The sequence below is a fragment of the Muntiacus reevesi genome, chromosome 8 (genome assembly GCF_963930625.1).
Source record: "Muntiacus reevesi chromosome 8, mMunRee1.1, whole genome shotgun sequence".
Taxonomy (NCBI): domain Eukaryota; kingdom Metazoa; phylum Chordata; class Mammalia; order Artiodactyla; family Cervidae; genus Muntiacus; species Muntiacus reevesi.
Window position 1 is genome coordinate 22,810,388 of NC_089256.1, and position 70,892 is coordinate 22,881,279.

General features: G+C 48.6%; 2 protein-coding genes across 5 annotated transcripts; one reads left to right on the forward strand and one right to left on the reverse strand.

Annotated features, from left to right (window-relative positions):
• Positions 1-6,289: 6,289 nt before the first annotated feature.
• WDR4 (WD repeat domain 4) lies at positions 6,290-25,316 on the reverse strand. 3 transcript variants are annotated; one of them, XM_065942532.1, is made up of 11 exons: positions 25,184-25,316; positions 23,605-23,670; positions 22,053-22,196; positions 18,247-18,403; positions 17,605-17,717; positions 15,471-15,531; positions 10,609-10,707; positions 9,851-9,915; positions 8,895-9,078; positions 8,087-8,156; positions 6,290-7,509 (listed from the first exon to the last, which is right to left on the reverse strand). In XM_065942532.1, the coding sequence occupies exons 1-11, from the start codon at positions 25,270-25,272 to the stop codon at positions 7,313-7,315; spliced, it is 1,245 nt and encodes a 414-aa protein (XP_065798604.1). In that variant the 5' UTR covers positions 25,273-25,316; the 3' UTR covers positions 6,290-7,312. The 3 variants fall into 3 exon arrangements, with proteins under 3 accessions (XP_065798604.1, XP_065798606.1, XP_065798605.1); XM_065942533.1 differs by having other exon boundaries at positions 7,483-7,607; XM_065942534.1 differs by lacking the exon at positions 25,184-25,316 and having other exon boundaries at positions 22,105-22,196; positions 23,605-23,636.
• Positions 25,317-41,313: 15,997 nt separating this feature from the next.
• Positions 41,314-52,366, forward strand: NDUFV3 (NADH:ubiquinone oxidoreductase subunit V3). Of its 2 annotated transcripts, XM_065942689.1 has the most exons (4): positions 41,314-41,479; positions 43,311-43,431; positions 48,445-49,539; positions 51,784-52,366. In XM_065942689.1, the coding sequence occupies exons 1-4, from the start codon at positions 41,432-41,434 to the stop codon at positions 51,942-51,944; spliced, it is 1,425 nt and encodes a 474-aa protein (XP_065798761.1). In that variant the 5' UTR covers positions 41,314-41,431; the 3' UTR covers positions 51,945-52,366. The 2 variants fall into 2 exon arrangements, with proteins under 2 accessions (XP_065798761.1, XP_065798762.1); XM_065942690.1 differs by lacking the exon at positions 48,445-49,539 and having other exon boundaries at positions 41,320-41,479.
• The last annotated feature ends 18,526 nt before the right edge of the window (positions 52,367-70,892 follow it).

Consider the following 70,892-nt stretch of genomic DNA (forward strand, 5'->3'; position numbering starts at 1 on the left):
TTATATTGTCTTTATCTGGTTTAAGTCCCTGATATCATAGTATTGACAGCATTGTAAGAGGAATTAGGAAGCTTCCTTTTCTACTTTCTGAACACTTTATGGTGTCCTGGAACTATCTGGTCTTTGAAGTTTGGTAGAATTCCCCTAATGAATGTCTGGGCTTAAGACTCTTCTGGGGTAGTTTGTTAGTAACTTTCTTATGAACATTGTTATTATTCAGTTGCTAAGTAGTGTTTGACTCTGTGACCCCATGGACTGCAGCACACCAGGCCTCCCCGTCCCTCAGTATGTCACAGAGTTTGCTCAAACTCATGTCCATTGAGTCAATGATGCCATCCATCTGATCCTGTCACCCCCTTCTCCTCCTGCCTTAAGTCTTTCCCAGCATCAGGGTCTTTTCCCATGAGTCAGCAGTTTATACCAGGAGGCCAAAGTATTAGAGCTTCAGGTTCTGCATCAGTCCTTCCAATGAATATTCAAGGTTGATCTCCTTTAGATTGACTGGTGTGATCTCCTTGCTGTCCAAGGGACTCTCAAGAGTCTTACGAACATCCTGTTCTCATTTAACCACATATGAAGTAAGTCCAACGAGCACCTACTAGACAAGCCTGCTCCCACCTATGCTGCTAGCTTCGGGGTCTTTTGAATAATTAACTTTGTAAGGCTCAGAGCAAGCTTCCCACCAAGGCTCAGCTGCAGAGAGACCCTGACCACCAGGCACAGCACAGTCAGACTCAACCTGGCTGGATTCATGGGTGCAGGGCCTGCTAAGTCTGCTCTTGGGGTTAAATGGAGAAAACTGGAGAGTTGAGGTAAATTGTCACGTAAAACTAGGTCAAGGGCACTGTCTGCCATGTCTGCTGTGCGAACAAGCCCCTCGTGGCAAAAAACCATGAGGAAGCATGTTTGCAATGGTCCCAGAACCACTTCACTGGAAAACTCACCGTCACTGGAAGATTTTATAAGTGAGGCAGACATTGCAAGCCAGGATGCTATAACATGTCTTGTGGCCTTTTGACTTCTCTGGCTGACGGTCTGAGCTCATAACGTCAAAGAGTACCGACCTAACAGATGCTGAGTCAGGAACCACGGCTTCCAGGAGCCCTGACCTCCCCTGTCGCTGCCCCTGCCCACCCTGGCCACTCACAGGCTCTTCTCCCTCCAGACACCTCCCGCCTCGTCAGGCCAGCAAAAATCAGAAAACAAAACACCCGAGGAGCCATGAACACAGCTTTATTATTTCAGTTCTTTCATTTCTTTGTCATGGAATTGGAACCAGCAAAACAGAACAGCAAATGTCAGGCTGGTGATTTTCTGCTTCAAAAACTGGCACATCCCACTGTGAATCTTAGCACCACTTTGCTTCCATTTCACAGGTAAAAAAGCCAGGCTTGGGGAGAAAAAAAACTAAAAGGCTTTTCATGGGGAGTCACAGTCTTCCCGCACCTCCCTCCCCACATCAGGTGAACTGGGTGTGTCCTTGGTCCCACGCTTCTGCCTCCTCTTTCTAAACCAGCTGTGTCAAAGGTACGTAGGGTGGAGAAGGGCTTCCCTGGGGGCTCAGTGGTAAAGAATCTGCCCGCAACGCAGGAGACGTAGGTTCAGTCCCTGGGTTAGAAAGAACCCCAGGAGAAGGAAATGGCAACCCACTCCAGTATTCTTGCCTGGAGAGTCCCATGGAGAGAGGAGCCTGGTGGGCTACAGTTCACAGGGTCACCAAAGAGTCAGACAGGATTCAGTAACTAAATAACAAACTAAATACAGTATGATACCCCAAAATCATAAAAAGATGGATAAATCTGACTATCCAAAAAAAAGGCCATATTAAAAAGAAAACATCTAGAAGGCAAACTGGAAAACACGTGCAATTCACGTAACAGAGAAAAGGCTAGAAAGATGTCTTTCAGGTCATCTCCCTCCCCCAGGAAACACTGCCTCTCAACTGGGAACAGGACCTTCATGAGCAGGTCAGAGATAAGAGGTCTCGCTCATCACAAGACAAATGTGACTGCAGACCCCAAGGAGCAGGAGGGTCCAGATACCCTCCCCCAGGACTGACTGGGAGCCTGGCCCTGACAGCAGAGGCCTTAAGAGTCTGTGCCCAAAGTAATTCTCCAGCCACAGCAGCAGAGGGAGGGCAGATCCAGGTGGAGGGGAATTCGGAGGTGGGGCAGCTGAGCTGGGGGCAGAGTGCTGGAGAAGAGGAGGTGCCCAGGGAGGGAAAGTTGCCGGGGGCGGGAGGGGTGACCCTCTGGTGTCTGTGCTCCAACACCAACCTGCTCACATGTGGGTGATGTCCGCGAGGCTCACAAAAGCACTTCTGAAGACAGAACAATTCGCAGACCCAGAGTCATTTGAGGCCCCTCCGGCCAGCCCGGCATGGAGAAACGTCATGAACACAGCGTTAAACAGGGATGCCCTGGAGGGTAGACCTCAGAAGAGGGGAGACACCCTCCCTCTAAAGGCTGCCCCAGACCCGCCCCGATGGGCTCAGAAACAGACCTCAAAAGGGTCAGCTTCCTCCGCAGGAGCTTAACTGACAGCCAGGAGAGAAATATCCTTTAAAGGAAGACGATAAAGCTCAGCATCCAACCATGAAAACATGACAGTGTCAGGCGCCCAATGAAAAACTTCCTACACATGCTCAGCAGCAGGGAAACAGATGCCATAAACAGGAAGTAAATCAGCAGAAACACCGGAAATGACAGACAAGATGGAATCAAAAAACAATCATTTTAAGTATGCACCGTAAGCGCGAAGGTTTTTTAGAGAGTATGGTAAGAGAAATGGAAGATATTTTTTAAAAGAATTAAATCAAGATTACAGAGATGAAGGATACAAAATTGGGTACGGAAAACACTCAGCCTCAGGTGGACAGCAGTTTAGACGCCACAGGAGAGATCAGGGAACTGAAGATGAGAAATAGAAACCGTCCACAATGAAGCACACACAGAAAAAGGCTGAAGGGAGATCACACAGACTCGCTGACCTGGTGCCCACGTCAAAAGGTCTGAAATGCCACTGGAGTTGCAGGAGGCAAGGAGGGCAGAGAAAGGGAAAAAAGATATTTGAATAAACAATACTCGGAAACTTCCTAATTTGGTTTTAAAAAATGATAAATCCACAGATCTAAGAAACTCAACAAACCCTCAACAGGGTAAACATACACCTCCCCTGCCAAGCACATCATGTTCAAGTTACAGAAAACCAGTGATGGAGAGAACTTCAGAAGCCAGGAAAGGAAGGCGCATTGCATCCAGTGGGGTAAAGAAGGTATATTAGTCAAGAGATAGAAACCACACAATAACCGGAGGAAAATTCCAATGTAAGGAATTACACACAGTTACAAAAGACTAAGACTGCCCACTAAAATGTTAAGGACTTTAGTATGTGTGCTGCCTAAGCAAGCACTGAAATGTAATGAACTTTAAAAACCAGGGGAATGCGAGGTCTGGGAGTAGCCAGCCCCTCCAGGACTGAGGTCGAAGGTCCAAAAAGGAACGAGCTGGGAGAAGCGTGGCCTCATGGACTGTGGGGGATGGCAGCATCCCGCAGGGAGGCAGCGGGGCAGAGGAGTTCAGACCTTGTTTGCAGGGGCTCAGCTGCAATGCGCCTGCTGATGGAGCGGTCAAGGTTCTGCAGGCCCAGCCGGGCTGGTGAGCAGACAGCCCCTGCCAGGGTTTCAGCACCTCACTCGGGCAGGGGGAGAGACTCCCTGGGAGCTGGGCATGGTGCCGGGCACATGCCAGGATGCCTCTGGCTAGGGTGCTGTGGACGCTCACTGGCAACCCCAGTGGGGTGTCAGAGCAACCCGTGCTTCTGGCAGGCACATCAGAGCCCAGGAAGGAAGGACTCTGGGCTCCTGAAGTGCCCCCAGCACCCTCCACTGACCACAACTGCTGCCAGGGCACAAAGCCAAGCACAGACTGTGTACATGGACGCCGAGGCCACCAGCACAGAGGAAAACAGGTACCACGGAGATGAGGCAGGGCCATCTCCAAAGAAACAAAACTTAAAGGACTAAAATGTCCACCCAGAACTACATCCCATGAAAACGCCCTTCCACAATGAAGGCCACACAGCAGTTCACCGGAGGAGTTCACGGCTTTTCCAATAAGGGGAGCTGGGGCAGGCAGATGTTCAGAGACCACAACCTCACACCTTACATACAAACTCACTCACAATGGACCATGGGCTGAAGTGTAAAACACCAAACTATGAAACTCCTATAAACACGATAGGAGAAAATCCTTAGGGGCTGGGGCCAGGGCAAAGGGTTCTGGATGCCAAAAGTCCATCAGAGGAAAAACCAGATAAACTGGATCCCATCGATAGAAGCTGTGTCTGCTGTGTGACAGACCCCACGTTCGAAGGATGAAAAGAGGAATCACATGCTGGGAGAATATGTCTGCAGACCGTATCCACAAGGAACAACAAAGAACTCTCAAGACTCACTTAAGATAAAACTGTGACAACCCCAAATGCTGACGAGGATGCAGAAACCAGGTCAACCGTGCACCCACGGGATGTAAAATGACACAGCCACTCTGGAACACGGTTCAGAGCTTCCTTACATGACTGCACGCGTGCTTCATACAACCCCAATTGCTCAGATCAACTCCCAGACCCCCACCGGGGCCGATGCTGTGGCTGGACCAGCCCTTCTGATTCTGTGGTCCTTGGACGCGCTTCAGCAGAAGTCATCAGAGAGGGAGTTCCCCCGTGGGCCAGCGGTTAGGAGTCAAGTTTTCACTCTCAAGGGCCCAGATTCAGCACCTGGTCTGGGAACTAAGATCCCACAAGCCACACAGCACGGCCAAAGAAAATAAAAAAGAACAGGGAATTCTGAGGAACGAGGTTTATTATTCACAGTCCTGGAACACACATGTGGGCCACCCAGCGAGGCCAAAAGGAGAGCAGCGTGCAAACACATGGGCCTGGGGTGCTGCCTTTACTGGGGCTGAAGGTGCCTAGGGTTTCAAGGGTTCACTCTTGCCTGTCTAACTTGAGGCTTAAGAGAGGGAACTGGGGTGTGGGAAGGGCAGAGCAAGGTCATTCACACAGTTCATCTGGGCTACCTGAGGCTTTCTGAAACAGAGGCCCTATGTAATGTACACATTATATTTCTAACAATTAGGATTAAAAGTAGAAAGTATAATTGCTCATAAATAGGATTTATAAAGAGTATACGTGGAAATACTATTTCTGCTGAATTTGATTCAATGGACTCTATTCTCAAAATTAATTTTATCTGCTTTTAAACAGATAAACTTCTAAATCACAAATGTGGCTCAGTTGGACTTGCACTGAAATTCAGTATTTGGAGGATAAAAAGACATTATCTACCAAAAAAATTCACTTTAAATACAAAGTATGTGTGTATGGCTCTGATAAGAACAGAAGTAACCTCACCGCAGTCCCAGGAAACTCAGGTTTCCACAGCCCCTCCCGCCCCTTCCCTGCTTTCCCCACAGGCTGCTGGCACACCTGCGGATGTCCACCTGAGCCTCCCTGCAAGAGGCCGGGATCATACATGTCCGGGGCTGGGGCACCGGGGTTTCAGAGAGGCCCACGCCACCTATCGGGCCTCAGAGACCACAAGGAACATGGTGAAATCAACCAGCTCATTGACAACACAAATTTAACAGGGATCTTAAGGGGACAGACAACCTCTTTGTGAAGGGCCGGAACGTACGTATTTCAGATTGTGCAGGCAAACGCCCCAACTGGGCTGCTGCAGCCCTGGAGCCGGTGCTGAGTACCCCCGATCGAGCAGGCATGGCTGTGGCCCGATGAGATTTTACTGATGGACACCCATAGATTGAAACATTTTTCTTTTGATTTTTTTTCAACCATTTAAAAACCTAACAACTATGCTCACCTCGCAGACCACAGAAATCAGGGCATCGGGCAGGTTGTGGCCTGCAGGCCAGTCTGCTGACCCCCATCTTAGACCAAGACACCAAGAGGGACTTCCAGCAGCCCAGCGGTTAGGACTCTGAGCTTCACTGCTGCAGTGTCCGGTTCAATCCCTGGTCGGGGAACGAAGATCCCAAAAGCGGCATGGTCAAAAATAAAGACACCACCACCAACAAACAAATTTCTCCTAAAACCAAGAATTCAGAGCATATTAGGAATGAACACTCCGTATCAGGGCAAAGTCATGGCACCCCACCACCCTTGAAGGTACCACCCTCTCCCCGCCAACCGACTACCCTGCTCAAGTCGGATGGGGGACCGGGGCAGGGGTGGGGGGGCGCCATGGGTGAGTGCGGGGGGGTGGCGGGGCACAGGTGAGTGTGGTGCATGCGCCGCAGGGCAGGGGGCTGGGGGGGGGGGGGCAGTCCCTGATGTCCCCTGTGGGAAGCAACCCTGAGAGGTTTATAAACAGTATTGTTTCCAGATCAGCGTTCAAATTAAAACAAGGCACTAAGGAACAATCTGACACCTTCCAGGTTTTGATACACCAAACGACCTATGTCCAACGCCCATGAAACACCCCTCACGGCACAAAAACATCTTTCTTCAAACCAAAAGGTAAACATTTCAATCACAAAGAGCACACTCATCATACACAGTTCTACTTAATATATTTTGAAATCCGTTCCATGTGATGCTGCTCAATTTTCTAGAAGCTGCAGAAAAACTCATCTTTATTGATCAGGAATTAGCACACAGTGGGCTTTCCTGCTCTGCTGCACGTGCAGAAAGTCCAGATCAAAATCAATCATACACGTCACCAGTCACCTCCCTGCGGAGTGAGTGAGTGTCCAGCTAGGGCACCCCAGTTCTCACGCATCCGTGAACGAGCCTGTCTCCACCAATGCTGGCGACAAGCTCTCCTCGCCCCATGGGGCCTGAGCACCAGGAGCCAGTACTTACTCCTCTCAGCCCATGGGGCACATGGCCGCCTGCTGCCAGCACGGCAGACCATCCAGAAGGGCAAGCGGAGAACAGCGCAGGGATCCACGGTGCTGCTGGCAAGACGTCGGCCTCCAGGCTGCCGACGAAGCCCGCTGCAGGACGAGCAGGAAGGACGAGCGCCAGGCCCGCGGGCGACCACCCTCCAAGGAGAAGGGAGGTGCTGGGTGTACTTACTACTCTCGAACAGCGTCTCCAGGGACGCTGACCCGCGGCACAGCTTTGGGGACAGAATGTTCTAGAGCCCATGGTCCCGTCCAGCTACCCGGCACGGCCCCAGGGGTCCGCTGAGCCGGGATGGACCTCGCCGCCGCCCAGCCCGAGGAAGTCAGGGAGCTGCGGGTGGGAGGGGAGAGGGCAGCACTGCGCCCCCCGAGGGGCACCCCGAGCGCTAGGACGAGCAGCCCCGCGCCAGCTCCCCGGGCTTCATCCTCTTGGTCGGCCCGCTGGGCCCGGGCGGCGGGGCCCGGCGCCGCTTCTTCTCCAGCTGCTGCTGCAGCCGCTCCTCCTTCTTCTTCAGGTAAGTGGTCATGTTGTCGCAGGCGGCCTTGTAGAGGCTGCTGAAGCCACTGTCCACGCCGGCACAGCCTGCGCGGGAGGGACGAAACCGGATGCCGGGCGACACCAGGCGTGAGGATGGACGGGGACTCAGGGCTCTGCCTCTAAGGGGCACCTGGCGGACCCTCCTGTGGCAGGGAATGAACTCGTGGACCTTGGGGCCTCCTCGGGCACTGCCCAGAACGCCTGCCTCCTGACAGCCACGTCTGGCTGCCCCGAGGACTCGCTTCTCACAGGACACGGGGTCCCGGGAGACCAGGTGCAGGGGCTGTGGTTGCATCCTGTTGGCACCCAACCCGGGGTGTCCTCTGGCACCCCAGAAAGGAAAGGGGAGACACGCAGCCCCCTGTCCAGCAACCTGCAGGGACCCGAACCCTGCCAACCAAGTGACCCGGAGGTAGGCCCCACTGAGGTTAACTTGAGACCAGGGCAGCGCTTCTCTAAGGGGACCGACCAGCCCTGCCTCACAGCGTTCGCCTGCCCAGAAAGGGACACACACCCCACAGGCCCCACGTCCTCACCCCAAGAAGCGGACCCCTGCTGGGTACTGCGCTCTTACACCTGCTGAACATGACCCAGGAAAAGCAGACCAAGGACGAGTCCTCACCTTCCAACATGGCCCAGTTCATGCGAACGTGAGCAGAGACCCTCTTCAACTCGGCACTTTCAGGAACAGACTGAGGAGATGAACAGAAAACCTTTATCAGAGAGGACAGAAACCCCCAGGCTGCCACACAGGCATGGGACAGCCTGCCCTCCACACCCCCAGGAGGCAGCAAGGCCATCCACCCGGCCCGTCCAGCACAGCAGTGACCGCGGCTCATCACCCAGAGCCGGATGCACGCTGCCGGCTCATCACGGGTGACGCTAAGGTGCCTGGAACCCGGCAGGCACAGGCCAGGGGCACTGGCTCACCCCTACCGTTCAGATAAAAATACCTGAACTAGCTGCTGGGCAGCCCTGAGCACTCATCAAGGACACACAAGTGTGCAGAGAGCTCTGCGAGCATCCCCTGCCCCTCACCATGGTGCCTGGTGAGCCACAGGCCAGGCGGGAGGTGACACGCAGGCCCACCCAGGCCGCCTGCGAGGACGGGGCCCCTCGGTGTCCAGCGGACCCGAGGTGCAAGACTGTGCTAAGGCTACAAGTCTGAAAGGTGCCCACCCAGGGCCCCCCAGCTGTGGGCTCTTCTCCTAAAGAGACGTGTGGCCAGGAGTCACAGGGAAAGGGTACCAACGACAGCAACAGCCCCCAAAACGCCAGTGTAGACCCGGGACACTGGAGAAGCCGGCAGGCACCCCAGCTCCCTGCCCCCCCGGGACACAGCCTCTGGCATGGACGTGATCAGGCTGAAACGGGTCACAGCCATCTCCCCTCTTCCCAGCTCGGGGCATAGCAGCATCCAGCCCCCTTACCTGCCACTGGCCGCCCACGGGCCTGTAGAGCACAAGGGGGTCCTCCCGGCAGTCTTGCAGGACCCACAGTCCATGGCCCTCCTCGAAGGCAGCGTCCCACACCCGGTGCTGGAAAGTCAGCAGCTGCCTTGGAACCAGCTGTCGCTGGGCAGCATCCAGCTGGAAGATGTAGACCACGGGCAGCCTGCCAGGAGAGAGGGGACAGTGAGGACAGTGCCCGTGGCTCGAGGGGCGCTCGGCCCACCAGTGTCTCAGCTGCCACCTCATGACTCCCTGAGCCCCAAGCACCCAGTCACTCCTGCGTCCCTGCCCCCAGGAGCTGTGACCTCACCAAGGTTCCCTTCCCTAAGTCCTGGAGCAGCTAATTACACAGCCAGGATGAAACGGTGCAGAGGAGACAGCCGCTCCACCCACTGAGCAGCGCATGGACCCCCACCCCCAGCCCAGGCAGCATTTGACCCTCGAATCCTGCGTCTTCCTTTCTAACGAGCTCAGATGCCGACCCCAGGGTGTTCATCAGGACAGGTGAGAATGTGGGAGGCCCCCCAACCCCCTTCCCAGCACGTGGACGATGCTCAGGAGGGCAGAGCTGGGCGGCCGTGCTCCCCACGCCCACCTTGTCTGCACTGAAGCCCCCGGGGTCCCCCGTGCTGAGCTGGGCCTGACTGGGGTGGACGCTGCCACAGCTGACCCTTAGCCAGGATTCCACCTGCACAAGAGGCCAGCCGGAGGCCACACACACACAGGCCAGTGAGGCTGGGGCTGCCTTCATGTTGGCGGGCGAGTGAGATGCTGGCATACAGGAAGGAACCTGCCCCTGCCGCAGCAGTGGGGCTTGGAGTCGAGGTCACTGCAGGGCGAGGTTGAGCCAGAGACCCCTTTCTCGTCCCCCAGCCTCCTCCCACCCTCATGGGCCTGCAGGAACCAGGAGCGACGCTGTGTCCACGCGGGCTCACCCATCACACGAGAGCGCCACGCAGTCCTCCTGGCTCCAGTAAGTGATCCTGGACACGGCGAACCTCTGGAAGGAAAAGCAGTGACATTAGCTGGCTAGGACTGGATGCCGGCTGCCCTGCTCTAACTTCGGGCATCACTGCAGGACAGACAGTCCCTGTGTGTGGTCCACCACAGCAAGAGAAGACCCTGCAGGACTCTCCAGACCCCAGGGAGGGCACGGTTCACAGGCTGCTCTGACACACGGACCTCATGGAGCCTGCGCAGCATCTCCAAGGTCAACGGAATTGGTCAAAAGGCGGGCAGAGAGCACACGGGGAAGAAAAGAGGGGGCTATAACCACGGACAGTGTGTACGTGAGCATCCACAGGTCCTGGCAGAGGACGCACCCAGGGTCAGAGCCAGGAGGAGCAGAGGGGACGTGGCGGGGCCACACACAGCTCTCAGAGCAGGCTGGGGGGCGGCCCGGACTCGTGCAGGTGCAGCCAGGCCCAGCATCGGGAACCGCTTGCTCTGTCCCCTCTGTGCCCTGCCTCTACTCACCATCCAGGGGCGTCAGGGGGTTGAGGAGGGCACGGATGTGAAGGAGGCAGCAAAGCACACAGGCCTCTGTTTGCCACAGCTCCAACGGGGGCACCGTGGTGGCAGAAACCCGAGGGGGAGTCTGCACTGACCGCAGGAAACTTCTCCAGCATAAAGGGGAGTTTTTCCACAGGATCCCAGCAGCTGGAGAGGCCCCGAGACAAACGTGTGGGCTTACCTTGTCACTCCAGGGCTCCGCGGGCTCCTGCAGGCTGGTCAGGGGACAACAGTGTAACTCGCGGCCACTTCGGTAGTCCCAGAGCCTCAGGGTGCGGTCCTGCAGACACCAGGGACGGTTAGCGCCCAGTGGGGCATCCAGGCTTCACCAGGTCATGGGAACGATAACACGGCCAGCACACCTCCCCCAGCTAAATGCTCTTTGCTTAGGGACAACTGTACAAAGCATCTCACAGACCAGTAAGAACACACAGGGGACGCCACTCAGCTCAATGGACAAGGACACAAGACACCCTGTCATGCTGGGGGTCGAAGACGAGGCCTGCTGCGCGCGTGCTGGGACTGTAGTGCACACACATGCATGCACACATGTGTGCACACACACGGATGAGCATGCATCCGCACAGGGTAAAATACGTGAGGCTCATGAGCACTGAGAACTGTCCACGTCACTGCTCGGGAATGGGTGCAAAGAGAACGTCCATTTGTTACCCGTGACACTGTCAACTGGTATAGCCTGATATGTACTCCAAAAATAACATAAATGCAAAAAGGGTTTGCCAGGAACAAGACAATCATGCCCATTTCTAGTCACCATAGTACTGGAAGCCCTAGCCAGAGCAATCAGACAAGGAAAAAAAAAAAGGAATCCAACCAGAAAGGAAGAAGTAAAACTGCTACTGCTTGCAGATGATGTAGTTTTATTTACAGAAAACCCTAAAGACTCCAGCAAAAAACTACCAGAAATAATAAATGAATAAAGTTTCAGGGTACAAGATCAATGCTCAAAACTCTGTTGAGTTTCTGTAGAGAAACAACAAAGTAAAAGAAAAAAAATTAAGACAACAACCCCACACACAATTGCATCAAGAATAAAATACCCAGAAATAAACTTAACCAGGGAGGTATAAGGCCTATACTCAGAAAAGTATAAGACATTGCTGAAAGAAACCAAAGACAAGAACAAATGGAAAGATATTTGTGCTCATGGACTGGAAGAGTTAACATTGTTAAAATGCCCATCATTAACTAAAACAACTGAAGATTTAATCCAACCCCTATCAAAATGCCAATGACATTTTCTACAGACATTAAACAACAACAACAAAAAAAATCCTAAAAGTATATGAAAATCACAAAAGACCAGAAGAGCCAAAGTAATCTTGAGGAAGAATAATAAAGGGGAAGGGTGTCACACTCCCTTCACACACTGATTTTGAGCTACACTGTAATACTACAATAATCCAAACAGCATGCTAATGGCAGAAAAGCAGGCACACATATCAATGGGACAGAACTGAAAGCCCAGAAACAAACCCAGGCACATATGAACAATTTACAACAATGGAGCAAAGAACATACAACAGAGAAAGGACAGTCTCTTCAATAAACAGTGTGGACAGAAAAAAAAAAAAGTCATGTGCAAAGGATAAAACTGAACCACAGTCTCACACCATGCAGAAAAATGAACTTAAAGTGGATTAAAGACAAATGTAAGACCTGAAGCTGTAAGATGAAAACACAGGTGCTATGCTCTCTGACACTGGTCTTAGCAAGATCCTTCCAAATAAATTCTTGGTAAAGGAAATAAAAGCAAAAATAAATGAAACTACATTAAAAAAGCTTCTGCACAGCAAAAGAAACAACCAACAAAACCACCACCAAACAAATGGGAGAAGATATTTGCAAATCATACATCTGATAAGTGGTTAATGTCCAAAGGAGACAAGGAACTCACACAACTCACCAACAACAACCTTTCAACCTTTAAAGATGTGAAGGGGATACAAACAGACATTTTTCTAAATAAAGACATATGGATGGCCAATATGCACAGGAAAAGACGCTCAAAATCCCCAATCATAAGGGAAATGCAGATCAAAACCACAGCACCCCAGGTCTGCCAGAAGAGCTGCTGTCGAAAAGACAACAAATATCAAATGTTGGTGAGATGTAGAGAAAAGAGACCCCCGTACACCGATGGCGGGAATGTAAATTGGTGCAGCCGCTGTGGGAAACACTATGGAGGTCTCTCAAGAAACTGGAGCTACCAAATGATCCGATGATTTCACTCCTGAGGAGAAAGCAAAAACCCTACTTTGAAAAGATGTATGCACCCTTATGTTCACTGTTGCATTATTTACAATAGCCAAGATACAGAAGCTAAGAACCCATCAACAGATGAAAGTGGTACACACGCACGCGCGTGCCCAACCATAAAAAAGGAATGAAATCTCACCATTTGCAACAGAACCATTGACAGACCTAGAGGGTATCATGTCAAGTAAAATCAGTCTGGTGGAGAAAGACAAATGCCATATGATTTCACTCATTAAGTGGTATATAAAAAATAAACCAAACACACACACACGGATACAAAGAACAGAGTTGTGGTGACCAGAGGGGAAGGCAAGATGAGTGAAGGGGGTCCGCTGGACTGGACTGCGATGCATGGAAACTAAACTGCTGGTGTGAGCACGCTGCAGACTGCGCAGAAGTCAAAACACGTCGTGCACGTGAAACTTAGGTGTTATAAACTATTACCTCAGTAAAGTGAAAAAGAGAGGATAATGTTAAGAAATATCTGCTACAACACTCATCACAAGATGGCAGGACACAGAATGAAACATCTACAGAGAAGGGTCAGACGGGGAGTGAGATGGAGCCGGGTGCATGCTGGCATCCGATGAGGCCTGGTGCCCAACTCTGACACCCAGGCACCAGACATCGAGGAAACTCGAAAGATGAGCAACACACTGGAGGGGGGTTGGGGGACACACACAGGAAAACCCTTAAAAACCCCACACGTCACACCACCTCAGGGAGTGCAAAGGTCTGCACGCAGGATGCAAGAACGGGGCTGTGAAGAAAGAATGTTCCAAGGACAAGGGCAGAAACTAACATTCCCGCAGGAAGACAGAGTAGAACAGGGAGCAGGAACACAAGAAAAGAAACGTAAAAGGAAAGAGAATGAGACGACAGGGCCAGGGCCCGCCTGATACAGGTTCCAGGAAAAGTGGGGAGAGGGCAGCTCCAGAGGCAGCAACCCAAAACCCCCAGGTGTAGACCTGAGGTTCAGAAAGAGCCACTGACTGTGAGCGCTTTTCAGGGGCCCCTGTGAGCCCCCCTCACCCCACCCCTTCATTCTTCACACTGTGGGGTGAGAAGGCCCCCAAACACGTCCAGAGAGAAGGGTGATCGGACCCCACACAGGGGACCCAGACTCAACGGCCTCGGACTAGAAAACCAAGCGAACTGAACACCAGAGAGAGAACCCTGGAGCTCGACCACCTGACCTGCAGGCGAACACTGGACGGAGCCCCACCCACCTGCCCGACCACCGAGAGCTGGGGCGGGCAGAGGGCAGCTCCCGCGAGCCGGCCCCCGAGTCCCCGCGCCTTCAGAAGCCTGCCCCACGACGTGCGCCCTCAAACGGGGGCTGCCTGCGCTTGTCACCTGTGCGGCCTGGAAGCACCGGCCGAAAGGACACAGCCGAGGTCCCCGGGGGCTGGCCTCGGCGGGGGAAGGGCAGGCAGTGTTGGTTTCCATTCTAAGCCTGAGAGCAGTGGATGGCTTTTCACATACACACACAAACTGCAGTTCACAGCGCGCAGGGCACACACCACACACACCATGCCCGGGCCAGGGTGGCCGGTGAGGAGGTGGGGCGGCCCCCAGGACATGGGGCAGGAGGGGCGGGCAGGCCCCAGGACATGACGGGGGGCGGGCAGGCCCCAGGACGTGATGGGTGGGCGGGCAGGCCCCCAGGATGTGACGGGGGGCGGGCAGGTCCCCAGGATGTGATGGGGGGGCAGGCAGGCCCCAGGACGTGACGGGGGGCGGGCAGGCCCCCAGGATGTGATGGGGGGGGCGGGCAGGCCCCCAGGATGGCCAGTGCCAGACTCCTGCGTTTCTTTGAAAAGGAGTAGAAGCACGATGCTGGACTTGGTAAAGCTGAGCAACCAGACCAATGGCGGTCAGTACACTTCTCTGTGCCCGTGAGTACTTTCCTTTATTGTAAGAGGCTTACAACAAAACCCACAGAAGCTGGCTACCACTGGGAACTCCAGCACATTTATTTTCCTCTTTTCTCTCACAGGACCATGCATAGCTTTCCAGAACTAGACAAGAGAAGAGAAAAGTAAAGACCCAAGAGAAACCACATGTGGAGAAGGAAACAGGATGCGGTCGCCACCCGGAAGGCCTGCCTGTCAGGGGTTCACGAGGCCCCCCCGAGTCCTCCCCAGGCCCCCGAGTTGCAGAAAAAGTTAAAGGGGTGGAGACGCAAAGGTGAAAGGCTATGGGCAAAGCTTCTGAAGAGAAAGGAAGACTCAGACCCTGTTAGTAACGCAGACCTGCATGTCAGCCAAGTGCTGCTTAGTCATCCCGAGAGGAAGGTGCCCCTAGTCACCCAGCTGTTAAGGCTTCGGGCCTGGCTCCTGGGACCGGGCAGCTGTCCTCACTGACCATCCTTCCCCCACGGCCAAGTGCATGGCCTTCTCCACGCGCTCACATGCAACAGAAGGGTTACGGGGAAGGGCCGAGTGCATTGGCACCAGGACAGAACCAGGTCCTCCTAGGATTCAGAAAGGACCATCTACCAAACTCTTTAACTGAAATCACGATGCTGTAAGGACCACTCTGCCCAGAATCCACGCGCACACACAGCCTGAAGCAGGGCGCGAGCCAGTCAGCTCGACAGGGAGCCACAAGCACCACCGAGTGGATGGCCACTCAACAAAGGCACACGCCAACCTCACACCACAGCTGGGCGCCAAAGACAGGCTGCTCACAGCGGGCCCACCCCACGCGGGGTACCCACGCCCCCCCACTGGGGGTGCACAGGGGGAGCAGAGCACTCACCCCGGAGGACGACAAGAGCAGCTCGGGGTGGTTGGGCACCACGAAGATGCGGCTCACGAACCTGCAGGGGAGAAGCAGAGGGTGAGCTGGGCTGCTGTGACTCCGTCCGGCCCATATCCTCGGACTTGGACCCCAGGAGAAACCACGAGGAGCGACAGGATTGTGTGCGGAGCACGCGATGTCACTCCAGTAGCGCTTCCCAGGAAGGCCCCAGAGGGCCCGCCCTGCTCGGAAGCTGCCCCAGGGCACACACTTCAGTGGGTCAGAGACGCCAGGGTGACGTGCCAGCAGGGCGGAGGGGGAGCGGCACCACTGACCACCAGCCAGTCGCACCCACTGTGCCACACCCGAGCAGCCCACCCCCCCAGACTGGCCCCCACCAGAGCTGCCTGCTGCATTTCCATCTCTAACGTGATCTAGCACTCGGGTGCCCAGGGACCCCCGGACAAGGAGGGACCTCCACGGCTCCCTACATCCACCAGTCCCTCACCCTGGCCTGGGCCAGTTCTGCTCCCCAGGACCGCCATCCCGAAAGGCCCTCCAAAAGGAACAAAAGTACACGCTGAACTTGGCCTGTGTTTATCGTAGCAGCATGACTGTGACAGCGGGTATGGGCCGCCTCAACATCTCAACAGGAAACGGATGGAAACTGCAGTTTCCAGGGCCTTAACCAAGAGTGACAACTGGTCATTTACTCACTGAAACATCCACTGAGCACCTACTGCGTGCCAGGCACCATGCCAAGGGCTGCAGACAGCAAGGAGCAAACCTGACGGAGATCCCACCCCCAGGAGGGGGGAGAGACAGGCCCAGGCCATAAGGAGCCCCTGGGTGTCAGCACAGGCTCGGAAGGGCCCATCCAGCCCCAACGTGAGCCACCAATGGCAGCTTACCTTTGCTGGTAACCACACCAATAAACAGACTCAGGTAAGATTAATTCTAACACAAGGTTTTTGCCTTAACTCAGCATTCTCAAAGTGTTACCATCTCAACCTGCATCAATGTAACAAATTAATGACAAGCTGTTTTTACACTGTTTTTTCATACTGCCTTTGGAATCCGTGTTCACACCAACAGCACACCTCACTTCACACTTGGGTGGCTCATGGCTCTGAACCTGACAGCAAAGCCTGAGAAGAAAGAACAGCGGGGTGGAGGCGGGTATTCTCCCGGGGGGTCCTGAGAGAGCAGAGGAAAGAAGGAGGGGCTGAGCCACAGGAAGAACATGCCCAGAGGTGAGAAGCACAAGGATAAAGGCCCTAAGGCAGAGTGTGCCCGCTGGGGCAGGCGGGGCGCAGCAGAGACTGGGAGCAGAGGAGAGGGGTGGGGGTGGCTGGTCATAGGAGTGACTCCGCTCTGAGGATGACTACAGAATACACTAACAAACCCAGCAAGCAGCGACCTTCTTCAAGGTCAACATTTAGTTCCATTCAAAACCAAGGAAACAGGAGCAAGCTCAGAACTGAACCACCCCACCAGTCCCTCCTCCACCTTGTTACAACACTTGGGCCAATTCTACTGCTGTTCCTACCTGCAGACCCTCATCAGCCATTTGCCTGAGACGATCGACAGTCTGCAGAAACGCCTCCCTCAGGTTAACATCAAAGTCCACTCACTGAACGAGTGCTTGGGGGTCGGAAGACAGCTGCTTGGACGATGGAAATGACCAACGCGTGTTCCTCATCCCCTGACACCCACCCCCACCGACCGTGGACCACCGCCTGGTGCTGCCAGGCCATCGACCCTGAGGAAGGATGTGCCTTCCAGAAACAAGCCCTGAGCCGTGTGGAAACCATGGGTGATCCTAACTGACCAGAGCGGCTGTCAGGGGAAGGGCCTCCTGCAGGCAGCAAGGTCAACCACCCTGCAGTGATGGCGAGCTGGGGATCGAGACCTGGACACTACAGAGAAAACCTGGATGCTACCCAGAACACCTCCGACAAACAGGTTCTGAATGGCGAAGGAGGTTCTGAAAGTTCCAGAGGCCCTGGTACTGGGGGTGAACTGGACTAGGGTCTTGTCAGGTGGCAGGCCAGGCGCTAAGGCCAGTCGCCTCCTCCCGGGGTGGGAGCCTCCGCAGCCGAGAGCCAGAGCCTCCCTCTGTGGGGGGCAGGGAGCGGGGTGGGGGACTCACTCGGTGTGCCCCAGGCAGAAGGACTCGATGCTGTGTGGAGCTGCGGCCCAGCTCACCCGGATCTTCTCGTCCCGGTCAGCGGTGAGGACAAAGCGGTCGTCGGGACTCACGGCCTGTGCACGAGGTGAGAAGGGGCAGGCCCGGTGGTCAGCACGCTGGCTCCCGCCCCACTTTCCCAGGCCTCAGCTCAGGTGTCCCCCAAGCACCTCGGCTGTATCTGGATGCCCGGCCTTGCCCACTCCCGTCTTCCCACCTGGTCACTCTTCTCTCCTTCGTGTGTCCCCATATCCAGCCAGTCACCAGGTCCGACCCCCCCCTTCCCTACAGGGCCCCACACCAGCCCAGCCACCACCCCGCTGCAGTCCAGGCTTCATGGGTCTCTCAGTGCCTGGGGGGCGGGGGACAGCTCCTGGCTGGGGGACTGGAGGACATCTGCTCTTCCCAAACCCCTCCTCCTCGACTAGACCACCCAGCCGCCCCCTAACTTGACTGCCCTCCTTCACCCCGATTCACCTTCCAAAACCTCGCCCCCGCAGCCCCTACCCCCAGGTCGGCAGGGCTGCCCCTGCCACGGCAGAGCCCACGCCCGCCCGCTCCCCGCCCTGATCCCGACTGTAGCCAGTGAACCCACTGCCCACGCACCACATCCAGCAGCATCGACAGGTGTCCGAGTTCAAGCCTGCCGCCCCCGTGCGGCTCCAGCACCGAGAAGGAATACACATCGCCAGACTTGTCCGCCACCAGGATCCTCTCCTCAGAGGCCGTGAAGGTCAGGGCCGTGCACCTCCTCACCACGGTCCTACAAGGCCAGAGACGCCCGCGGTCGGCCTACAGGGGTCGGCACCAGGGCCGCCACTGACCTGCAAGCCACCTGGCCTCATGGTGGTCAAGCTCCTGCCACGTGGCAGTTACCAAAAACGCTGCCAAAAACACACAGCGACTGTGAGGATGGAGACAGAGCCAGTGCCTCAGACAAATCTACTTTTATGATGCTGTTTCTTCTCAAAATGTACTAATGGTAAGGTCTGGGTGGTGAGTATAAGTGTCTAACCCTCTCATCTGGCCTTGTGTTTAAAGACTGTCCTGATAGAACGTGCCCTGGCCTCTTTGTACAAGTGGGAGATGACAAGCCCAGTTTCCTAAACACTAAACGTGCTCTGGGCTGCAATCCAAACCACAAAGGACGCCCATGCCCTCTGGCTCCCCACCCACCCACTGCGGGCATTGCCGCCTGGGCCAGGATCCTACACGCACTGCTTGTACCCAGCACCTGAGGACAGGAGGGTCCAACACCAAGAGCTGGCGGGGGAGCCGCCACCAGCGACCCTCCACTGGGGGCGCATCACAGACCCAAACCCCTGATCCATGAGAACCACAAGATGTGTCATGTCTACGAGCCACAAGGAACAAAACTAGAGCTGTGCCGACACAGGCCGACCACCTGGGCCGTCCTGGGCCGGGGGTCATGGTATTTCTTCCTGCTGTCATTTTCCACTGTCTCCACTGAGAGGTATCTTACATTAGACAGGAGCCATGCCACCGCTTCACACACAAACACCTGCCATCTATCTACACATGAGGCTTCATCACAGAAGAGCCAGTTCCAGCTCTGTCATCACCGAGGGCCGGCAGGGACCCGCTTTTCCTGTAAAGAGCTGACATCTGGGCTTTCCTGGTGGTCCGATGGTTAAGAATCTGCCTTGCAACCCCGGGAACATGGGTTCCATCCCTGGTCCAGGAAGATCCCACATGTCTCAGAGCAACTGAGCCCGAGCACCACCAACTGCTGAAGCCCAAAAGCCTCTGGAGCTCATGCTCTGCAACAAGAAAAGACCACAGTGACAGACTCACGCACTGCGAGTAGAGTAGCCCCCATGCACCAAAACTAGAGAAAGCATTCGTGCAGCAATGAAGACCCAGCACAGCCAAATAAATAGTTTTTTTCCTAAGTAAAAGAAAAACAACTGGTCATCTATCCTGGCTCACAGCAGCCAGGACACCAAGTGTCAGCTTGAGACAGAAACTGAAGCTTCAAGGAACTACATTCCCCCCACAGGGACCATCAGACCCCTGCCCGCCTCTTGGCAGAAGGACAACGGGACCGAGAGTTGAGCGGGAGGCCCCCACCTGGTCCAGGGGTACTGCCAGGGACTCGGCAGCCACTGGACCATCTCCGCCCCTCGGTGCCAGTGCAGCCCTGTGAGGCCCTGCAAGGCGGCATAATGTGATAAACTCGGGGAAAACAATGACAGAAAAAGGTAATCAGACTCCAGGCAGGATTAGTCAGAATCCGCAGAGCTGATAGCAGTTTCAAGGAGCCCAGGCACAGCCCCGGCTGGGCTGGGGGGACACGTGACTCAGCACCCTAGGGGGCACCGGCCCAGGACAGTCTCCAGCAGCAACAGGGTTGGGCCCCAAGAAGCTCATCCGCCCGGGGAGGAAGTGACCCCTCCAAAGCTGGTCCACCCCCCATGGCAGTCCCACTTCTGCGGGATGCCATACCTCTCCCGGGTCCTTCACCAGCCAGGGGCTTCCAGCTTTTCAGGCTAAACGCATCTTGACACCAATTCCAGGATGCAGCTGAGCTGCACGGAGGGGGGTTGGAAGTTAAGGTTCAAGGGCGTCAGCTCACAGGTGGGGGACAGGTCATCAGACAGGACTGTCAGGCAGGCTGGCCATGCCATCCCAACAGGAGAAATCTTGGGGGCACCAATTTTCAGCCTCTGCAGGGACTGCAGTCTCAGCACTTTTCCTGCCTCCACAGAGTCACTGGGTTCACGGCCCAGGACCCTCTTCTCAGACCACCCCCCAGGCAATCTGAGCCACTCTTCCTTGTCAGGGCCAGAGAAAAGGGTCCACTGGAGCCAGCTCTAAGCTGAAAAGGGGTCCCACTCAAGGCCCCGGCTGGTCAAACGTGGATAAACTGGATGTCAAGACGTACCAAGGGTGGGTGTTGTTCTGAGGGGGCCCATCAGATCCCAAAGGGGCTTGTGCCCCAAAGGTAAAGCACCCCCTCCAGGATGACGTCTGCTGTCCTTGCCTCGGTGATAAAACTAACCCTGCTCCCCTTCTCCAAAAGCTTCCTAACAGCGGGAAGGCGCTGAGCTCCAAGGAAATGCATGGGAAGAGCTGAAGTTCACGCTGACCCTGCCCCTTACCCAGCAGTCAACAGGACAGAGGCCCTGGAGTTTGTAATCTGGTTCCTTAACATCATAAAACTACATCACCTGTCTTCTAAACCACCTACTGCAAGCACCTCCTACATGAAGTTACTCTGCTGATATCAACTTAAAAGCCAGAAGTAAACATACAAAAAACGCACCAGGCACCTAGACCACTAAAGTCCACAGCTCACATTATTCAGGTCTCCTATGGAGAGAACCCGCGACATGGGAACTTCCCCTCAGCCCACACCCTCGGGGAGAGACCCGGGCGTTCACAGGGACCAAGAACACCCGCTTTGCCCTGGGCTCAAGGAGTCTCACCTAAAACCCCTCCTCCTTCCCTCCTCAGACTCTTGTAGAACAGCCAGGGCACCCAAGAGCCCTGGATGCTCACCCTCTCGAGGGGTAGGAGCTCCGGTATCAGGACCCAGGACTGTGGCAGGTTGCGTGGACGCTCCTGTGCCCATGTTCAGAGTTGCTACCCACGGACGCACACAGAAGGGACAATTCCCTCATGCGTTCACCTTCTAACAAATCCAGAACTGCTGCCTACAGAGCAAGAGCAAGCTCGCCTCCAAATCGCACTCCAGCAGCAGGCCCTGCGCGTGGCCCCACACCTCCCCAACTGGTCAGTGTTCCAACGAGGGACCCAAGGGTCAAGAGCCCAAACAGTGGGCACAGCCCCTGTGGTGAAGACTCTCCCTTGTCCATAGAGAGGCCGGGCCTGTGGCCTCACAGCCTCAGAGAAGGTGATCTCTAGGGGGACTCCAAGTTCCAGGGGCAGAAACAGATGGTGAGGAAACTGCTGCCAGGGAAAGGCAGGTGACATCCTCTCCCATAAACACTGAGCCCCAGCCTTTCAGATACTCAAGTGAGTGCACCGTCTTAAAAAACTCACCAAGTTAAGACTGTGGCCCAGGTGCCTTACCTTACACAAAGTCCCCAACACTCTCAGGGGCTGGAGAAACAACACTGTTTGGAAGCAGGATGGCCTGGTGGCCAGGAGCACAAACTCTGTAGTTAGAGACCAGGACAGGGCCCAGCTGAGCTGAGTGACTGCTGGCCAGGGAGGGTGGGTGAGAACAATGCCCCCACCCCACTCACTGGCCTGCTATGAGACTTAAATCTGCTAATACCAGCCCAGCACTCAAAACAGCGCCTGCCACAGGGTTGGTACCACGTGTTAACTACTGACACTATGGCTACTATCACGACTGTTTCTGGCATGCAAGTGTTAAGTTGTGCGTTCAACATCATTAACAGTTCAACATTAGCATTTCATACCTGACACTCAGACATTGCCATGGGTTTGTACGGAAAAGAATCAGACGCTTACTGTCATCGGTTAAAACAAAATAGCTGCCAGACTTGGAGAAGGTGGACGCCAGAACGGTGTCACTCCCCTGATCCACGGGCTGTCCGTCCTCCCTGAGAAAGACAGGAGACAGGTCAGGCCTTACCTGAGCAACTGAAGCTGTGCCATTCAGGCTGGTCCTGTGTGATTATAATGCGATCAGATGTAGGAAGTGCAATGAGGTTCGTGTAGTCAGGATACAAGACATATTGAGGGACATGGAGAAAGATCAAGACCACTCTAACTTTAAGGAGTAGAGCTAATACAGAAAAGTCTCTCAGCAAACACGCCAGAATCCCAAGGGCTGAACTGGAAAGACCCTTGGAGATCCTATGGACCATTCCCTCAAGGATATGAACTGATCCACAACTAGAGACAGGGATCAAATCATATTTTTTTAAAAAGGGGGGTCCCAAGTCCAATTCTTCTAAAGAAAACCACCATACAGAATGACAAAACAAACCTATGGCTACCAGAGGGGGAAAGGGGTGAGAAAGGGACATACTGGGAGATTGGGACTGACATATTCACTGCTGCTGCTGCTAAGTCGCTTCAGTCGTGTCCAACTCTGTGTGACCCCATGGACGGCAGCCCACCAGGCTCTGCCGTCCCTGGGATTCTCCAGGCAAGAATACTGGAGTGGGTTGCCATTTCCTTCTCCAACGCATGAAAGTGAAAAGTGAAAATGAAGTTGCTCAGTCGTGTCCGACTCTTCACGACACCATGGACTGCAGCCTACCAGGCTCCTCAGTCCATGGGATTTTCCAGCCAAGAGTACAGGAGTCAGTTGCCATTTCCTTCTCTGGACATATACACACTACTATATATAAAACAGAAAACTAATAAGGACCTACTATATAGCATAGGGAACTCTACTCAATACTCTGTGATGACCTACATGGGAAAAGAATCTAAAAATGAGTGGATATATATATATATATGATCCACTTATATGGCAGTTATATGAGCACAGTTATCATATCATATCATATCATATCATATCATATCATATCCACATATACACAGTTATATGATCACATATATATATGATACACATATATATATGATCCAGTTATGATCCATAACTGATTCACTTTGTTGTACACCCGAAACACAATGTTATAAATCAACTATACTCCAATAAAAAAATTTTTTTAAAGACTATACTTTTCTTTTTTCAATTAGCTAATTTCATACACCTGCTTTCAATGCATTTGAAATTGCCTGTTATTTCAAAGCACCAATAAAATAGTTAACTACTGACAAACTAATTTAAAGTATTTTTTAAAGTTCTCATATTCCTAATGCCTAGTTTGAAAGTCAATAGCATATTTCTCTCTGGAGGTGGTATCAGGTTTATCCACACAGTTGGGTAACAAAAATGAAGAATTCAGCAAATAAAACAACAATTTACTTCTTAGACTAAACAGTCCCATTACTGAAACTATCAGTCAGCCCGAAGAGGCTTCCGCACCATCTCACCCTTTATGTTCTTGTGACTTCTTTTCTGCAGCACTGCAATCATATATGAAGACGCTGTTGTCATCACTAAAGAAAAATAACAGCAATATTTTAAATGAAGCACTTTGTTCATTACAATGTTCACTTTTTTTAAAAAAACCTGGATCAAAAAAATATTTGCATCCTCAGTAAGGATTTTCTCCACAAGAACTTGTCTCCATAAGAGATTTCAGGGAACAGCTAAGGAGCTTTACTTTGCTGAACCTATTTTTATCTGCCATACATAACTGCCATGGTCTGTCCATAAAAAATCAGTTAAGTGAAATAAATGAGGACCAAAACTCAACAGGAATATACCATTCTTTAACAACTAGAAAATCAGCACAAGATGACTATGTGAATCAGTTTGCATTTAGCCTTATGCACCCAAGTTTAAAACGTGGGGTACTTGTTTAGAAAAGCTCCAGTGCCTGCCAAGCGCTTACCAGTATAGAAGCCACCCACTTTCCCTACCAGGCCCTAAGCAGCACCCCCACCCCACCCCACCGCTCTAATTCGCAGCCTTTAAAGTGACTGTAGCCAAACTCTTTTCATTTGGAGCACTGCCGTGTAGGATGAGCAGCAGTCCTCCAAGTCAGAAACCTTGCCAGCCAGCCACTAGGTTTCCTCAAAAGGTGTGAACTGAATCAACCAGATGGAGTCTAATTTTCTCATCTCCCACTGTGGCATGTGCTACGGCTCTAAAATAAAGTAACCTGGGACAGACAACAGGTTTGTGAATAAATCTGTGAAATCTAGACTTAACATCTCATTGAATCTCTGAAACCAAACTCTGAACAAAGAATACAGCGCACATTTACATTTAACAGACATACTGTATGTTTCAAGTTTGGGAAAATCAAAACTACCCTGGGAAAGGAAATACGGGACCAAAACTGGCCACTGCTAATATTCAAGAGGTTCCTGGATCAAGGCTAGTCGACCAACAAATATAAAAATTCCGGGAACGGTAAGGGGTGAGAAATTAGAGAAAGCAAAAAGAAAACCTTATAAAGGGCCACTAGGGAGAAAGCGGCTGTGGTTCTGGGGGTAACCTCCAGCAAGAACGTGTCAGGTAAGACCCTCGCCCCGAAAGTAAGCAAAGCAGGGTCAAGGGCTACGGGCTGGGATGAGGAAGCAGGCAGCGCTGAAGAGAGAGGGAAGCGAGTGCAGAGAGCGTGACGAACGTGGTCCCCGGGAGTAAACCCCTCTCCCCAAGAAAGGCCAAGAGCTGTCTTCCTCCCACGCCCCAGAGAAGTGCGTCCCCCGGACCCCACAGAGCCCTGAAGTGTCTGGAGCGGAACCGGCAAAGAATGCCGCAGGCCCGCCGCTGAGGGCGCGGGGCCCTGAGCAGGTCTTGGGAGAAGGACAGGAAGAGCAGACATTCCGAGGTGCAGGCATGCAGCCGGGCTCAAGAGGCACCAGAGGGCTCACAGGGAGCAGCGGGGCTCCCTAGGGTCACTCCAAGGCAGGTGCAGCCCCGGCGGGGCGGGAGAACCGGAATCTCAAGACCCTGGCGCATGACCGCAACCTAGGCTTCTGCTCCAGAACGACCCCTCACCTGCTCGAAGTGGAGGTAGCCAGAAACCGGCTGCCGCCCCGCACCACCAGCGCATGCCCGCACAGCGCCAACCCCGCAGAACTCGCCATGTGCCCGCCCAACTCGCCTCCACCCACGTGCGCCGTCAAGCGCCTCTTCCGGCCGGCGCTAGGGAGTGACGTCAGCCGTAGACGCCGTGAGGTGACGTCGTGCGGACTCGCTCCCGCGCGCGAGCCGGCGGCGGGCTTGCGCAGGAGGTGTTCTCTCCCTTCTTTCGGCAATCAGGCGTTCGCGCAGTTTAGGGTTGGTTGCTGATCAGTTTTGTTCGGAGGGAATCCGTTTGCTTGTTTAGTGTTCGTTTCTTCCTCCAGACTGCACAGAGCTAGTTCTGGATCTTTCTCGCGCTGTGGCTAGGCGACTTGGCCGGTCTGGTACCTACTTGGTCCTTCAAGAGCTGAGAGGGTCTGAGTTCGCATCTAGGTCCCGAACGTGGTGTCTGAGGAGGGCGTAGAGCTGAAGCCGCCGGATGGGAGCTGAGCCAGACACACCCGAAGAGCAAACCTGCTGAACTACTGTTTTTCAACACAGGATAGGGCTCTTTTCCAATGTTCTTAATGCTCACGGAGTGGCAACACCAGCACCAGTTTGCTGGATGCTTTCTTGGGATTCTCCACCCCCCATCTTCCACATTGGTCATCTGATCGCGGAAATCCTCCTGGACGCCCCTTCTCCCCCTGTCCATGGCCTCCGCCGCGCCACACACCAGAGCAACCCCTCTGCTCTCTGTTCTCACGTCCGCGCTTGTCCCCACCCCCACCCCCGCAGATCCACAGTGCGTGCTAAAGCCAGAGAGACGTTTCAGAGCATAGTTCCAATCACCTCATCCTCCTGCTTAAAATCAACAAGTGGCTTCTCATTGTTCTCGGTACAGAAAACAAATCCTGATCTTGCTCTATGAGACTGCATGTTTTCTGGCTCCTGCCTACCCTGGAGGCTCATTCCCTACCAGGTCTGCTTCATTCTCAGTGCTCTAGACTTGACTATTGTTCAGGTTCATTGGCACAGTGATAATAGCAACCACAGGACCTTAGCACACGCTAGTCTTTTCACCTGAAACATTCTCTCCACACTCCATCTCTATGTCCCTAGTTAATTCCAGACACCCAGTTTCACTTCAGTGCAGTCAACACTTAATCAAGGAAGCCTTTCCTGACTTTTCATTGTTTATATGCACTACACCCTTGATAATCTGCTTAATATCTTGTCTCTAGACTACAAATGCCACGAAAGCAGGGGCTGATGCTGACTCAATTGGCAGGGTGCCAATGCACCAGCTTGCACCACAAAATCTGGCATGATTAATATTTTCTAGGTAAATAAATGGAACAACTAATTGTCTTATGTGTGCTAAGTTGCTAAGTTGCGTCTGACTCTTTCTGATGCCATGGACTGTAGCCAGAGAGGTTCCTCTGTCCATGGGATTTCCCAGGTAAGAATACTGGAGTGGGTTGCCATTTCCTTCTCCAGAGATCTTCCCCACCCAGGGATCGAACCCACATCTCCTTCGTTGCTGGCAGATTCTTTACCACTGAGCCACCAGGGAAGCCCAGTTGTCTTAAAGGATCAGCTGTTTCTGCATTAAGTGAAGGAATTACGATAGGCATGAGGCATAGAAAACTATAACTGATTCAAATCCCACCTCTGGATTGATTCAAGTTTGAATTTACACCCAGACTTAAAGGTGGCAAAGCAAAACGCTTGAGGAAAGCCAGTCTTCCTGAAAGGCAGTAAGGTAAAAGAAGCTTGTACCCTTTCGGACCATGTTTTTTTCTGGTTATATGCCCAAGAGTAGGATTGCAGGATCATATGATAGCTCTGTTTTTAGTTTTTTAAGGAACCTCTTTACTGTTTTCATACCCAAACTGCAACAGTGTTTACAATAGCCAAGACATGGAAGCAGCTTAAATGTCCATCAACAAAGGGATAGACAAGATGTGGTACATACATACGATCGAATATTATTAAGCCATTAAAAAGAATAAAATAATGCTATTTGAAGCAACATGGATGGATCTAGAGATGAGTGAAGTAAGTCAGAGAAAGATAAATATCTTATGATATCATTTATATGTGAAATCTTTAAAAAAAAATGATACAAATTAACTTATACAAAACAAAACCAGGCTCCTAGACTCTGAGAACAAATTTATGGTTACCAGGCGGGGAGGTTGGGGAGAGGGAACGTTAGGGAGTTTGGGGTTGACATGTACACACTGCTACATTTAAAATGGATAACCAACAAGAACCTACTGTATAGCACTGGGAACTCTGCTCAATATTACATAACAACCTAAATGGGAAAGGAATTTGAAACAGAATACATACAGGTATATGTATAACAGAATCACTTTGCTTTACACCGGAAACTAAAACAACATTGTTAATCAACTATATTTCAATATAAAATTAAAAGTTTTACAAAATAAAATGTTTTCTAAAAGAGGAGGGGGCTTTCATGGAGGCAGAAGATGGAAGAGAGTCTGTGTATCACAGAACAGAGAACACAAGGGCTAGGGGAGGGGAAGAGAAGGAGAGGCAGGAACAAACCAGAGAGCAACATAGAGACCATCGCAAGGGAGTTTCAGTGAGGGGTTGACACTGGGCAGTAACCACAGGAAGCAAGAGACGTCACAATGTTTCTGACAATGAACCTGCTACAAACATCCTTTCTATTCAGCTAACCTAGGCTGCACAGTGAAAGTCCATGACCTGGGGTATTTTTCAGGCATGCAGGTGAATTAACAGTTTCTCTTCTGGGTGAGATAACAATACCAAGACCAGAGATGGCCAGCCAGTCATCACCAGGCTCACAAGCAAATTAAACTTTCCTTACAACTATGGGTTACATCTTCCTAAATGTTCTATAACACATACTCTTACAAATACAATTAAATGTCATTTGCATACTTAAACTGATCCTGAAGCTTCATTATCTTCATGTTATAGGTTACAACCATTAGAAATAATTACAGTTTTATGGAGCTGCAGTATAATTGGAGACCAAAAAATAAACTTTAAGAGGAATCCTGCATTATATCAAAAGACTCAGAATATGTATAAATGAAAACTTAAAGATCTGTGCTTAACCATCAGATGTGAACAAAACTTAATCACTATGATCTTTTTGAGATGATAAATCACTTGCATCACACTTTGAATTTTAATAGTATCAATACTTGTGCCAATAAGACTTATTTTTCTCAAGATTTTTTAAGTCAAATTTCATAAACTATACCCTACTTTTTCACTTTCAGTTCAGTTCAGTTGCTCAGTCTTGTACAATTCTATGCGACCCCATGGACTGCAGCATGCCAGGCTTCCCTGTCCATCACCACTCCCAGGGCTTGCTCAAACTCATGTCCATTGAGTCGCTGATCTCATCCAACCATCTCATCCTCTCTCATCCCCTTCTCCTCCTGCCCTCAATCTTTCCCAGCATCAGGGTCTTTTTCAGTGAGTCAGCTCTTCGCATCAGGTGGCCAAAGGATTGGAGCTTCAGCTTGAGCATTAGTCCTTCCAATGAATATTCAGGACTAATTTCCTTTAGGATTGATTGGTTTGGTCTCCTTGATGTCCAAGGAACAAACAAGAGTCTTCTTCAACACCACAGTTCAAAAGCATCAATTCTTCAGTGCTCAGCTTTCTTTATGGTCCAATTCCCACATCCACACTTAACTACTGGAAAAACCATAGTTTTGACTATATGGACCTTTGTCAGCAAGGTAATGTCTGCTTTTTAATATGCTGTCTAGATTTGTCATAGCTTTTCTTCCCAAGGAGCAAGTGTCTATTAATTTCATGGCTGCAGTCACCATCTACAGTGATTTTGGAGCCCAAGAAAATATAGTCTCTCACTGTCTCCACTGTTTCCCCATCTATTTGCCATGAAGTGATGGGACTAGATGACATGATCTTAGTTTTCTGAATGTAGTTTTAAGCGAGTTTTTTCACTCTCCTCTTTCACTTTCATCAAGAGGCTCTTTAGTTGCTCTTCACTTTCTGCCATAAGGGTGGTGTCATCTGCATATCTGAGGTTATTGATATTTCTCCTGGCTATCTTGATTCCAGGTTGTGCTTCATCCACTCTGGCATTTTGCATGATGTACTCTATATATAAGTTAAATGAGCAAGGTGACAATATAAGCCTTGATGCACTCCTTTCCCAGTTTGGAAACAGTCTGTTGTTCCATGTCCAGTTCTAACTGTTTCTTCTTGACCTACATACAGGTTTCTCAGGAGGCAGGTAAGGTGGTCAGGTATTCCCATCTCTTGAAGCATTTCCCACAGTTTGTTATGATCCACACAGTCAAAAGCTTTGGCATAGTCAATGAAGCAGAGGTAGATATTTTTCTGGAATTCTCTGGCTTTTTCTATGATCCAGCAGATGTTGGCAATTTGATCTCTGGTTCCTCTGACTTTTCTAAATCCAGAACATCTGAACGTTGAAGCCTCGCTTGGAGAATTTTGAGCATGACTTTACTAGTGTGTGAAATGAATGCAATTGTGCAGTAGTTTGAATATTCTTCAGCACTGCCTTTCTTTGGGATTGGAATGAAAACTGAATTTCCCCAGTCCTGTGACCACTGCTGAGTTTTCCAAATTTGCTGGCATATTGAATGCAGCACTTTCACAGCATCATCTTTTAGGATTTGAAATAGCTCCACTGGAATTCCATCACCTCCAATAGCTTTGTTCATAATGATGCTTCCTAAGGCCCACTTGACTTCGCACTCCGGGGTGCCTGGCTCTAGGTGACTGATCACATCATCTTGGTTATGTGGGTTATTAAGATCTTTTTTGTATAGTTTTTCTGTGTATCCTTGCCACCTCTTTTTAATATCTTCTGCTTCTGCTAGGTCCATACTTTTTAATTTTAATCAAATCTAAATGGAAATGTTTTTCAGCTTATTTTTATTTTCATACTCTTTTCTTCTTCGGTTCTTATGGTGCTACTTATATTTATTTTGTTGTATGCTATCTGATGCTAATGTGTGTCTACAAGGGTACTGTTTTAAGTGGCTTTTATCATTATTACTGTTTTATATATAAGTAAACTATAAATTTTAGCATTAATATGATGCCTGGATATTTTATTATCTAATTTTTCTAGCATATTACCCAAAACTCACTACTCAAATTTCACTTCTGGATAATTTGGACTTTTTAAAAATTAATTTCTTTTTTTTTTTAAATTAATTTCTTAATGTGACTAAATTATAACCAAGTTTTACTTCTCTGAAGTTTATAAAACAATGAGGGCTTATTAATCATTTACCATATGGATAAAAATGGAGTGTCATTTAGCTTTCTACCACCTCTTGTGGTAATTCTCTCAAAGCAGTTAGCAGTGTTATTAGTAACTGTATTCAAGCTGTGATGCTGGAGATCCTAAAGGAAATCATTCCTGAATATTCATTGGAAGGACTGATGCTAAAGCTGAAGCTCCAATACTTTGGCCACCTGATGTGAAGAACTGACTCACTGAAAAAGACCCTGATGCTGGGAAAGATTGAGGGCAGGAGAAGAGGGCAGCAGAGGATGAGATGGTTAGATAGCATCACTGACTCAATAGACAAGAATTTCAGCAAACTCTGGGAGACAGTGATGGACAGGAGAACCTGGCATGCTTGTAGTTCATGGGGTTGCAAAGAGTCAGACATGACTTAGCAACTGAACAACAACAAATCCATTATCCATTACCATAATACATAACAAACACAAAATTGGACAGCCTAAAACAATAAGCATTTATTTAGGTCATGATTCCGTAGATTCATCATTTGGGTTGGTCTTTGTTGGGAGATTCTTCTGGTGTTTACACCTTGGCTTATGTGTCTGTGGCCTGCCTCCTGGTTGGAAGAGAGAACTGGGTGGTCTAGGATGGCCTGGGTGGCTCATCTCTACTCTACCTGGCCTCTTATCCACCAGAAGAATGCTGGGGCTTTCTACATGGCAATACAATGGACAAAAGGCCCATAAAGTCTCACAAGACCCAGAGCTGAAGCTGCCACACTGTTACTTCTGATATTTTGTTGGACAAAGCAAGTCACAAGGGCAGCAAGATCCAAGGGGTGGGAGGGATAAATCCCCCTCCTGATGAGAGGGGCTGTAAAGTCACATCACAAGAGCCTGAATAGAGGGAACAGTGGGGAGATGAAAGGTTGTTGCTGAACAAAAAGACGCCGGGATTCTTGGCCTCCAGAGGAGAAGAACTCAATCCGGGGCCAGAGAAGAGGCTTGATCGCTCAGAGCTTTTGTGTAATAAAGTTTTATTAAAGTATAAAGGAGATAGGGAAAGTTTCTGACTTAGGCATCAGAAGGGGGCAGAAAGAGTACCCCCTGCTAGTCTTCAGCTGGGTGTTATTTAGTCACTAGCAGTCTGTTAACCCACTCCAGTGTTCTTGCCTTGAGAATCCCAGGGATGGGGGAGCCTGGTGGGCTGCCATCTATGAGGTCACACAGGGTCAGACATGACTGAAGTGACTTAGCAGCAGCAGCAGCAGTCTGTTAATGAAAGAAAGGAATGTCTTAAAACTCAGAATGGCACCAGGCCCCTCATCCATAAGATGCATTTTGGGATAATCTTGGCACCAGATGATTCATCCCAGGCCATAAAACGATTGACTTGAATCTTCTAGAAGGGCAGATTACCATACAAATAGTTTCATTTACATAGATTAGGGGAACAATATCTGAGTATAACATACTGGTTTGTCAAGTAGGTTCTGAGCCATTAGGTGGAACTGACTTTAAGACAGAGTCTATGGTAAATGCATAGTACATTAACATAGCTTAAGACAAACATTTCCATAAGAAAAATGCATTTGTTAACTCAAGGTTTGAGAAGTTAACTTCAAGTGATGGACAGGGAGGCCTGGCATGCTGCGATTCATGGGGTTGCAAAGAGTCTGACACAAGACTAAGCGACTGAACTGAACTGAACTGAACTTCAAGTGAAACTAGGTGTCATTATGGCAACATAGTATTCTAAGAGAAACCTCCTTTTAAATTTGTATAGAGAAGGAAAAAAATATCGCTAGTTTGTTTCCTCCTGCCACTTAAGAGAGATAAAAATGTCTGACACTTGCAGCCTATTTCCTCCATTTGGAGACCCCTGGCCTTCCTGCCTGTTACCCTCTCAGAACCAAGGCCAGTTTTCAATCAAATCTGCCACAGGCCACTCTTTGGCTTCAATTGTTCGCATCCCTGCAACTGAAGAAGTCTCACCTCCTCCCAAGATCCCCCAAGGTCTCATCTGGTCCCAGCACTAGGTTTAAAGTCCAGGGTATCATGATCTATACTAGGTCAGATGCTGGTCCTTAGGTGTGGCTCCTCTCGGTTCAGAGACCCGCAGACTACAAAAGGAGTGGTCTGTCCCACAGGCCCAACACATGGCAGCAAAAGGAGGAAGGACAACCAGGATAAATGGTTCCATTTGACGAGGGGAGGAATGGGATGCACAGAGCAATCGCTGGTCCACAGCAATTCTGAAATCACTGGGGAAATGACCACAGGGCACACAGAGACAGGAAGTGTTCCCTGAGTCAGCAAGTTCCACTTACTGGGAGGGTTCCCCAAGCTGTAAGCCAACAAGACTTTCGTATCTGCCCTCCTGGATATCCCTCCTTTTCCAGCATCTTTTTGGTCACTTTGGAAAATGTACCCTTTGAACAGCTGTCTTAAACTATGCCTGCCTTTAGCAAGTTGGGAGTCCAGAGGTCTTTAAACTGTCCACTTCCCTTAGGCCAGCAGGTGGCGCTTTGTTCCAGTGAAAGTGAAAGTGGCTCAGTCGTGTTCCGCTCTTTGCGATCCCATGGAATTCTCCAGGCCTGAATACTGGAGTGGGTAGCCTATCCCTTCTCCAGGGGATCTTCCCAACCCAGGGATTGAATCCAGGTCTCCCGCATCACAGGCAGATTCTTTACCAGCTGAGCCACAAGGGAAGCCCAAGAATACTGGAGTGGGTAGCCTATCCCTTCTCCAACAGATCTTCCCATCCCAGGAATTGAACCACAGCCCCCTTCATTGCAGGCAGATTCTTTACCAACTGAGCTATTCTATCTTCTTCAGGCGCTCAGTCATGTCCAACTCTTTGCGACCTGTAGCCCACCGGGCTCTGTCTATGGGATTCTCCAGGGAAGAATACTGGAGTGGGTTGCCATTTCCACTCCCCAAAAAGTTTGTGGCGATGTCAGCAATGGGGCTGAATAAAGTATCTTTCACCATGTCCCCCACCTCAACACAAAAATTTAGTATCCATTCAGAGACAAAAGTGCTGTTGTAAAAACTGGGATCCAGTACTATATGCCATGGAGCCAGGCAAGTCTCGTCCACCCCGGTCTCAGGTAATAGACCTCAGACCTCAGTCCCAGCTGTGGGGTCTGTAGTAGCCTGTGGCCTCTTGACCATGGTCTGGGAGCCATGGAAAAACACCGTCTTAAACAATCACCCATGAAAAACAGCTTTTGTAGGACTCCAGGTTTCCAGTGGATGAGCTCCGGCACATAATTAGAGTGAATAAATGTATGTTTCGAAGACATGGACAAGGTAACAGAAGCAGTTTGACATGACCTGCATCACTCCTGCCCTAAGGCAGCACAGTTGAGAGAACATCTCAGCCCACAAGGTCACAAAGGAAAGTGACAGGGGACAAAGAAGACCATTACATGACGATAAACGGGTCAGTTCATCAAGAAGATACAACACATACACATGTTATAGATGTAGACAGAAATAAAGATATAATTTGGATCCATCCAGTATTGGAGCACCTAAGTATATTAAGCAAATATTAATAGATCTGAAGGGAGAAGTGGACAGCAATACAATAACAATAGAGAACTTCAATACCCCGTTTCAACAATGGATAGGTGATCCAGACAGAAAATGAATAAATAAACATAGGTCTTGAACTATGCTTTAGACTAGATGAACCTAATACATATACACAGAACATTCCATCCAAGGAAGAAGCTCCTTGACATTGGTCTGAGAAGAGATTAATTGGCTGGCACCAAAAGCACAGGCAATTAAAAAAAAAGGCAAGTCAAACCACATCAAACTAAAATGCATCTGCACAGCAAAGACACAATCAACAAAAGGAAAAGGCAACTGACTGAATGGGACAAAATATTTGCAAATCATACATCTGATAAGGAGTTAATATCCAAAATACATAAAAAAACTCATACAACTCAACAGCAGGAAAACAATCCAGTTAAAAGATGCTCAAAAGATCTGAAAAGACATTTTTCCAAGGAAGATATTCAAAAGGCCAACAGGTACATCAAAGGGTGCTCACGTCACTAATCACCGGGGAAATGCAAATCAAAACCACAATGAGACAGCACTTCACACCTGTTAAAATGACTAACATCAAGAAGAAAAGAAAGTACAAATGCTGTTGACAAGGTGGACAAAAGGGAACCCCTGTACACTGTTGGTGGGAACATAATAAACTGGCACAGTTCCTCAAAAAATAAAAAGTAGAACTGTCACAGGACCCAGCCATCCCACTTCTGCAAATAAACCCAAAGGAAATGAAATCACTGTGTTGAAGAAATGACTGCCTCCTCCTACTCAAAGCAGCATTATTTACAATAATCTTCCCTTGTGGCTCAGATGGAAATGAGTCCGTCTGCAATGTGGGAGACCCGGGTTCGATCCCTGGGTTGGGAAGATCCCCTGGAGGAGGAAATGGCAACCCATTCAAGTATTCTTGCCTAGGAAATTCCATGGACAAAGGAACCTGGTGGGCTATAGTCCATGGGGTCGCAAAGAGCCAGACACAACTGAGCGACTAACACACAAAGACATGGAAATAACCTTAGTGTCCATCAACAGATACATGGCTGAAGATGTAGTCTATGCAATAACAGATGGACCTTGAGGATATTATGCCAAGTGAAATGTCAGATGAAGACAAAGACTGTATGATTTCATTTATATGTGGAATCTAAAAAACAAACACAAGAGTACCTTTCCTAAAGAGAAATTTTAATTTCAATGTAATTAAACAGCTTAGAATGTCCTGAACCAAGGGAGGTATACGTGTCTTCTAATCCCAGACTCAAGAGAGAATAGACCTTAAGACATTTTTCCTCACCTGAGAGACATATTTCCTGCGGCCTTTCTTTGCTGGATTTTTTTTGCTAGTGGGTGGCTTTGCCCAGGTTCACCCTGTCACTGAGGGTCAGTTCTGCAAGGGTTCCCTCTGATTCTCTCCAGGTCACTCCCAAGTATTCCCAGGGCCAAAGTCTTGTCTCCTCTTCCCCTGATGTCAGTTAAACCAAGGCTTTGGCTTACTGAGATCAGCACATTCTCCCAGGGCAGTGCTGCCTTCTTGTGGCTTCTGGCTTCTCTATTTTTTTGGCCCCTGGAGACACACACTTCCTGTAGCCCAGGACACTCCAAGCTATGAAAAAAATGATCTTGGGCAAGATAAGCAACACTCAGAAGAGTTGGGAGGCAAACCCCAAGTCCACTTGGAGGAATGCACATTCACCCCAGGACTGGGGGACTGCCCAGGAGAAGAGCCCAGAAACACAAGCTTCCAGTACAATCCTGCACAGCAAGTATGAACAAGGACCCACAGGGATCACAGAAAACAGAACCGGAGTGAGAACAGAGCTGGTTATTTGATAGTATGCTGGTACACTGTACCCAGCACTGCTACATGTTCTGTAACTTCAGGGTTTTTCATCATGATTAGTGACCACATTCTGCCAGAAACAGAAGTCTTTACATATGTTTTAAAACATGGTTTTAGTTACATGCAATATAACTTCAGGGCTTCCCAGGTGGCTCAGTGGTAAAGAATCTGCCTGCCATTTCAGGAGACGTGGAAGACAGGCGGGTTTGATCCCTGGGTATGGAAGATCCCCTAGAGGAAGAAATGGCAACCCACTCCAGTATCCTTGCCTGGAGAATCCCATGGACAGAGGAGCCTAGCATTGCAAAGCCTGGGGTTGCAAAGAGTCGGACTCTGAGCTTGCACGCACTTTAACTTCAACTTATTTTCTTTTCTCCTCTCTATAAAAGCTTTTCAATTTAGTTTTCCTGTCTGCTGAGCAACCTGCTTTTTTATTTTTATTTATTTATTTATTTATTTTGCAACCTGCTTTTTTAAAGCTCTTTTATTAAAAAGAAAATTATCAGACTTCCCTGGTGGTAACAGTGGGTAAGAATATGCCTGCCAATGCAGAGGACTCAGGATCGATCCCTGGTACAGGAGGATTCCACATGCTGCAGAGCAACCAAGCCCATGTGCCATTACTACTGAGCCTGCTCTCTAGAGCCCACGAGCCACAATGAAGCCCATGTGCCTGGAGCCTGTGCTCTGCAACAAGAGAAGCCACGGCAAAGAGAACACACAACCAGAGAGTAACCCCCACTTTCTACAGCAAGAGAAAGTCCATGCGCAGCAACGAAGACACAGCAGAACCAAAAAATAAATAAAATAAGAAAATTATCTTACTTAGTAAGGCATATAATGTGTGATCATTGTAAACGATAGTTTAAAATGACAGTTATTATAAACACACTACTATATATAAAACAGATAAGCAACAAGGACCTACTGTATAACACAAGGGACTATGCTCAATATTTTGTGTTAACCTATATGGGAAAAGCATCTGAAAAAGAATATACCTATATTATTATAATATACATACATATAAAGCTGAATCACTTTGCTGCATACCTGAAACTAACACAACACTGTAAATCAACTCTACTCCAATCAAAATAAATAAATAAGAAAAACTACACAGCTACTGAAAGCTTTTTTAAAATAATCTTCATATAAGACACATAATTAAATTGTATTTATTTACATAGGATAATGCATATTTCCTTTGCCATAATGGAAAATAATATTTTTAAAAGAATATGTGTTTATATATATATATATAATCTGCCTGAATCACTTTGCTGTATAATGGGAATTAACACCACTGTTAATCAACCATACTTCAATTTAAAAAATTACATTTCCTTTGGGGCTTACCAAGCATGTATGTCTAAACTCAGAATGTAGAGTGAGATCATACATGCAGAAGGTGTGATAGCTGAGTGTTTTTATTTTCCTTTTTGGCCCAAACACCTGTTTGAGTTCAGGACCCATCACTGATCCAAGTGATGTTCCAGTTATTTAGTTTATCTTAAAAAGTTTTTAAACAAAACTGCAGTGAATGAGTTGGGGTCATCAGCCAAAGTGGAGGTACATTGAGGGTAACCATGGGAGGAAGTGACCCAGTGATTGGGGGGTGGGGTGGGCATGTTGATGATTTTTAAGATGGGTGGGTGGGATTTCTAGTAGTTTGGAAATAAATTTATGTGATTAATTAAGGAATATTGACAAATAATTTTTGCGGTTTTGCCTAAAAATGCTGGGTCAGCACTTGCTAGAGCTTCAGGCAGAGGTGACTGGTGACTACAGAAAGACTCTGGGCAGAGAATTAACAACTGAGCAACAGCCCCTACTGTCAGCAAAATCTAGTCTACAGTTTTCCAGCAGACCATTAAAGAGGATATAATCCCATCTTCACAAATCCTTGTGAAACCACTGGCCCTTTCTCTGGCTTCCGCTTGATTTTTCTATTTGCCTCTTGCACCGATCCTGCAGTTTCTGTTCCTTTTGGCCAAATGTAGTAGCCTCCTCACCTGACTGCAGCAGCTTCCAATAAGGTCTTGCTGCCCTCAAGCTTAGGCACTTGTGCCCACTACAAATCGTCACTTGACATCTGCCTCTACACGGATGAAGTCACGGGCCACAATACCCCGTGGAAGTAGTTCAGAGTGCAGATCAGGAACAAGGCACTCTGTGTTCCAGGAAAAACTGGCAGAACAGGGCTTCGGGTAGGTAGATATTTTCAGGAGAATTTATGAGCCCAATTTTTCCATCTCCTTGTATCCAGAAAAGCGCTAGAATCATTAACAGTGACATCTGAAATGTGTGCTTGAACTCCCTTCACTAAAATCATATATAACACTGACCTCTCCCCACCACTTCAGAGCACTTCCTCAGTTACCTGAGAGGTTGTCTCCCAGGCTACACTCATTTTCCCCAAATAAAGCTTAACTCCCAACTCTCACATTGTACATTTTTATTTTCCAGTCGACACTGATCTTATACACAGTTGCTATAGTCACCTTCACACCCATAATCATATCGCTTCTTTGAAAAACCATCAAGATGCACCACCCCACAACTGGGTCACTTCCTCCCACGGTTATCCTCAAAGTACCACCTCCTCAAGCCACTCTGGCTGATGACCACACCTCATTAACTGCAGGAGGTCTTTTTGCTTTCCTTGTTATTGAGTCTTAGGACTCAAGATGTCTGTTGTTGTCCTGTCCAACTCTTTTGTGACCCCACGGACTGTAGCCAGCCAGGCCCCTCTGTCATGGGATTCTCCAGGCAAGAATACTGGAGTAAGTTGCCATTTCCTCCTCCAGGGAATCTTCCCAACCCAGGGACTGAACCCAGGTCTTCTGAGTCTCCTGCATTGGCAGATGGATTCTTTACCACTAAGCCACTTGGAAACCAAGCCAGATGTCTACCCCAAGGCTGGTGGGAGAGAACCAAGGTCTCTGGATCCCAAGAATGAGGGTGATGTGGATTTTCCAATTTCAGACCCTGTGGCTTATCACCTTCAATATTCTTAATCACCTATAAAATAAGCGAAATTCACAAAGCCTGAACTTTCCCCTGGAGGCAACAGTTAATTAGGTTTGAGCAAAAGATGATTCTTCCATCCGCGTGTTTTCTTCCTGTTCTCTGCAGTAATGAGGACACCTTCCTCATTATTACCCTAAGGCTTGAGTCCTTGCCCTTGCCTCCCAGTGTGGACGGTGGCAGGTCCCATTGCATCCACTTGACTCAAGTCCCCTTTGACAAGGGTCTGAGTGTTATTGAACCAGGGTCATCTGTGATGTGCAGGAGGCCAAACGCTGAGCCTGTGTATGCAGTTCCAGCACACACAGAGTGTGTGCAGCAGAGAAACAGCTCATTCACAAGGCAGCCGAGTGAGAGATGAAAGAACAAATCTTAAATGTGCCTGTCCTATGTTGAGGGGCTTGAGGTATTTATGAGATAAGGAAGCAGGTGATCTCAAGCACAGGGAAAGATTGGAATCAGGAAACAGTTGAGGCTCCAGTGTCTCTGACTTGCATGCTTTTTCATGAGAGGCATGGTCAAAAATGGAAGCCCTTAGCATGATCCGAGGGTGGAGTTTCCAGCTTACTGACATCAAAAGGCCATTCATCAGACACCTGGCACAGACCCAGTTTTAGGGTTGGTGATCCCAACCAGTCTTAACCGGCTTGAACTGACCAGGTGTTCACCCCAATTTCCTGGAAAACAACTAAAATCTGTTTTATTGTAGTGACCATATGTAACAGTTGTTCTCTATTGGCATGGCTAAGGAGTCAAATGAAATGAAATGAAAAGACGCTTTCTCCTTGGATGGAAAGCTGTAACAAATCTAGACGGCATATTAAAAAGCAAAGATATCACTTTGCCAACAAAGTCCATCTAGTCAAAGCTATGGTTTTTCTAGTAGTCAAGTATGGATGTGAGAGGTGGACTATAAAGAAAGCTGAGTGCCGAAGAATTGATGCTTTTGAACTGTGGTGCTGGAGAAGACTCTTGAGAGTCCCCTGGACAGCAAGGAGATCAAACCTGTCCATCATAAAGAAAATCAACATTGGAAGGACTGATGCTGAAGTTGAAGAGTCAATATTTTGACCACCTAATGCAAAGAGCAGACTCATTGGAAAAGACCCTGATGCTGGGAAAGTGTTTGTCAGTCAGTCATGTCTGATTCTTGGTGATCCCATGGACTGTAGCCCACCAGGTTCCTCTGTCCATGGAATTTTCCAGGCAAGAATACCTGAGTGGGTTGCCATTCACTTCTCCAGAGGATCTTCCAGGCCCAGGAATCGAACCCAGGTCTTCTGCACTGCAGGCAGATTTTTTTTACCATCTGAGCCACTAGACTGAGGGCAAAAGGAGAAGTGGGTGGCAGAGGATGAGATGGTTAGATAGTATCACCGACAGTGGACATGCATTTGAGCAAACTTCCAGAGATAGTGAAGGACAGTGAAGCCTGGAGTGCTGCAGTCCATGGGGTCACAAAGAGTCGGACACAACTCAGTGACCAAAAAACAAAAAGGAGTCAAAAGTAAATAAGTGAGTTTGGTCAATGAAGGCAGGTTAAAAGCAGAACTTTCAGCAAGCTGTTCCTTGAGCTAGGTTTTTTTTCGGCCATGCCCACAACATGTGGGATCTTAGTCCTCTGACCAAGGATGGAACCTGCACCCCCGGCATTGGAAGGGCACAGTCCTAACCACTGGACTGCCAAGGAAGTCCCTCCTTTAGCTGCTACTCTGACAAGCTCAAGAATCTTGTTAGTAACCAGTTTCTGTTAATCCTATGTGGTGTTTTTTTTTTTTTTTTTTTTTTAAACCAAATGGGGCAGGGTTTCCTGTTGGACCTGTTTTACCCATTTATCTTGCCAACCAAATGAGTCTCCAGCCAAGTGGAGGGCCTCTCCTGGTGGAGCTGAGGTAGCGGTCCGCTCCTTCTGAACGGGATACTTCCAGTGACCAGGCATGCCGCAGAGACGCGTGAAGGCACGATCGACAGGGTGAGAAGGTCAATAACTAACTACCCCTACCCAAGTTAATGCCTAACAGGGGAGGGTTCGGAGGGGAGAGTCTTTGCCCCGCGTGCTACAAACAGGTAAACTAAAGCTTGCATTTCTCGTCCCCTTGGTTCTGGAACTACGGTGCTCACAGGTCAAAGAGCGTCCACGGTCCAACCTGATGCTGCCCTGCAGGGTGACCACGCCGGTCGGAGGACAGGAAATGACACCCACAAAGACCACCTTGGCAGCCCAGCACCCATCCTGCCGCGCGGCTGCGGTCAGCGGAAACCCTCCGCCAGTGATGGCGGCTTCTCCCGGGAGCCTGGACCCGACCTGCTCCGCCGGGAACCTGGAGGCTGCGGTAATGCGCGCGCAGGTTTTCGGCGGTGGTGCGCGCGCAGCAGCCATTGCCGTGCCCCGCCCCTTCACTGCCTGTGATTGGCCCATCATCCGAAGGGGCGGGCCCTCAGGCGGCAGTGCTGGTGCCGCGTCGCGTCAGTCTGGTGCGACCTCTGCCCGGCGGGAGGGTCGTCCTGTCTGCACCCGAGTCACAGCCATGGCGGCCTCGCTTCTGCTACGGCAAGGACGAGCCGGGGCGCTGAAGGTAAAGAGGGGCCAGACCGGCGGCCGGGAGCTCGAGGAGCCCCGGGAGACCGCGGAGGGCGGGGCAAGACCTGCGGCCTGACGGTCACCTCCAGCCGCCCGGGGATGCCGTTGACTCCGCTTCCGGGGTCGGGGGCCGGGCCTGGGGTGAGGGTTCGGGAACCTGGCCTGGGGGGATTAGGAGCCAGGCCTGGGAGCAACGACGGTCCCGGCGACCCCGGCCACCGCCCCCCCGGACCCCTATCCCCAGGAGCCTCCGGTGTGCAGCCAGGCCACGGACAGGTGTAGGTGCCGCAGGTGTCCCGCGCGGAGCCCCGCCAGAACCCTTGAGGACAGTATCTCTGTTATTTAGCCCAAGGGGAAATGAGGGAACTTTCAAGAACCTGGTTGACCTGGTAACTAGGCAGCCACTCAGAAGCCAGCTTAGGTTACCTCATCTGTGAAATGAAAAGGAGAAAGAACTTTCTCCATCTGGACAAAGCTAAGTCCACTTCACTGTATTTAAAATTAAAAATGACTCTTTTGACAAAAGCAGTAACTATTCTAATCGTCGCAAAATACAGATAATGGAGGGGGCATCTGTTGTGAGAGAGGCCACTGTTTTCCTTTTCATATCTTGGCCCAGTTCATTTTTCAAACTTTCATGAATACATATACACAGTGGCTGACTTTATTTTGGGGGACTCCAAAATCACTGCAGATGGTGATTGCAGCCATGAAATTAAAAGATGCTTGCTCCTTGGAAGGAAATTTATCACCAACCTAGACAGCATATTAAAAAGCAGATACATTACTTTGTCAACAAAGGTCCGTCTAGTCAAGGCTATGGTTTTTCCGGTAGTCATGTATGGATGTGAGAGTTGAACTATAAAGAAAGCTGAGTGCCAAAGAATTGATGCTTTTTGAACTGTGGTGTTGGAGAAGACCCTTGAGAGTCCTTTGGACTGCAGTGAGATCCAACCAGTCCATCCTAAAGGAGATCAGTCCTGGGTGTTCATTGGAAGGACTGATGTTGAAGCTGCAACTCCAATACTTTGGCCCCTTGATGCAAAGAGCTGACTCACTTGAAAAGACCCTGACGCTGGGAAAGATTGAGGGCAGGAGGAGAAGGGGACGATAGAGGATGAGATGGTTGGATGGCATCACCGACTCAATGGACATGGGTTTAGGTAGACTCCGGGAGTTGGTGATGGACAGGGAGGCCTGGCATGTTGAGGTTCATGGGGTCACAAAGAGTCAGACACACCTGAGCAACTGAACTGACGTCATAACCAGAAAAAGCAAATGCTTCATTCACCTTCATGTGGGTACTGTAGGTGCCTGTGTTCTGTGTCTAGCACATAGTAGGCTTAGTGAGTATATACTGAGTGAATGAACACTCTGTGAAGTGTTCACTTACAGTATATAGTAGACAGTTTTGAAGCAACTATTTTTCATTTTCAGTAGCATTTTTAATGGCTAGATTGTGCTTCTGCTTTATATTCTAAGCACAGGAAAACATTTTATGAAAAGAATCAAGTATTTTGTAGATTGATAGGTAATTGGAGACTACAAAAAAAATATGCTTAGGAGAAAGTCACTTTGGAAGAAATACTCGAATGTTAGTAGTGACTGTCCTTGAACTCAGGCGTTTTTTGCTCGAAGTTTTTTTGTATTTTTCAAACTTTCCATAATATATGTAGATGCTGAAAATTATAATAACTGTTAGAAATATGCCATATGAATTCACAGCATTTATATGTCTTAATAGTACTATTCATAATATTCATGCTAATAGATGTTATAAATGGTATTACTCTAAAATTTCTGTTGTTGTGCCATTCTTTTGTCAGACTGTGCTTCTGGAAGCAGGCGTGTTTCGAGGACTTGCTCCTGCAGTTTCTCTCTCTGCAGAATCAGGAAAGAATGAAAAGGGATTACCACCGAACCCCAAGAAGCAGAGCCCACCAAAGAGTAAGGTTTTCATGGTTGTCATAAGTGAGAGAGAAGGCAGAGTGAATAAATCAGCTTCCTAGGCATTAGAAAGAATTTTCTAGCTACATAATTTGATGCTTCATTTTTTAAAGAGTGTCCAGATTACAAGCAGACAGAGGATCTGTGACTAGTTTTAGACCAAACACAGCAGTAACATCATAGTCTTTGACTCTGAACTGGTTCTCTGTATTTTCTAAACATCAGACTGCATGGGTAGCAATGGGATGCAGCTTATGCCGACTCTGTGGTATCTGATGGCTGTGCTCACGTGCTCCTATGAGGTGGCTGTGACCCCCACCCTGTTTTTCCTCCCTGACTGGCTCTTTTCAGTGTCTCTGGAACTTGTCAGTGGTCTCCCAGGCTTTGCATGGTCATAGCCGGGGACTGCTGGCGTCTTTATGACTTTGGAGAGGGAGTTAGGAGTAGGCTCCAATTCCATCACGACTTCCTTAACAAAGTGTGGTTATCTGTTTCTAGCTCTTTCCGTAGTCATTTTGACTTTACCGCCAGTTTTGACTCTTGCCCCTGAATCCAGTGTAGTACATGCTCATGGGGGGAAATAGGAAATGCAGCATTGTTCAGTTACTCAGTCGAGTCCGACTCTCTGCAGCCCCATGGACTACAGCACACCAGGCTTCCCTGTCCTCCACTGTCTCCTGGAGTTTGCTCAAACTCATGTCCGTTGAGTCGGTGATGCCATCCATCTCATCATCTGCCACTCCCTTCTCCTCCTGCCCTCAGTCTTTCCTAGCATCAGGGTCTTTTCCAGTGAGTCATCTCTTCACATCAGGTGGTCGAAATACTGGAGCTTCAACTTCAGCATCAATCCTTCCAATGAATAGTCAGGGTTGATTTCCCTCAGGATTGACTGGTTTGATCCTTGCTATCCAAGGGACTATTTAAGAGGCCCATTGCGTTTAGTCTTAATTGATGAAACCTCAGTTAACTCTTTTTTTTTTTCTTTTTTTTTTCCAGTTAACTCTTAATATACATATACAATGTACAGTCTCTTTGTAAATCTTTGACTATATGGGGTTTAGAATGATTGTTTTGAGTTTGTCTTATTTTCATCAAGATATTATTTCCTCAGTTTGAGTGTTTGAAAGTGTGTAGATGCTTTTGTCCCCTCTTCATCTGCACACAAAAACACGGGTAGGTTATAAAATATTGGTGTGTTGTTGAGAGAGCCTTCAGCTGCCTTTCACATGCCGTCCATCTTGGCTAAGGACACATACCTGCCCTGTGTGTCTGCGTGCTCATCCACTGGAGGCCCAAATTCAACAGGAAGATTGTTGTTTTCTGTCCTGCACCTGCCACGTTTTTAAAGCCCATGTTCTTTTTCAATTTTCATCTATACATTTTAAAATAGCTATCTTAAATACAGGGCTTCCCTGGTGGCTCAGTGGTAAAGAATCCACCTGCAATGCAGGAGATGCGGGCTTGACTGTGGATTCAATCCCTGGGTCAGGAAGATCCCCTGGAGACAGAAATGGCAGCCCACTCCAGTATTCTTGCTTGGGAAATCCCATGGACAGAGGAGCCTGGCAGGCCACAGTCCATGGGGCCACAAAAGAGTTGGGCATGACTTAGCGACTAAACAGCAACAATCTTAAACATAAAGTCTCTTCTTTTTTCCAAAGATCCCCTTTTTCAGAAATGTGCTTCTATATGTGAATAGAAATGGAATGCTTCATCCTGTGATGGTTTTGGGTGCAGTTGTGAGAAAGGAATACCGAGCTGGGGGTTGGCCTTGGGCTCACGTAGCTTCTACCTCTGGCCACAGCAAATCCTGCAGGCCTCAAGTCCCTTTGTGCTGAGCGAGGTCAGCGGACCAGTCTTGCTAGGTCAGTATGAGGTTGATGACCTGTATGGTATGTGTGTGTGGTCAGGTGCGAAGACAGCCTTTAGAGCTGTGCTGTCTTTAATGCACTTTACACTTGTATTTCAGAACTTAAAAAGTAATTCCAGTCCCTGCTTCTAAGTCAGCAAGTGCAGTCCTCAGTATTTCTCCCGAGGTGTCAGGGATCAGTGAGCTGAATCCACAGTCAAACCTGCGTCTCCTGCATTGCCTGCGGATTCTTTACCACTGAGCCCCCAGGGAAGCCCTGTGTTTAACACCCCTGTGTTACAGATGAGAAGGTGGAGAGGGGGGCACTCCTGAGCCATCGAGGTCACACCGTGTCAGTGGTGGAGCCTGATTTGAGCCCCAGCAGTAAGCTCCCCAGTCTGTATTTATAAGCAGTGTGTTGTCTTGTTGGTGGAAAAAAATCAATTCTTGTGTATTCATTAAAACCAAAAAAAAAAAAAAAGCCCAACTTTTCTTTAATAGTAAAAATCATATGAAAAGAAGTTTTTGTTACCATATAAAATTGAAAAACTGTTTTGCATCCTGTTGAAATGTACCTTTGCTTCTGAAATTAGTTTTGTGACCCACTGACAAGATGTAGAGCTGCTCATCTCATCTGTTTTGAACACCTGAGTCACCTTGATTTTCAGTTAGGGTGCTACTAAAAAGCTGAAAGTTGTGCCCACCCCTGTTTTTCAGTGAGATACTGAAAGGATACTGAAAAGATACTCAGGAGATTCAAGTGGAGAGGAGAGACAGAAGCTGTAGGAGAGCGCTGCCTCTGCACTGTGACTTGTGTCTGTAGACCTTTATTTATCTGGGCTGTGACAGCCTCTGAGGATTAGAACCCGCCCCCGAAAGTCCGCCTCTCGTGCTGGGAGGGGTGGCTCTGTGACTGTTCTTATTTTAGGGGCTTTGTGTCTCGCATATTTGTCTTTCGAGGAAAGTCATACTCAAACTAGAACGCTGTCAGAGTGTGCAGGTGTCCCGCCATCAGAAACACGAGTTTCATGAAAACGAGCAGGTAGGGTCATGCTTAAGTTGAGAGCGAGCGCGCTGCTCCGTACACGTGGCTGTCTCTAGGCGGCAGGACCCCACTCGGCCGAGTGCAGGCGTGGTGTCGCCGCCGGCACTGTGGACAGGGTCACTGGTGGCCGCTGTGGTCATCGCAGCAGGCTTCCCTCCACGTCACAGAGCATGCTGGGCCTGCGCTGCAGAGCGACGGAGGTTGGCTCCTGATGAGAGGCAGCTGTGTTACTGTGGTTCCGTCTGTTAGCCTGTCTGTGGGCTTCTCCCAGTAACCAAGCCTGCACAGAAGATATTTTAAAGCATTCTTATTTAGTATGGTAGACCAAAGTTTCCTTTTTCAAACAAAATAAACTTATTTCATTTGAGATTTTCTTTTTGCTTTCAGTAGGTGGTAAGTCTAATGTTTTAATAACTTAACTTACATTTTTTAAAATCTTCATAATAAATTTTGAAAGGGTAAGGCATTATAATGAGATAGTAGCCTATCTAAAATAAGCCTTAATAGAAGTTAATTTTTCACACTTGGAAAATTCATGCTCAGCATAAAAGTGGATCAGTGGTAGAGGTGAGCAGGCTAGCGGAGTTTGGAGGCCAGTGTATGTTACACATTCCTTGTCAGAGCCTTTGTGCTGTTTCAGGTATGGTTTAGAAAAACAGAATGAGAGGGTTTGAGTGCATGTGCATGCGTTTACCTTGATTTTATGTTTAATGTGATCCTGGGGCTCTGTGCTTGTTCTGTTCCTGCAGTCAGAATGCAGGTTCTGGGATGGTGCATGGCTGCAGATTCAGACAGGGCCTGGAGGGAGTCTGAACTGTCACCCACGGCTCTGGCTGTTCAGTCATATCCTCTTACACCACCCATTGCCCTCTCTCTGGCCCATTTCTGATTATTTCTCAGTTTTCTTTGATCATTTTCTGTCATTCTGATGTGTGTATGTATATGTATGTGTGTATATATATGTGTGTCTGTGTATATATATGTGTATATATATATAGTCTGTGTGTGTGTATATATATAATCCCTGATCTCAGAAAATAATTAAGAGATTTTTTTTTGGATACCAGTAAAATGGTAAAGTTAGAAATACATTTTTTTCCACTTTAAAGAAGTGGTATGCTTTTTAGTATAAAATAGTCTCCTAGACTTGAAAAATAGGAAATGCATTTAGAGTTTGCTCATCTGCAATATATTTTTTTAAATTTTGCTTTAGACTTGAAAAGTAATTTAATTTATAAAAACTTTTTCTATATTTTTCTTCTTATCTGTATGGTTAAAAAAGATTTATCACCAGAGACAATTGAGTGAAAATAGAACTAATGAATGTTTTGTGGGATTTCATTTTCTTTCCTGGTTGACTCTACAACATCTAAGACTTACAATACCACTTACTGTAACAATTTAAGACTCACTGTTTCTAATGACACATATGATACTCAGTTATTTTAGACCTTTTTGGTCTTGAAACAGTTTTCTTTGGCAGAATAAACCGCTAAAGGACATGATTTTGCAGGACTCTTGTTCCTCTCAGGACACCTTCGTTTGGCACCCAGTATCCCCTCCCTCCCACCCCCTACTCTTAAACTTGTGCATCTGCTTCCCCCAGACCCAAACCAGACTCTCTTCTCCACTTTTGCTTTGTTCTTTTGTTTAAAAGGTCAAATTCATGCAATATGGGTCATTTTAAAAATATTTGAGAGGCATCAATTTCTTTAGGGATTTGAGAAATCAGGCATTTCTAAAACTTTCATCATCTGAAAATATCTTTATAATTTATCTTAAATTGAGATGAAATAGTAGTTTAAAAAATAATTATCATCAGGAAGCTTTCACTGTGAAAAATGGAGATAAGATTGTTACTTCTTCTATTGTTTAAAAACCCATCTTAAAAAATCTTCAGCTATCAAGGAAGACATCTGCGATTTTTTTTTTTAATTGTTCTCCTGTGTGGCTTGGCTTTCTGTTAAGAGTGGGTTTCCATGGAGCAGTTCGTAATATGATGATGTTGAAGATACTGTCAATAACAAGGTGATATGTAATGAAATGTCTGTGACCTTGATGAATTCACACTGTTTTACTCGATATGAAAAATAATAATCCTCTTTATGCCGTTTCCTAGATGTAGTGGAACCAAAGGAGAGGGGCCAGCAGCTCGCCCCCCCAACAGCAGATGCGGTGTCCAAACCCTTATCTGCACCCACTTCCTCCCCATCAGTTGTGAGCCAAAGCAGGACGCTAGCAAGCCCTAGCCCCGATGCCAGCGTGCTGCACACAGACCAAGGGCTTCCGAAGCTTTTGTCAAGAAAGACTTTGGTAGAGTTTCCTCAGAAAGTCGTGTCTCCATTCAGAAAACAGGGTTCAGATTCAGAAGCAGCCCAGTGGGGCAGGAGAGGAATGGATGATTCGTCTTCATCTTCATCCTCATCCAGCTCCTCCGATTCAGAGTCTGACGAGGAGGGCGACCGCTCAGGAACAGATCCTCAGGTGAAGAGCAAACGCAAGGGAGGGTCTCCCGTAGCAGAGGCCTCACGTTCCTCTGCAGATAGGGCCCCCAAAACTGAGATATTGACCAAAGAGAAGACAGTGGCACAGCAGCCACAGCTGGACCTCACCCCTGCAGAGAGGCCCCGCCAGGCAAAGAAAAAAGGGGCCTCCAGTCAGCCCCTGGAGGACAGAAAGGACCCCAAACCCAAAACCACAGCGCCCAAGTCACACGCCGCTGAGGAGTCTATGAAGCAAAATGTAAAGGAGAAACAATCACAAAAGATATCTAGAGCAAACAAAATAGACAGAGAAAGCCAAAAGCCACTTGAAGTTAAAAAAGTCTTGTCTGACCGAACAATGTGGGGATTGTCCACACATCCCGATGGCAGCCCGGCGCCCACCCCATCACCAGGAGCCAGAGCCGGGGGGCAGCCGCTAGCCCCTCCTGAGGCCAGAGGGAGCCTTTTGGAGAAAAAAGTGCCAGAAGCAGACGGGGAGCTGGCTCTTCCCCTGTTCAAAACAGAAAAAGTGGAAAAGCAGGCAGCAGAAGGAATCTTAAAGGCTGAGGAAGAGATTTTGGAAGATCAGCTACCCATGCAAAATTTGAAGCCAGCCCCTGTTCAAAATAAAGATTTTCTGGATGAAAAGCCTGCAGTCCTGAAGCTTGAGGAGAAGGGCGGGATCATGGAGGACTCTGCCGCTCAAGTGGAAGGCCAGGACCACACACAGGGTACACCTTGCCTTGGGGTTCAGAGCTCTTTCTGTCCTTTGGGTGGGGAGGTCAGGCTCTGAAGAAAGGTGCGATGAAAACAAGTGTTACACTCGATCAGGTTCCCCAGTAGGCCTGTGGCTGGTAGCACTGTCTCAGATAAGCTGGGGGGTGTATGTTAATTATGGGTAGAAATTCCTGAAACATTTCAGATTTATTTCACAATGAAAAAGTTTGCCCTTGGCGCTTCCGACTGTTTCTTAACCAGTAGAACTTGTGACAACAGGCAGATGAACATCTTCATCCTTAACTTTGAAGGGTGTTGAATCTGCAGGGAACCTCATTGAGTGAGGGGTGGTGGGAGGGTTCTGTTAAACTCCCCAGGTGAGAAGCGGTGCTTACACTTGGAGAAATGGCCTTCAGGTGAGCTGAACAGGCCTTTGTGTTTAGCATCGTTATGCCTAAGGGAAGAGCTCACTTTAGGGATTGAAGCTGGACCTTAAGGCAGCCCTGAACTGCCTGAGTCTAGTTTACCCTGGACGTGTCCTCTGATCCATCTGAGGAGCACAGCAGGCTGCTTTGTTTTTCTGTACTGAGTTTTTATGAAGGGCTTTTTTGCTTCCCTAAATTTTTAAAGGGAAACTGTTTATTCTTATTTTACCACTTTCTTTTGCATCGAACTTCATAAAATACAGTGTGCTTTCTTTAGGGGGACCACAGCAAAATGGGAAAGCAGGTCTCCAGTTTTAGGATCTGTGGCTCTTGAAATGCACCCATCACTAACAAACACAGCTTCTTCCTGTCTGCACTCTTCTGTTTAAAGCCTCTCTGAGGCTAGTGTACGTTACCTGTAATTATTGTTGTTGCCTCACTGTGTTACAGTATTGTGTGTTTTCTTCCCTCCCCTTTTCTCCCTCTTTCATGAACATACGAAGCTGCAGCCTGCACCTGCCAGCCTCCTCCTGACCCCAAAAACTGCTTTCCTGCTGCTGTCATAGTCACTCCGCTGTAGACTTGTCAAACCTTCAGGGTAACACAGAATTGGGAGTTTTCGGATTGCAGATCTTTTTGAAAACAATTTGGCTAATTTTTGATGATTGTGTTATTTTTCCAACATTCTCTTTGCCCTTTGGAGGCTGAAGACGCTGCCCGGAGTGCAGCTGACTTTCAGGGCAGCGTCTGCAGGGGGTGAGCTGTAGCTCGCCCAACCCAGCCACTGGGCTCCTGTCCTGCCGGGGAGGGGTGGGGGTTCAATTCCCTTCTGTCAGCTCCCCCCCCACACATGGACTATGAGAATGCACCTGCCTGAGCTGTCCCCAAGAGAAGATACCCTGCTTGTTGAGACGGGGAAGAGATCAGTTCTCTTAATAAGACGTCATTGTTTTAACGCGACTAAGAAAATGAAAAACACTTTGGTATGAAAATTTTGATATGAATTCAAATAGTGGGAAACTGTAGTTACTTTTTTTGAAGCATGATTAGAAGTGAACGGAGTCTGGACAACTGTAGTTTCAGGGCCGTGAGAACCCATCCGGCATCAGCCATGACCCAGGCCGGCTCCCCTGTGCCATCCTCGTGTCTAAGGGCACATCACAGGGAAGTGGGGTATCTTTTGCTTCATCCACACACATGGTATTAAGAGCACCAATTATGTAGGTGTGTGGGTTCTAATTCTTCTTTCTTCCACATAAAGGGAGAAGGCTAAGTATTTTTTAGTCTGAATCTAAAGTTTACCAACAACTTCTTTTTGAAAAAGTTAAACAACAAAAGCTCCACATCTCGTTTCTAGTTCCCCTTAACTGTGTTATCATCAAAAACATTGGACTTTATCTGATTTTCTTGTATTTGGAGACTTAGAAGTCTCACTTAGTTGTTACTTTAAAATTTTTCTTCTGTAAATGGTTTATTGCTGTTAGAGATAGATTTTTAATAGATCTGCTTTTTTTCCTGCATCTTTTAAATGACCTGCACATCCCTCCATAACTGTTCTTGGCATTTGCAAAATTCTGAGAAGTCCAGGGTCTACACAAAGTAAGATATAAAGCCATTATAAAAGCTATTCCACCTCTTTCATGATTAGTGTAAATTTTAATCGAGTTTCTTTATTTTGCTTTTGAAGATACTGTTGCTTTCTGGGCTTTTCTAAGTAGACAATGTGTTTATTACATGTGGGATTTATGAAGACTGCTTGGGGTGTGTGTATGAGAGAGAAAGCTGACCCATTCAGAAGCTCCCCACTTACCCCCTGTTGTGTTTTCCCCGCAGAGCCTGCATCAACCACTCCCACCGAGCCGTTTGACAACACCACCTACAAGAACCTCCAGCATCATGACTACAGCACATACACCTTCTTAGACCTAAACCTGGACCTCTCCAAGTTCAGGATGCCCCAACCCTCTTCAGGACGGGAGTCCCCCCGCCACTGAGAGCCCAGTTTAAAGATTACGCTTTCTGTGTCTGTCTTCATTCTTGCCTGCAATCCTCTGGACAGTCACGAGACCCGGCGTGTAGAATCCTGGCGAGTAGTGAATTAGCAGCACTCCTCTGATGGTTCAGTCTCCATGTGTTTAGAGACACCTGGTGTGGGGATTTCTCTCTCTTTATAAAGTATGGCTCAGTGGGCAGATCCACACAATTAGAGAGTCGGAGGTGTCTTCCCTCTGTGTGGTTCCACTGAGCTGAGCCCCGGTCAGCTTGGTGTTCTCTGGCTCACCAGTGTGGAGTCGATGAGTGTAGCGGGGCCTTCTGATAAGACCTAGTTCTTGATGAATGAGGTATAGGAGTTGTATACATTTTAACTAACCACTGCAGAGAAATTATAATAAATTATGGCATTTTATGATCAGAAGGATCTGAATTCTTTTGTTCCGTTGGATTGGGTATGTGATGTAGACTTGGGGAGTTGCGGAGCAGTGGGATTACAGACAGGTGAAAGTGGTACATGGGGTCCTGCAGCTTTGTTCCGGGTGGCCCGGTAAGATGAGCTTCTCTGCCCACGGAGGGTTTCTGGGATGGCCCGGTGACTTCCCATCCCTCAGGGTGACATTACCCAGGCTGGGGGGCGTGCAAGTGGGAGCAGGCTCTGTGCATCCCACGGTGTCTGTCTGTCCCTCTGTGTGTCCCCAGGCCCCATGGGGACTCTGAGAAGTAACAGGTCCAGCTGAGATCGTTGCTCAGAGAGAGGCTGTGTCCGCCTGCTTGGGCCACGCGTCCCCCTGCGGCAGAACACCTGTCTACACACTGGGACATTTCCTGGTTTGCCTGTTCTCATGCTTCTTGCTTGTTTCTGTGCCCAAGCTTGTGGGCCTTAGTTCATTTCAGTTCTGGTTCTTGGCCTCTAGTCAATTTACAACAAACAGTACAGTGTGTTATAACTTCTGACTCACATTTCTATAATCCTGCTTTTCTTAAAATGAGTCCAAGTAAGGATACCAAGACTGAAAACGTGGGGTTGAAAAGCTAGTATTGTGATCATCTGTCTCAGATTTCATTACCGCCCCGGAGGCTTAGCGACTCAACAAAGTTCTCTAATCACATTTTTCATTATAAGAGTACTAAGACCCATTACCAAAAGAAAGCAAATGGAACATAGATTACCTGAAATCTCTGCTCATCCGACCATGGTTAATACAGAACAGGTTTCCTAGTGCTGCAACCATATAATGTACATACAGCTTTCTATCCTGGGTTTTGGGGTTTTTTTTCCATTTAATAGCTTCTTACACTGTGGCCCATGGAGCCACTGTGATGTGGAGGTGTGTGAAGGGTCGTGGTCTCTGATGCCAGAGTACACTTCCCTGGACTGTTAATACCACAGAGAGTTGTGAAAGGTTGCTGCTGAGCCATGAAAGACGCCGGGATTCTTGGCCTCCAGAGGAGAGAAATTCAATCTGGGGCCAATGACGAGGCTTGATCGCTCAGAGCTTTTGTGTAATAAAGTTTTATTAGAATATAAAAGAGAAAGCTTCTGACCCAGACATCAGAAGGGGGCAGAAAGAGTGCCCTCCTGCTAGTTTTCAGCAAGAAGCTATACACCCATCAGCAGGCTGCTAATTGGAGAGAGGAAATGTCTCAAAACTCAGAGTGGCACCAGGCCCCTCATCCACAACCTGCATTTTGAGATAACAGTGGCACAAGCTGAGTCAACCCAGGCCATAAAACAATTGACATGAATCTTGAAGAAAGGCAGATTTCCAAGCAAGTACATAGTCTCATTAATACAGCCTAAGAACACTTTCACGAGTAAAACATAGTGGTTTGTCGCGCCATTATTGATTCTGAGTCTTAGGCAGAGACTTGAAGAAAGACAGTCTAAGGTAAATACATAGTTCATTAACATAGCTTAAGAAAAACATTTCCATAAGAAAAATGCATTGGTTAGCTCGAGGTTTGAGAGAAGTTCTGGTGGAACCAGTTGTCATCATGGCAACACAGAATTTTAAAAGAAACCTATTAATTTTGTATAGAGAAAAAAACATCTGACGCTTGCAGTCTATTTCCTGCACTTGGGGACCCATAGCGTTCCTGCCTGTTACTCTCTCAGTTGTAGTTCTTTTTGCATCAAAACAAGTCTGGATATATTTCAATCTGCATAATATTTCCCCCTGGCTCTAACCCTCTGGAAAGTCCCAGGAGCCACGATAAAGAGCACCAGGCACGGCTCTGCATTCAGACCCCAGAGCCTTCATCTGGGCACTGCAGCCACAGCTACCCACTGAGCGCAGCTCATTGAGTTTGTGTAATTTCCCACGTTCTCTTGTAAAAAAGAGTGCTGCCAAAACGTCTGTGTGCATGTAACTCATTTTGTATTTTCTGTTGTTGTCTGAAGAGGAATTTCCAGAAACCAGGCTAATGAAGTGATTCGTGAACATGTGTATTGCTTTCATTTCTGTGAGATTTTTAAGTTGGCTTAATACATTTTGAATTCAACAAGATTTGCCTCTCTTTTTGTGGTTTTCATGTCATGTCACCTGAATGCTGGCATCTTCCTGGATGTTGGTTCTCTTACACCTGTTGCGACACACACCCTGGGACTGCAGGAGGCTGTACGGGGACCTGCTCATTGTGGGTTCTGGCTCCGAGGCTCACTGGCAGCTGGTTAATAACAGAAACCCAGCAGATGATCGTGTGGCTTTCCTGATCCTGCTTCCAAGTCCGGGCTTTGCGTTTGATGGTTTCTAATCTCGTCTCCCAACCCAAGGATGTTGGGAGTCGCTATCCCACCGCGCTGTCTGACCATGGTCCTCTACCTTGGGTGTAGAATGCAGTCAAAGACTTGTAAAATGACCTTGCTAATACCACAATGCACTGCAGCCTGCAGGAAGGCTGTGTGAGGTAGAAACCACGCAAACCAAATCGCTCTTAAACCTGGGGAGCACGGGAGGAGTTTTTCCATAAATGGGCCAGATAGTAAATATTTTTGACGTTGCCACATACCATCAGCGTGGCTGTCATTTTTCTTCAACTCTTTGAAGATGTTAAAAAAAAAAAAAAACAGATCACCAGCCCAGGCTGGATGCATGAGACAAGTGCTCGGGCCTGGTGCACTGGGAAGACCCAGAGGAATCAGGTGGAGAGGGACGTGGGAGGGGGGATCCGGATGGGGAATACATGTAAATCCATGGCTGATTCATGTCAATGTATGGCAAAAACCACTACAATATTGTAAAGTAATTAGCCTCCAACTAATTAAAAAAATAAAAATAAAAACCCAAACCACTCTTGGTGTGGGCCTTACAAAAAGAGGCAGAGATTGGGTTCGTCTGAGAGCGACAGCTTTAAGTTTTAATACCCCAGTGTTATGGGGCAGCCACAGGTCATTTAATTCAGTGAAGGGTGGGCTAAACGAGTTTGCTTCCGGTGCTTGCCACCCAGTTCTACTGCCTTCTCCCCCTGCCTCCTTCCCTCTGCCCTCCTGTGGGCTTTCTTCTAGAAGGGATCTAAATGAAGACCAAGAGGTAAAACATTTAACAGCCAAAGTGACGCTCCTTTGGGAGTAACTTCCACGCTGGGAGTCTGACGTCCAAGATCAAGGTGCTAGCTGATCCAGTGCCTGGGGAGAGCCGCCCTCCTGGCTTGCACACGAGTTGCCTTGTCTTGTGTCCTCTCGTGGCAGAGAGTCAGAGAGCAAGCTTCATGGTATCTCTTTATAGAAGGACACCAATCCCCTCTTGGGAGGACCACCCTCATGGCCCCTCTAAGCCTAATTCCTTCTCAAAAGGCCCCACCTCCAAATACCTCCACATGGGCTCAGTGCTTCAACATATGAACTTGATGGGGATACAGACATGCAGTCCATATAACAGGCTCTGTCCCACAGAAGAAGTGAGATACCTGGTTTTATTCTTGAAAAAAAAAAATAGAAATGCTGGTAATGTGTTTGAAATATTCTGACAAAAATTAGGGAAGAGCTGAGCTGCAGAGATGAGAAAGAACAGGAAAATGTTCATGATTGCCGAGGCTGGGTGTTGCACGGGCAAGCTCACTATTCTGTTCTCCACAATCTGTTAAGTCCCTGGGAACTTTCACTTTTACAAATCCTGCTAGTTACGTGGACAGTAAAATTGAAAAGGGAGACACTTGAGGCAGAGAAGGAACAGGTCACGGCAGTGCGTCCAGGCAGAAGGGTGGTATCCTGCTCTCCAACCCAACGCCTCTCAGTGGGGTGGCCAGGTGACTCTGGGAGACCTTGATGGCTGCAGCCAGCTGCCTCCCTGAAGGACCCAGTCCTGTGGTTTGTGAACATAGGTATCTGTAGTTTGCAGTATGCACTCATAAATAACCCAGTCCCCTAACTGTGGGTGAGTACATGTTTTCTTCAGGCTTAGAATTGTTAAGAAGCATGTTGCAGACTTCCCTGGTGGTCCAGTGATTAGTGTCCTAGTGCAGAGGGCATGGGTTTCTTCTGTGCTCAGTAACCTGAGATCTCGTATGGCACAGGGTGTGGCCAAAAAAAAAAAATCTCCAAATTAATAAACTTCATGATTTAAAAAAAAAAAAAGGAGAAGCAAGTTGCTGTGATAGTAATCACACGTCTCTGTTTCTTGTTTTATCTGTTTTTTCCATTACTTCACACAATTCTTCACTTTAAGGAAATTTTCCTGCAACATATCTCTAAATGGGGCATCCCAGGTGGCTCATTGGTAAAGAATCCACCTGCCAATGCAGAAGACATGGGTTCAATCCCTCGGTCGGAAAGATTCCCTGGAATAGGTCATGTCCACCCACTCCAGTATTCTTGCCTGGAGAATCCCAAAGACAGAGGAGCCCAGGAGGCTACATTCCATGCGGTCACAAAAAGTCAGACACGACTGAGTGCCCACACACATATCTCTAATACGTTTCCTTTTCTATTTCTTTTCCATGCATTTGGACCTCTAACCTTCAGCGATAACATGTCATTTCCGCCTGACCACCCCCCCACCAACACACACACACCACCTTTCTTCCGATCAAGCATCACCATGTTGTTTGGTGGGAGAAGAACGAGGCAGAGGCAGTGAAATCCGGCCCAGTGAGCTCACTATGACCCAGGACTGGGGAGCGTGGTGGGGGCCGGGCTGACCACACAGTCCCTCTGCCTCTAACTAGCACAGAACAAGGGGGTCAGGGTGGCAAGACAATGAAACTGTCACAAACCCTGACTAAGGATGAATCCACCAAGTCCAGGAGCCTGGGGGAGGCAGCCTGGAGGCCGGATGACTCGACTTTCAGAGCGAGTTAGTCGGGGCCTAAAATAGAAACTCCAAGAACAGCCGCTAGGCTCTGCATGGCTCACGTGGGATTTAGTGGGGTTTTTAGGAACCAGTGTCTCTTGAAAAAAGCGTGTTTCTGAGGTTTAGCAATTCCTTGTTTTTAACTTCAATTTCTCTCCATCAGTTAACAGTTAATTTCATGCTTTTTATTTTTTAAAGTGTCAGGTGAGTTCTTTTATATCTGATGGATTCTTGTATAGAAGAAACTTTTAAAAATTAATATTTAAAAATTCTGAAATTATTTTAAAATTTAAATTTTTTTATTTTTTGAAAAAACAAAGCTTTTAAAAAACAGTATTCAATCTTAATAAAAACCTAATTTTTCTTAAAGCATTTTTTTACAAGTCTTGCTAACCTACTTATAAAGTCCAATTTTAACAAACACATCTAAACTTAAAAAGTAAATTTTTACTGGATATGTCTTTCTTAGTGACTTGTAATGTAACTATTTTTTCAGTTAGTTCCTATATCCGTGAATGACTAGTACTTAAGGCTAATTTTCAATGAAAATTAACAGCAAAAAAAAAAAAGAGAGAGAGAGAGACAGAGAGAAAGTATAAACCCTACCAAGGATGGTTTCAGGTTTTCTGGGGCCTGAGTCTTACAGAATTTGGAGAACTCTCTCTCTTTTTTTTTTTTTTATGTTGACTGTGGCAGGTCTTAGTTTCAGCATTCAAACATCAAGTTGCGGAACATGGGGTCTAGTTTCCTGAGCAGGGATCGAACTCAGGCCTCCTACATTGGGAGTGTCAAGTCTTAACCACTGGATCACCAGGAAAATCCCTGGAGAGCCCAGGAAAGTCCCTGGAGAGCTCTTTCAAACAAAGACAATGCAGAATTATGAATTCAAAATTAACTATGAAAGTGAAAATTATTTAAAATCAAGAAACATAGCTTATAAATTTTTTAAGTTGGTAGATGCCATAAGCCTCACAAAATCCAGAAAAATAGCATGATATTTTGATCAATGGCTTGATATACCCACTTGATATACACACTTGACTGTGTGAAGCCTTGGCTGGTCCCCCACTCCCCTCAGGAGGGGCCTGAGGCATGTCTCCTCAGCTACAAAAGTGGGTTGGGATGGGGGTCCACCTCTGGGGCTGGGGCCAATGTCCAGCCTGCACATGTGCTGTGATGATGGCCAAGTGCATCTCCACACACAAAAGCCTCAGCACTTCCCGTTAAGCTCTTCTAAATCTAACACATACGTACATGTGGGCAGGAATGAGTGACAGCAGGCAAGATTGCCCCTCTCCCTTCTTAAAAAAAAAAAAAAGCATGGATTTATAGTATCCAATTATCTTTTGGCAAAAGTCAATGACTGTTTTCCCTACAAGTCTGGAGAACACATGAAATGTTCGGTTTTCTCCAGTATTTGTTTCTCTTACTTGAGATTGTTGCCTTGATCTGTCAGATGCAAGTGAGGCCTTCTCAAGTCTCCTTGAAGTCACGGAAACTGTGCAGCTGAGCCACGTGCTTACCACGCACTTCCTCTCGGGAAAATACAGAAGATGCCGGGATGGGGAGGCCCACTTGCGTCCTGCAGGCACTGACTATCGCAGCTCTGTGACGGGCAGACAACTCAGTGGGGGGTCTCGGACCTCTCAAAGGTTATCTCCTGGATGAAGCCAGGAGCCTTCCCCTCGGCCTGGGAAGGGGATCTGACTCTGAGTCTGCTCTGCTGACCGAGGACGCCAGTGCTTCTTCCTCACTCGGACTTGGAAGGGTCGAGCTCCATGTGACCACTGTTCTCACATCCCCTCTCCCAGATACGCAACATCCCGACAGCCAAAACTCCTGTGTCTAAGGTTACACTGTGATCCTCACAGAAACACACATACAAGACCAGGGGAGATGGGAGTGCCACCGTGAGGTCCTGGGGCCTTGACTGGTGGAGGTGTTCTGGGATGGTGTATAGGAGGAGGCTTCCAGAAGGGTGAGAAGCCAGGCTTTCTTCTGCCAGGGGGACAGGATGCTGGTGAAAGGGGAGTGGACCAGGGCAGCAACCCACCTCAGGCCTCTCTAGACACGGAAGTGCAGCAAGAGCCAGGGGAAGGCAAGGAGTGCTGACTCCCTCCCTCCAAACCACCTGAGCCTCTTGCCAGCACTCCCGCAGCACTCCCACATATGAAAATACCTCCCCCTTATGCTGATGGGCTTGACACTTACAAATCAAGGATTAACCAAGTAACGCTGGTGATGGAACAGTAAACCTGAGTCGGCTCCTCTGCCAGGCAGAGAGTGAAGACAGAAATGGGTGCCTCAGAAAGTGGGCTGCTCAGGATCCGGTTAAGCAAATTCTGCCCACACTCAAGGAGGGGATTCCACAAAGGTGTGGGTAGTAGGGTCGCAAGAATGGTTAAAGATGTGTTAGAGTTATGCCATGACAGATGGGGACGTGAGCACAAATTCTCTGTGTGTGTTCCTTTATCCATTTGGATCTTTGAAGTATGTGAATTCATTACTCAAAAATAGAATTTTAAATCTTTGAAAACAATTTTAAAGAAAGAAAAAATCGACCCTTTTCTGCCAATGAGGTTGACCCCACCTGCTGAATGTGGGATGTAGCAGGTAGGACAAGTCGGGGCAGGCTATGCCCAGGGACGGCAGAGCCAGCCTCGCATCTAAAACAGGCGACCAGGCAAACACATTAAAGGGCAAACTTGGGAAGGCCAGGAAGAAGCTTCGTTGTGCTTTCTCAGGTGGCGGAGGCCTGACCGACCACCTGCACCCCTTGGCAAGAGCCGCCTCCAGGCTCCAGGGCCACAGGGCAACTTCCTCTGTCCCGGGACACCCAGCCCTGCTCCAGAGCAGGACCCACCCTCAGTGGATGGAGTCCCACCTGCCACCTCGGCTCCCCTAGCCTTTTGTTCTTTCTTTTAAGCACTGGTGTTAAAATCTCACAAAATCCAAATGAATCAGAGGCCAGGTTACTAGTCGATCTTGATGTTTTTAGTTCGTCAGAAGCTTTGCCAAGGTTTTTAAAGAGTGAGCCTTAAAATATATCATCCTCTGCTCCATGCCAGCTGGGAGAAGCCCAAGGAGAGCACCGTCTTCCTGGGAGCATATGGCAAGTCGCTGCTGTTGGAATAGGGAGAAATCAGAAAAGAAACGATGCTCTGGCACCAAATGAAAATGTAGGTTTATTGCACTGAAATAGAGCTTCACGCCACCAAAAGCTATTCTCAGAATTTTGAAGGGACAGAGCTGATGAAAACAAAGGAAAGGGGGAAAGGATTGCTGAAGCCTGACATAAGTGCTGGGACCTGAGTGTCCTACCCGAGATGCTAACCAGGAAGGGAGGAAGACAGACTTAGGGCAGAGGTGATGGTCCATGCAGTGCAGCCAGATTCATGTGTGGGATGAGCTCCAGCCTGGGCCTTGCGTTCCTTCAGGCAGCTCTTTCTCTTTATTATTTTAAAAGTTGATTTTATTGAAGTATAGCTGATTTGGGCTTCCCAGGTGGCTAGTGGTAAAGAATCCACCTGACAATGCAGGAGATATAAGGGAAGTGGGTTTGAAGATCCCATGGAGGAGGGCACAGTAACCCACTTCAGTAATCTTGTCTGGAGAATCTCATAGACAGAGGAGCTTGGTGGGCTATAGTCCATGGGGTCACAAAGAATCAGATATGACTGAAGCGACTTAATACACACACACACATTTGATTTATGATGTTGTGTTAATTTCTGCTCTACAGCAAAGTGATTCTGTTATGTTTATACATTCTTTTTCATAATGGTTTATCCTGGGATATTGAACATATATATTTCAAATATATATATTTGAGATATATATATATATCACTTTATTTGTGGTATACAGTATGACCTGGTTTATCCATTCGCTATAGAATATATGTGTGTGTTTGTGTGTGTGTGTGTGTATATATATATATATATTTTTTTTTTTTTTTTTTTTTCCCACTCAGTGTGAGATCTTAGTTCCCGACCAGCGATGGAACCCACACCCCCTGCAGTGGACACGCAGAGTCCTAACCACTGGACCACCAGGGAAGTCCCTTTATATAACAGTTAGCAGATCCTTTTCTTGCTCATGGCTTTCCGTTCCCATCGTTCCCCCTTCTCATTGTGCCATCGAGTCCGTTACAGCATTCTGAGGGCAGCACCAGATGTCCCGTGCAAACCAAGCTCACCTGAATGCGGGGGACAGTTTAGAAAGCTCGCAGGGGTTTGAACCACATTTACAGCTTCTTTTTCAGCATCTTTGATAGTCCCTGTATTTTTGCCGAATCTTTTGGTTATTCAATGTAAGATGCATCTTTCTCTTTTCCACACTGTTAGCATTCCAGGGGTTTCCTCTTCTCTTTCCTCCTTTCACAGAAAGTTAGATTTGTCCTTAAGGATCTGACAACACAGCGAGAAGGAAATTTTCTGTAGTGTCACTGGGTGGTCAACATTTTGTTTTGGGAGTGGGAGGGTCCTTAGGAAAATACGTGGACAACAAAAGACTGCTGCTGGTGTAATTGCAGAGGTATTAGGTTAATATATAATGCATAAGTCTATATAATGGATCGTTTCTATTCATCATAAAATTTTCAAATGACTCGCAGCTGTGTGGCCCTCGCAGCTGTTCCCCCCTCACTAATGGCCTCGGGCTGTGACTCAGAGAGGAATTCCGTGCCAAGGAACCTGGCAGCATCACAGCCCTTGATATATCCCCAGGGAGGGGAATCACTCATTGTCAGCGGGGGTGATGGTGACAAAAGAGTAAAAGCCTGTGTGGGAAGGACTAGCGAGGAAAGAACCCCGGGTCCCAGGCATGTGTAAGAAGGCTGCTTCGACCTCAAAACTCCTACTATTGATTTACTTCAATCTGTTTCTATTCATGAGGTCTGTTTTTTTCCCCCTGGGGCAAATCAGAGCAGCCTGTGAACACAAGCCCCAGGAGACAGAACTGCACTGGGAAAGCGGAATCCCCCAGCAGGCCGCCCGCATGCCCCCACCTGCTCAGCGCAGTGTCTGTCTGAGGTCAGAGTGTGCAGCCCTGGAGAAGTCCCCAGGCCCCCGCCTCCTGGGCCAAACTGCTTAAACCTGACCTCATAGGAATCGCCCAAGAGTGGCAGAGAGAACGCTGATTCTTGGGCCCAGGGCCCAGGCTGTGAGGACAGAACAAACAAGAGAGGAGACTGGTTTTATTCAGGCTGCTGCAGTCAAGGGAGGCTGTGATCCCAAAAAGTGAAAGTGTTAGTCTCCCAGTCAAGTCTGACTCTTTGTGACCCCATGGACTGTAGCTACCAGGCTCCTCTGTCCACGGGATTCTCCAGGCAAGAATTCTGGAGTGGATTGCCATGCCCTCCTCCTGGGGATCTTACCCACTCAGAGATCAGAGCATCCCAGCAGAGTGGTTCTGGGCTGGATAGGCAGGGTCAGAGAGGGGAGGGCTCGGTTCACTGGATGGAAATGTTTGTCTCTATGTCTAGCTGGTTTCACAGGGATGAAACTCTGCTCACTGTGAACGAGACAAAGAACAGGACACTAAAGGGTCTGTGTGTAAAGAACATCTTCTGCGAGCCCTGTGGGAGGCTTGAGAACTCACAGAGAGCCTGTCTTACCCAAGTTGTGGGGCAGGGGTTTCCTGGGGCTCAGCGACCAAGAGGCAAGTGGGACTGGACCAGACATGGAGAAACTCCACTCTGGGGCATCAGAGTGATGCTGGAGGGTCCATGTTGCCCTGGCAACACCCCTGGCGTCTCCTGGTCCTGAGATGACCTGAGATGCCAGTCTGCAGGTCGGCTGGCTTCTCTGGAGTTTGCTGCTGTTGGTCCTTGAGGTGGGTCTCTCACTGCTGACACTCGGGGAACCCCAGGCCCACAATGGAAGAGGGGCCTCACCATCTCTGCCGCACAGAGAGTCTAGGCGTGGACGGTCTGGCCTGCCAGCTGAGGACTGATGCCCTCTGCCCTGTCCTTAGTGACCTCTGCTAGTCTTCCCCTCTTGCCCCATCTAGGTTTGGCAAGAACCACTCGGGCTCCCCCACAATGAGCCTCAGTGCTGGGCAGGTGGCGGCTGCTCTCAAAGGGCACAGGCTGCTTATTGCTGCCCGTCTGTCGCCCCCACCGCCGTCCCCACGATGACCGGGCCCCGCACACACAGACCCAGTCATCTCAGGACTCTTCTGTCCTGGCTGCCAGCTGTGGTCAAGGGATGCTCCCCACGTGCGGTTATCAAGAACTGAGAGCCCCCAAGAGAGGGCAAGGAGGGGGCGTTCCTGGAGCCCGGAAACAGGCTGTGGCGGGGGGTGGGGGACCCGGGCTTGACCCCCTCGCTTTCCAGCTGCTCTCTGACTTCAGATGGTACCTGCATTGATCAGCCCACCTGGGCACTAGAGGAGGAGCTCGGGGGCAGCTGGTGCAGTGGCCCCTTAGGGCGCAGAGCAGGAGGGGCAGGGGTGGACTCCTGGCTGGGGTGGGGGGTGGGTAGCATCCCCGACTTCACTGTGAGAACCAGTCTGGCTTCCTCCTCCCCCGTAAATGTGGGAGCTCCCTGAGGAGAGCACATCTTCCAGAGGACAGGGAGGGCCCCTGGGGACATGAGAGGTTTTCATTTATCAACAACTACATTTTCATGTTTGCTTCTATATTTGAGCTCCTACTGACGTGTGCTATTTGATAAAATCTAATACAGGGACTTCCCTGGCGGTCCAGTGGTTAAGACTCTGTGCTTCCATTGCAGGAAGTTTGGGTTCGATCCCTGGTCAGGGAACTAGTATCCCGCATGTGACCACAAACAAATAAAAAATAAATCTAATTATGACTGTTCTGTTTCCAAAGATGTGAAGCAGTGACAGGAGAGATATTAGGGCGGCTAGCCGAGCCCTCACCTGCCCCTGGCTAGAGGTTGGGCTGGGGGTCCTGCCTCCCCTCAGGGGGTGGCCCCCAGGCCCTTGAAGTGCTGTACGGAGACTTGGGGATGGTCACACGACTGCCCTGGACACGGTTCCTAGGCCCTGGGTGAGTGGGCCGTGGGACTCTGACACCAACCCTGGCATCAGTGCAGACCCCCAGAAGACGGCCCTCACTCTGGACACCAGTTGCACTTTGGGGGCTCCAGGCCCCTCGTGCTTCTGAACAACTGGCTATATATTCTGAGGTTCCCACCACCCCCTCCAAAACTGCTGCCCTGATGACCACAGAGTGAGGTCTGGGAGGGCACGTATAGGAGCCCCTGCCCCCAGCCATGTGAGTTGCCAACTTGGACGCTCATCTGAGTTTCCAGTGTCTGGAGTTCTTATTAGGGATTTGTTATAAACACACGATTGAACAACTGGTCATGTGATTGAATCCAATCTCAGCACCCCTCCCCTCTCTGGAGGTCACACGGCTCAAAGTCCTGCTCTCTAAACCCATGGGAGGTCTTTCTGGCAAGCTGTGCCTCCATCCTGAAGCTCTCAGAGGACACAGTTGCCTCATTAGCAAACTTGGGTGTGGTCTCAGGGGTGAAGGCCCCCTCCCAGGAAGGAAGATGGCCAAACATCCTGTTATACAACTTCTGCCAGGGGGCACCTCAAGGGACAAAAGGAAATTCCCAAGTCAGCCCACAAGCCTCTGGGAGCAGCCAAGGAAGCCACAGCCCTCTGTGAGGAGGCCAGCACGGGGCACAGATGTCTGGCAATGTTCCCTTGAGGCCCCAGCACCCAAAACTCAATAGAAAACCCCAGAAACTCTGGATGTCTTGGCAGGAGGTGGTGTTTGCTGTCACTCTCCTCGCAGGAAAGTTGGTACTGCCAGTGAAACAACAGAAACAAGTATTTTCAGGGTTGCAGTTGAACAAAAGTTCACATATTTACTCTTTATGACTCCATATGTTTGGATTTTACATAACATTCTTCTGAGTAAGTGTAACTTTGGGCATTTAGCTTCCTAGTTATTCTTTAGAGCAGCTTTGATTTTTTACTTTCAGGGAGTGAGCTCTTAATTTAAATACTTGTGGGCTGACATAACTGTGATGAGTCTGTTTGAATACCTCTGGCGTTGTGTCGTGGGTGATGTGCTCGGCACACGACTAAGTCAGCCCGTGTGCAGAAGGTAACTTCGGTTGGCAGGAGGACTGTTAGGATGGAGGGAGAGTGGCTTCTGGTACCAACCTTCCCCCACAGACTCGGTGTTTCATCTTGGGTGAGAGTCTTCACTTTTCAGGGCCTCCAATTTTCCCATAAAGTGGAATTTTTAATGCATGCATTCTACTGTAGTGAAAACAGTACAATGTCTGGGATTTGTTTTAAATTATGTAAGGAGATGGTAAAGAGTCTGCCTTCAATGCCAGAGATCCAGGTTCAATCCCTGGATTAGGAAGATCCCCCGGAGGAGGGCATGGCAACCCACTCCAGTATTCTTGCCTGGAGAATTCCATGGACAGAGAAGCCTGGTAGGCTACTGTCCATGGGGTCATAAATAGCTGGACATGACTGAGTGAGTTTCACTCACTGTGTGAGGAGAGAAAAGGATGGGAAACAGATGAAACAAGATTGGCAAAATTTTGACAGAGGAATGGATAAAGAAGGTGTGGTACATAAATATAATGGAATATTACTCAACTACCAAAAAAACCCGAAATATTGTCATTTGCAGCAATATGGATGGACCCAGAGATTATCATACTAAGTGTAGTATGTCAGAGAAAGACAAATATATCATATGATATCACTTCTATGTGGGACCTAAAAAAGATACAAATGAATCTATTGCAAAACAGAAAGAGATTCATAGACATAAAAGACAAATGTACGGTTACCAAAGGGGAAAGGGTGGGGAAGGGATAAACTAGGAGTTTGGGGTTAATATACTCACCTGGAGGAGGGAACGGGAACCCATTCCAGTATTCTTGCCTGGAGAACCCCAAGGACAGAGGAGCCTGGTGGGCTACAGTCCATGGGATCACAAAGAGTCAGACACGACTGAGTGACTAATACACATATTCACACTACTATATATAAAATAAACGAGGACCTGCTGTATGGCATAGGGAACTGTATTTAGTGACTGTAATGGAAAAGAATCCAAAAAAAGAATTCAGATAAGTACATTAACATTCTGTTGCATGTCAGAACCTAACACAACATTGTAAAACAACTATATTACTCTAATAATAAAAAGCTGAGGAAAAAAGTCATAAAAATTGGCAAAATGTTGATAATCTTATAGCCCAATGATGGGTGACACAAGTTCTTTTCTTTTTTGGACACAAGTTCTTGATACTCTCCCCTCTACTTTCAATAAAAATTTTATTTTTATTTATTTATTTGACTGCTCCAGGTCTTAGCTGTGGTGTGCGGGATCTAGTCCTCTGACAAGGGATAGAACCCGGGCCCCCTGCACATTGGGAGCGTGGAGTCTTAGCCACTGGACCACAGGGAAGCCCCTTCCTTCTACTTTTGTGCAAACAAAACTTTCCAAAATAAAAAGGTTGAAAAGATAACAGTAACACCTGCGCCTGTGTGCCACACATGACCTGTCCTTAGAGCACATTTCATCCCGTGGAGAAGGATGGCTCGTAAACAACACAAGACCGAGTTTGACTCCATGGCCCTCAAATGATTGCATCACACCTTGAGGGATTGTTGACAAGGAGACAGAAAGTAGACTAGAACCCAGGGGAAGCAGGGCCATGAAAGAGGAAGATAAAACTTTCAAAGCATCATTTGCTCCATGGGAAGATCTCATCTTCATATTACAAACTGGAAGGCCATCTGGGCAAACTGTTGATATAGCAAATATATTTGCAATAGATAAAAAGTGGGTTGCCCAGTCACTGATGATTTATTTCTGGAGTTCCACATGCATAACATTTCCCATCTTGTCAATGATTGATAAGAAATACTTTTTTGTAAATCACTGGTTTCCAAAGTCAGATGAGCACAGTGAATAAAAACAAGATGCAGGGAATAAAGATGCATACATAGAGAACTGAGGGAGAAGGGGAGGGGGGTGAATTGGGGAAGTAGCGTTGACATGTAGACACCACTGTGTGTAAAGTAGATACCTGGTGGGAAGCTGCGTAGAGGACAGGGCGCTCAGCTCCGTGCTCTGTGATGACCTAGAGGGGTGGGTGGGGGGTGGGAAGGAGGCTCAAGAGGGAGGGGATGTGTATATATGCATAGCTGATTCACTCTGTTGCACAGCAGAAGCTAACTCAACATTGAAAAGCAATTATGTCATCACCCCCGCCCCCCCGCACCAAAAAAAAAAGGAAATGCAGAAGCTGGTTAATCCCCACCAACCCAGCTCACATTGACACGAAGGGGTGCCCTGAGTATGGGGAATTCTTGAGCCAAGGGAGGGGCTGATTGATCCAGGAAATCTGTGCCCATCACAACACCGGGGCTATGTTGCAAGAAATGTACTTGGTGACTTGAAAAAGGTGAGAGTTGCTCAGTCGTGTCCAACTCTTTGGGCCCTGTGGACTGTGGCCTGCCAGGCTCCTCTGTCCATGGAATTCTCCAGGCAAGAATACTGGAGTGGGTTGCTACACCCTTCTCCAGGGGATCTTCCTGATCCAGGGATCAAACCCAGGTCTCCTGCATTGCAAGTGGATTCTTTACTGTGTGAGCCACTGGGAAGCATCAGAGTTCATGCTGTATTGTTGCAGACCGGCAAACCTGCCCCTGCTTGAGACTATGTTGTGAGCTTCTTACAAACCCCCGAGCTTTCTGCGATAGGACAGAGTGCATCGGCAAAAGACTAGTGCAAAAAAAAAAAAAAAAAACTTCTGAAAGGAAAAGAATGACTCAGGGTTTTATCAAGAGCATCCCTCCTAGGGACTTCCCTCGTGGTCCAGTGGTTCAGAAACTGCCTTCTGATACAAGGAGTACAGGTTCCATCCCTGGTCAGGGAACTAAGATCCCACATGCTGTAGAGCAACTAAGATGCCACATCTCAACTACTGAGCCTGTGAGCTTAGAGCCCATGCTTCACAACAGGAGAAGCCATAGCACCAAGAAGCCCTCATGTGGAAGAGTAGCCCCTGCTCACTGCAACTAGAGAAAGCCCTCAGGCAGCAAAGAAGGCCCAGCACAGCCAAAAAGAAGTAAGTTAAAAAAAAATAATCATTAAAAAAAAGAACATCCCTGCCAGGTGAGGGTGTGTGTTCCTCCACCTGAGCCACTGAAGTGACTGATGGAGAAAGGGAGGTAGTCATTCTTCACGGCCTCAGAACCAGGGGCCCACAGCTGTTTCAAGGAACGATAATCATGGAGAAAGGCCATGTGCATCTTGCTAAAAATGAACCAAAAATGTACCCCAAATTACTCTGTAGCTCAAGGCCTCCCTAATTTTTAAAAACAGAGAGCAAACGTGTCTTCAGGAATTCAGGATGGCTGAGGGTTAGAACAAGCCAAGAGTGGAAGCATCTTTGTTAGCAAACACTTCGGCTATGAGATAATAAGGTGTGGGATAAATAAGCTTACGAGGGAATCTGAATAAGTGAGAAATGCTTTTTAAAAGGCTTTGAAAACTTTTATATGTAATTGGCAAACGCCTAGCTAATTATACAGGGTTCCATCTCATTGTTAAACAAGATGTCTGAATCCTGACCAGGAAAGCGTCTGTGTTCTTTGCTCAAATTGAAGGCAGTCACAGAGGGTGCCCTGAAGAGGCAGCTAAGCCTGAAGAGCCCCAGCAGGAGGAGGGCCCAGCCTGTCTTCATGGCCCCGTGGGGCTGCCAAGAGCCTTCAGCTTGTCTGGACAGTTTCCCCCCCACCATATAAAGGGACCCGGAGTTTTCTTCCAGGTCTCTAATTGCATGAGTACTGTTTTCCTGTAATAAGTCTATTCTTTAATCTTTCTACTGGCCCTAATATTTGCACCTATGAGAAGTATATTGATCCGCATTGTCTAAAACTGCTTTTGGATCATGTAATATGTGCAGATGCAAACACACGAGAGGCCACCCAGTCCGATGGGCAGAGAGAGGGTGGTACAGGCCGCAGGACGGCCAGCTGTCGGCCAGCCCGCCACCCACCTAGACTTGGTTCTCTCTTTCCTTCTCATTGAAAATATGTTGTAGAAACAGCAGCTCTGTTCCCTGATTTCTCAAGAGAGGGTAAACATTCATTTCAGCAAGATTTGGAAAAGAGCCAAAAACGAGGGGGCAAGAAGAAAAGAAAAAAATGTTTTGTTTCAATGCTCCTTTTTGTGCTAATTTTGAGCCATCTCAAGGGCAGGAGGACAGCGTGCCAGCTCCTCCTCCCTCTCCCCCAGACCTCCATCATCAGCCTCACCCGGTAAGCCACAGGGACCCCAGGCCCTGCAAATGTCAGCACGGCCGGCCGCTAGGAAGGGTTGAGAGAGTCTGGCAGCCAGACCACCGCCCACCTGTCTGTGCATCCTCTCTGACCCCTCTCCTCACTCACTCTTCCTCAGCCAGGCAGGTGAGCCCTTCCAGGCAGGACACCCTTCCCAAGGACCCTGATGGCTGTGGGCAGAGGGGAAGCAGGACTCAAAAACATGTCTTGTGAGGCTGAGCCCCCAGCTGTATAATCCCTCTAGGAAGAACCCAGACACGAGCCTTCCAGGGTCCTCCCACAGAGACCTTGCTGGACACAGAAGGAAAGGACGGAATGGTGCAGTAAAAAAATGAAGCCCACTTCTCTCCTGGTGGCCTCAGTGTATAAGGACCTACAAAGAGACAGAGAGGGGTCCTGTCTTAGAGGTCTCCAGAGAATCAGAACAAGCAGGATGGAGAGATAGATAGATCGACAGACAGAGAGACAGATAGCTGTTGCTTTTCTTGTTCAGTCATCCAGTCGTGTCTGACTCTTTGCAACCCCATGGACTCTCTGTCCCTCACCATCTCCTGAAGTTTGCCCAAGTTCATGTACATGTCCTGTATAAAAGGACGAAAGATACATAGACATATGTACATACACATGGGGCTTTCCTGGTGGCTCAGATGGTAAAGAATCCATCTGCAATGCAGGAGACTGAGTTTTGAACCCTGGGTCAGGAAGATCTGCTGGAGAAGGGAATGACAATCCACTCCAGTACTCTTGTCTGGAGAATCCCATGGACAGAGGAGCCTGGCAGACTACAGTTCAGGGGGGTCACAAAGAGTCAGACACGACTGAGGGACTGACGTGACCACTACACACACATAGACACAGAGACAGAGACTGTTTTTAAGGAACCAGCTCATGCCGTGTAGGTGCCGGCAAGCCTAAAGTGTGCAAGCAGGTTAACAGGCTGGAAGTTCAGGTAAGCAGTCTGCTAGGAAAACTCCTTCTTCCCCAGGGAAAGTCAATCTTTCCTAAGTCCTTCAACTGGTTGGGTGAGGCTCATCTGCATTGCAGCGGGTGACCTGCTGTAGTCAAAGTCTGACTCAAAAGTCAGCACCTAGACTGATGTTAGCACCCAGACTGATGTTTGACCACACAACTGGGCACCCCAGCCCAGCTCTGCAGATACATGAAACTAACCATCCCAAAGCTCCAGGAATCCCATCCAGACCCAAGGTGCCTGAGACCATGCCCAGTGACAGCCGCACACCCTGGGTCACCTCACAGCTCTGGCCTCGTGTCTCCTCTAGCCTGTCAGAGTGGGCACCTCCCTTAAAACAGGACCTGGGCGCTGGCTCCGGCCCAGTCCCCTGTCCACCCAGAACC

Excerpts from the sequence above, each read along its gene's own strand:
- WDR4 (XM_065942532.1), bottom strand. The coding sequence starts at position 25,272 with ATGGCGAGTTCTGCGGGGTTGGCGCTGTGCGGGCATGCGCTGGTGGTG. Across the intron at positions 23,671-25,183 it reads GCTACCTCCACTTCGAGCAG|TGATGACAACAGCGTCTTCA; the intron begins GTGAGGGGTCGT and ends ATTTTTCTTTAG. Across the intron at positions 17,718-18,246 it reads TGTCGATGCTGCTGGATGTG|GCCGTGAGTCCCGACGACCG; the intron begins GTGCGTGGGCAG and ends CCTCGTGCACAG.
- NDUFV3 (XM_065942689.1), top strand. The coding sequence starts at position 41,432 with ATGGCGGCCTCGCTTCTGCTACGGCAAGGACGAGCCGGGGCGCTGAAG. Across the intron at positions 43,432-48,444 it reads GAAGCAGAGCCCACCAAAGA|ATGTAGTGGAACCAAAGGAG; the intron begins GTAAGGTTTTCA and ends GCCGTTTCCTAG. Across the intron at positions 49,540-51,783 it reads AGGCCAGGACCACACACAGG|AGCCTGCATCAACCACTCCC; the intron begins GTACACCTTGCC and ends TTTTCCCCGCAG.